The 72089-nt window shown below is 34.5% G+C and overlaps 1 protein-coding gene across 4 annotated transcripts; it reads left to right on the top strand.

Annotated features, from left to right (window-relative positions):
* Positions 1-24446: 24446 nt before the first annotated feature.
* LOC141706990 (isoamylase 3, chloroplastic) lies at positions 24447-56925 on the top strand. 4 transcript variants are annotated; one of them, XM_074509921.1, is made up of 24 exons: positions 24447-24873; positions 25597-25642; positions 25736-25801; positions 27020-27177; positions 30612-30708; positions 31289-31525; positions 31702-31806; positions 33295-33399; positions 34000-34134; positions 34246-34332; positions 35854-35908; positions 36501-36564; positions 45073-45172; positions 46318-46418; positions 48157-48208; positions 49315-49377; positions 49550-49639; positions 49729-49801; positions 51062-51141; positions 52453-52557; positions 52631-52726; positions 52828-52889; positions 53419-53527; positions 56337-56925. In XM_074509921.1, exons 1-24 carry the CDS (start codon positions 24767-24769, stop codon positions 56448-56450), a joined length of 2307 nt encoding a protein of 768 aa, XP_074366022.1. In that variant the 5' UTR covers positions 24447-24766; the 3' UTR covers positions 56451-56925. The 4 variants fall into 4 exon arrangements, with proteins under 4 accessions (XP_074366022.1, XP_074366023.1, XP_074366024.1 ...); XM_074509922.1 differs by having other exon boundaries at positions 24826-24873; positions 25741-25801; XM_074509924.1 differs by lacking the exons at positions 24447-24873; positions 25597-25642; positions 25736-25801 and adding an exon at positions 27336-27381 and having other exon boundaries at positions 27098-27177.
* The last annotated feature ends 15164 nt before the right edge of the window (positions 56926-72089 follow it).

Genomic DNA, 72089 nt, shown 5'->3' with positions numbered 1-72089 from the left:
GAGACAATCTGCTTTATCCGTCGGGAGATAACCAGCTTTATCCGTCGGTACTCAAAATTCACCATCCATCGGGTCATCAAAAGAAGCTGAAAGTCAGAATAGATCACTTATAGAAAGTTCCCCTTTCACAAATCAAAGATCCATAAACTCAGGGGGAGTTTCTAACAATCAAAACTCAATCACACATCAAGACAACAATGAGGCCTCTTCATCTAGAGCTAATCTACCTCAACAAAGGAAATGGACAAAGGATCACCCCTTTGAGCTCATCATTGGTGATGTATCTTCTAGAGTTCAAACAAGGAGAGTAACTCAAGAAGAATGTCTATACAGCAGCTTTCTTTCTAAGAAAGAATCAAAGAAGGTAGAATAAGCTTTGTTGGATCCTGATTGGATTTTAGCTATGTAGGAGGAGCTAAACCAATTTGAGAGCCTAAAGGGAAGAATCCAATAGACACCAAATGGGTATTCAGAAATAAGATGGATGAAAATGGCATAGTAGTCAGGAACAAAGCTAGATTGGTTGCTAAGGGCTATTGTCAACAAGAAGGAATAGATTTTGATGAAACATTTGCTCCTGTTGCAAGACTTGAAGCCATCAGAATCTTCTTAGCCTATGCAGCCCATGCCAATTTCAAAGTCTATCAAATGGATGTCAAAAGTGCCTTTCTGAATGGAGATTTGGAGGAGGAAGTCTATGTCAGTCAGCCTCCTGGTTTTGAAGATCCAAATTTTTCTGAATATGTTTACTATCTTTTGAAAGCACTTTATGGACTGAAGCAAGCACCTGGAGCCTGGTATGACACTTTGTCAAAGTTTCTTTTAGAGAATCACTTCACTAGAGGTACTGTATACAAAACTCTTTTCTTTAAAAATGTTAATGGCTCTAGTATACTTGTTCAAATTTATGTAGATGACATTATTTTTGGCTCTACAGATGAAAAACTTTGCAAAAAGTTTGCCAAATTGATGCAAAGTAAGTATGAAATGAGTATGATGGGAGAACTAACTTACTTTCTTGGTTTGCAAGTTAAGCAAGATGGAATATTCATTAGTCAAACTAAATACATTTATGATCTTTTAAAGAAGTTTGATCTAATGGATTGCACATGTGCAAAAACTCCCATGGCCACTGCAACTAAGCTTGAATTAAACACTACTGAAAAGTCTGTGGATATTTCAAGTTATAGGGACATGGTTGGCTTACTTCTATACTTAACAGCTAGTAGGCCAGATATAATGTTTGCTACATGTTTGTGTGCTAGATTTCAGGCTGATCCTAGAGAATCTCACTTAGTAGCTATTAAGAGAATTTTCAGATATCTCAAGGAAACACCAAAACTTGACATTTGATACCCTAGAGATTCTGGTTTTAATCTAACTGGTTATTCAAATGCAGATTATGCAGGTTATAGAATTGATAGAAAAAGTACAATAGGAACCTGTCAATTTTTAGGAAACAAGCTTGTGTCCTGGTTCAGTAAAAAGCAAAATTCAGTTTCTACTTCTACAGCTGAAGCTGAATATATTGCTGCTGGCAGTTGCTGTGCACAGATTTTGTGGATGAAAAACCAATTGCTAGACTATGGTTTGCAAGTTGAAAGGATTCTCATTTTCTGTGATAACACAAGTGCAATTGCCATCACTGAAAATCCAGTACAGCATTCAAGGACAAAGCACATAGACATCAAGTACCACTTCATAAGGGAACATATAATGAATGGTACTGTGAAACTACATTTTGTTCCAAGTGAAAAGCAGCTTGCAGATATATTTACCAAGCCACTGGATGAATCCACCTTTTCAAGGTTGGTAAGTGAGTTAGGTATGCTTAATTATTCTTAAATCTTTTTAGATAATTTGCAAGTTGTAATGCAGCCAGAAACTTAATTGATTTTTCAGTCTTGGATGAAATTTTGGCTAAATCAAAATTTATATCTCGACGGATGATCACTATCCATCGAGTTTGATCATCCATCGGTATACATTTTGTTAATAAAATCAATTATTTTCTGGAATATTTTATGACTCGATGGATAACTGATTTATCCTCATCCGTCGAATTGTCTGAATTCTAGCCGTTAATTCCCTGAACATTATCCATCGAGTATACTTACAGTTTGCAAGTATAACACGACGGATAATTCATGGAATTTTTACAGTTTATTTTTTTTAAACGGCTATTTTGGGCCATTCTTATTGGTTACTTTATTTACTTTATTATTTTTTTGACAGTTATTTTTGAGATAGTATAAAAGCTTAATTCATTTTCATTACTTTTCTCTTATCATTCTCAAATCATCTGCTCTAAATTCTCTTTTTCTCAAAAGAAATTATCATCTCTATCTCTGCAATTTCCACTCTCTAACAATGGCACCAGTCGTCAAGATCATGTAACAAACTGGATTTATCTATGAGAAAAATAATTTCACGGCTCTAGTAAATAAGGGGATTCAACAGTCTGGTGACTACCACAAAATGATGGATTTTGTGAAGAACTGCAAGCTCAACTATGCCATGCTAGAATCACCCACCATCTTCTGTGAGGTTGTTGAAGAAATGTGGTCAACTGTTGTGTACAACTCAACTGATAAGACCATCACACTCACTATTAAAGGTAAGGAATTATGTATTAATAGTGACATTGTTAAAGCATGTTTCAAGATTTCTGATAATACTGTAACTTCACCACACACAGACACTAACATTATTAACATGCTTAACTCCATGAACTATGCACTCTCTACTTCTAAATTAAGTGAAATTAGGAGGTTGGGTCTTAGAAAGGAATGGAGTTATCTGTGTGATGTAGTTACTAAGGTTTTTTCTGGTAAAATCAGTAATTTTGATTATGTCATTATCTATATGCTTAACATGCTTTACATGCTTGTAACTAATAAGTTCTTTAACTTCAGTGATCTTTTTTTGTTTGAGTTGGGGTTTAAGTTAGGGGAGTTAAATAAAAGGGGTAAAAATGTTTATTATGCTAGATTTTTAATGATGATTGCTAACCACCTCTCTGAGGATATTGTGCTTGAGAACCCAACCAACAAATTAGATTGTTGGGTTCAAGAAAGAAGAATTATTGCAGACTTGAACAGGGCAAATCATCACAAAGAGGTGCATCTCTTCTATTTCCCTGTAATGGAAGCACCTCAGGTAAGTGAGGTAACTTCATCTGTCTCTACTCTTCCAACCTCACAAATTTCTTTACATTCTAGTGTAGCTATAGAAACTGTGTCAATGACCCAACAGTTGCCTACCCAAGCTACCAAACCATCAAAAATTTCTAAATCCAAGTCAAAGAAATCCCCCTCTGGCATCTCTCAAAAGATGCCAGTTGCGAAATCCACCAAATCTAAAGAGGGGAGTGTGAAGGTGGGTAAGGTAGGTGAGGGATAGGGTGAACATAAAAGAAACCCTAAGGATAAGGTTGGAGAGGTGAGTGTTTCCCAGCCTAGCCACACTGCAGTTTCCCAACAGACTGCAGTGCTTAATAAAGATATTAGCTCATTACTGATTTCATCCTCCCAAAAGGATGTTACCATTGAAAAAGGCTCTCAGCCAAGAGCACAGGCCAAAAGGGTAAGGGACACAAGCTCACCCCAAACATATACTCAAAAGAAGAAACCAAAAACCCTTGGGGATGCACAGGGTTCACACACTGTGCAAACTGGTGTTAAAGACCCAGTCACTGAACCTTCTCAAAGTCAGGTTGATATGGCTTCAATAAATATGGAGTCACAGCCAAAATATTTAGTTATAGAAGCACCTCAAACACCAAATTCTCCCACAAACTCTCTGGATGTGGATATGATCAACACATCAACTCCTGATTCCCCTTCTTTAACTCTGTTGGGGAAGCCAAAATCTAGTGCAAGTGAGCATCATCTTTTAGATGATTTGTTGGCTCACTTGCCAATTCTTTCAGGAACTGTTGAGACATCTGTGCCAAAATTATCATCAATCTGCACAGAGTCCACAATAGTCTCCACTCCAAACTCATTTATTCCTACTCTCTCGATGGATATTGTTCATCCGTCGAGTAGTGATTGTATCCCGATGGATAAGCTTAACAGCAGTTATCCGTCCGATAGTCAAACTGCTAACCCAACGGATATCCCTTATCTGTCGAGTGTCTCTGTACAGCTTCAAATTTCATCAATTATCTCAAGTGCAGAAGACTTAGTGGTAGTACAATCACTCCTAGGATTGAGGGAAGAGAGTGTTATGAGTGAGAGTTTGGGTTGCTCCCAGAAAAAAGGAGAGGAAAAGAGTGAAAATATGCAATCCAATTCTTCGGGATTGGCAAAAGAGAGTATGAGGAGTCCCACCTTAGATGGTGAAGGTGAGGGTGTGAGGGTGAGGAGCCAAGGTGAGACCTTGATGCAACAAAAGAGAGAAAATGAGAGAAAAGCAAGTACAGGAGATATAAGGGTGGATGTCATTACAAGTGAGTTAATGAATGTCCAGGATGCAGACAGGGAGGGACTATCTCAGCAACCTCAAGTTGTTATAGATTCTACCTTCCTTGATGCTGAGACATTTACTCACCCTGTTCCAGCATATCAACTTCTAACTGAACAGGGCAATGACAATGCAAAAAGGATGCTCAACTTGATGCACACCACACAGTCAATGCTAAGAGCTAAGGATGCCATCACAGCTTTGTCTTCTACAGCTAGTGATGTTGATTATGAGACTGGTGGTTCAGAAGAATTCTTTGGAGGTGAAGGTGGAGATAGTGAAGAAGAGCCATTGGACATAGGGGGAGAAGTAGGCTCTAGTTCAAGGTCAAGCATGCCATCATGGGCCTTCTCCAAGAAATGTATTAAAAACCACTTCAAATCTACTCTCATCCAACTAATCAGTCAAACACAGTTTGCACTTCAATCATCCACAAATGCTAGCACCAAGAAGCCTCTGCAAGCACATCTTGCTTCTCTCCAACTACATCAAATTCAAGGCTATCAACAAACTCTAAATGTCTCCACTCTCAAACAGGAAATTGGTGAACTCAAGAAAGACTTTTCTGAGAGATTGAAAGCTAGACTTCCAGGGACAACAATTATAGACATCAAGAGACAGCTCAAGAAAAACTCAGATCTTGCCACCAAATTTGATGCCTTGGACAAAAGAATGTTTGCTATGGAAACATCTCTTACATCAATTCATCTACACCAGGCTCAACAAACATACTTGCTTCAGAAACTGGTGGTTGCACAAACCTCCTCCTCTACTCAGCTTGATGATAACAAAAAGGGGGGGAAAGAGAGTTCTAGGAGTGGGGGGGAGCAAAAAGTGTTCAATATTCAAATTAGCAAAGTAATTGTGCCTACAATTACTATCTCAAAGCCACCAGCTAAGGACAGTATTAATCTGATAAATGAAGCAGCAGCCAATATAAGATCAGCTAAAAAGGAGCAGTTGAATCCAATCAACTGGGAGAAAATTGATGAGGATATTCAAAAGAAGTTTGGGCTAGCAAAGAAGCCAGAAAAGTTAGCCATTCATCACTCTCAAGTCAGGCAAATCTCTGTGAATGGAATGAGCATGAACTATCTGGAAAGAGGACAGCCATCATGCATCAAATCTCCAAAGGACGAAGTACTTTTGAAGCCAAGGGTGAACTATCCAAAATCATCACTAAAGAACCCTTTGGATACAGTGTATGAGACACCAAAGCCTGATGAGAAGAAAATGTTATCAAGGTCCATTGCCTTCTACAAGGATCCAGCTGATTCAGCTTTGAAAAGGAGAATTGCTAAAGTTTTCAGGAATGGTAAAGAAATTTGTGTGGTGGCTGGTCATCCTCAATTTGCTGAAGCAAAGAGAGAAGAAAAGGCAAGACTGAAGCAAGAAAAGAAGCAAGCTGCTCTAGATGCTAAAAGGGTTAAATAAAAGAAAGAACAAGCTGCTATCTTGGCCAAGCTACAAGCTGTGAAACCAATACAACAAATTCCTGCTCAGCCATCTGAAATCACTGAATCTCAAGATCCAAAGAAGCAAATTGAACCACAACAGAAGAAATCTCACAGATACAAGGAATTGGCCAAAAGAACCAAAAGGAAATTGAACTTTGTTGGTAAGGAATCGGAGGATCAGTTTCCCAAGAAATCCATTCCAACTACAATTCAAGCATCAAAACCCTCAGTGGTATTTGAAGATATTAAGGTGGTGGGTCCTTATAGGAACATTCATGGTGAACCTATTGTGCCTAAGGATGAACCAATAGACTGGGAAAGTCTACCAATTCCTGACTTCAATTTTCCAATCCTTAACAAGCCAAAGAGAACAAAGTCAAGAGCAGTCAAGAAAGTGAAGTTGTCACCTCTCAAATCCAAATCTCTAATCAAAGCTCAATCCAAAGTCAACAAGGGAGATTACATGTACTTATGTGACATCAAGGAATTCTCTGATCCAAACCTCTATCTAGATGAACTGGAAGAAATTAGAGGGATTGATGCCTACAGGAATCTACCTGAAATGTTAGTTTTCAAGTACAAGGGAGGAAAAGAGATTCAATGGTCACTTCACATGATCCTTCAAGAAAGCCAATCTGTGCTGATAAAGGTTTATTCATCATTCAAGAAGAACTTTGGATTCAATGTAACTGCAAGAAGACTTGTTATAAAGAAGATTGAAGAACCGAGGAGTATTAGAGCTAAAGATGCACTCCCAAAGACTCTAACTATTCCTTACACAGAGAGTAGAGTGCATCTAAGGCCCTACTGGATGATGGAGTTCATGGACGACAAAGGAGTAAGAAGATTTTTCAGATTAGAAGACCAATTGAGCATATCTTGCAATGAGACTCGTTTGGAAATGCAAGAAAAGCTAAATCTCTTAGAATCTGATGAACTGGAATTCCACAGACAGCTCCAAAATCAGATAGAAGAAAACAACAGAAAGCTTGGAAAGAGATCCAGATCTTCAAGGAATTAGATTAATCTGCTCAGGCTAGAGGAGCACATTAAAAATGACTGTGAGCTAATCTTTGTGCATTTTGTTATTTGAAGCACTTTATAGTTTTATCTACTTACTTTTAAAGTTGTATTTTTAGGGTGTTTTTGTTATCATCAAGTTTCTCTTAATTTATGGCTACAATTCCAGTAGACATAAATTGGGGGAGATTGTTGTGAATATGTTATGAACTTGATGATTTCATTAACAAAACACCTTAGTAGATTTTACTTGGTGAAAAATGTAGCACTCGACGGATAAGGAATATAATTCCGACGGATGACTCAATATAGTCTCGACGGATGATGATTAATTATCCATCGAGTAGTAGCTTGTGTAATAATGAGTCTGTAGCACATTTCTACATACACCTTGTTTAAATTCTGTAGTAGCACTCAAGTCATGTTGACTTTAGTTAGATATGCAGAATAGGTTGATTAATTGTACATAGATGATGTCTTGTAATTCTGTATAAATGAAATGAAGTCAAGTGCCAGATAGCTACCCGACGGATAAACAACAATGCCACTCGACGGATGATCAACAAGGCAACCGGATGGATGATCATGTACCCGACGGATAATCAATTCAAACATCTGTTGACAATGACAACACAGTCACATGCGTCGAGTGTATGTAAAAGGAATGTGGAAGCCTATTCAACTGAGTTTTAGAGAACAAAGAAGCATTGTCATTTCCATGCTATTATGAAGATAATATAGTAATGAAGCAGCATAGTATTAGACTTGATAGGTTTTGTTTTATTATCTCTTCTTATTACTTTGTAATCTTTGTGATATATAAACCAAGAAGTAGCAAATAAAATAACAAGAACAAAAAGCAAGAAAATTCTCAGAGAGACATTTGTAAGTTGTATTTTTAGCATTTCTCTGAAAACTTAGTTGTTCATATTTGTAAGCAGCTGTGAGCTAATCATGCTACACAGAGTTCTTTTGATATAATATATATCTCTGGTGGATACATTCAAATCCACCAGAAAGTTTTTAAAGACCTGTGTTTTTAATTACTTGTGTTTTGATTTTACTAACTTCTTATCCCGCACTTTGCAAATCAAACACTTATATATTATTAAGTTAGAACATTTTTAAACCAAGAAAAAGTTTAGAGAATTCCATTCAACCCCCTTTTTGTATTTTTTGTTGCATTGTTAGGGACTAACAATTATTATTTGTTGAACTTTTTCTTAATTATTATAATTTTATAATTTATTTTGACAACTCATTATTTTAATAAAAAATTGAAATTGTGATTTTGATCGATTTTATGATAAATTTCATTAACAAGAGTGTGCGGTGAAATTTAGAATTATGTTTAATTATACTTTATTTTTTAAAATAATTGATATCTAATGATTAAAATACATTTTATAGATATTGACATCTGTAAGGTTGGATCATTCATAAATATTTTTTTTAAATCGAAACATCGTTATTAGACTAACATTGGTAAAAAGTACTGGTCAAACTACTAGTTAATTCTTCAAATAGCAAACTAAATGCTTTTAAAAAAAATATCATATCACTAAAATATGTAGATTTTGACATCTATAAGATTGAATCATCACAAACATTTTTTAAAAAATCAAAACATCAATCGGGAACTAAACACTAGTAAGAAGTACTCGTCAAATTACTGGTTGACTTTTAAAACAGAAAACCAAATATATTTATTTTTTTCTAAATTTTTTATTATATCACTAAAATATGTATATCTTGATATCTGTAAGGTTGGATCATTCATAAACATTTTTTAAAGAATCAAAACATCGATATTGAACTAACACTAGTAACAAGTACTAGTCAAAGTACTATTTGACTATTAAAATAGTAAAATAAATACATTAATTTTTTTTCTATTTTTTTATTATATCACTAAAATATATAAATATTAACATCTATAAGGTTGGATCATTCATGAACATTTTTTAAAAAATCGAAACATCGATATTGGACTAACACTAATAAGAAGCACTCGTCAAACTACTAGTTGACTGTTAAAATATCAAACAAAATATATTTTTTTTTCTAAATTTTTTATCATATCACTAAAGTATTTTGATCTTGATGTGTAAGGTTGGATTATTCATAATAATTTTTTAAATCATCGAAACATCGATATTGAACTAACACTAGTAAGAAATACTGGTCAAAGTACTATTTGACTGTTAAAATAGTAAAGTAAATACATCTATTTTTCCTAAAATTTCTATCATATCAGTAAAATATATAGATATTAACATCTATAAGGTTGGATCATTCATAAACATTTTTTAAAAAATCGAAACATCGATATTAGACTAACACTAGTAAGAAATACTAGTCAAACTACTAGTTGACTTTTAAAATATCAAACCAAATATATTATTTTTTTTCTAAATTTTTTATTATATCACTAAAATATATAAATATTAACATTTGTAGGGTTGAATCACTCATAAACATTTTTTTAAAAATCAAAACATCGATATTGGACTAACACCAATAAGAAGTACCGGTAAAAATTTACTAGTTGACTATTAAAATATCAAACCAACTATATTTATTTTTTTTCTAAATTTTTTATCATATCACTAAAATATTTAGATCTTGATATCTGTAAGGTTGGATCATTCATAATTATTTTTCAAATAATCGAAACATCGATATTGAACTAACACTAGTAAGAAGTACTGGTCAAAGTACTATTTGACTGTTAAAATAGTAAAGTAAATACATTTATTTTTTCCTAAAATTTCTATCATATCAGTAAAATATATAGATATTAACATGTGTAAGGTAGGATCATTCATAAACATTTTTAAAAAAATTGAAACATCGATACTGGACTAACACTAATAAGAATTATTGGTCAAACTACAAACTGACTGTTAAAATATCAAACCAAATATATTTATTTTTTTCTAAATTTTTTATCATATTATTAAAATATTTAGATCTTCATATATGTAATGTTAGATCATTAATAAACATTTTTTAAAAATCAAAACATCCATATTGAACTAACACTAGTAAGAAGTACCGGTCAAAGTACTATTTGACTCTTAAAATAACAAACCAAATATATTTATTTTTTCTAAAATTTTTATCATATCACTAAATATTTATATCTTGATATCTGTAAGGTTGGATCATTCATAAATATTTTTAAAAAAAATCAAAATATCGATATTGGACTAACACTAATAAGAAGCATTGGTCAAAGTACTATTTGACTGTTCAAATATTAAACCAAATACATTTATCTTTTATAAAAAAATTTATTATATCACTAAAATATATAAATATTAACATCTTTAAGGTTGGATCATTCATAATTATTTTTAAAAAAATCGAAACATCGATATTGGACTAACACTAATAAGAAGTACTAGTCAAACTACTATTTGACTATTAAAATATCAAACTAAATATATATTTTTTTCTAAATTTTTTATTATATCACTAAAATATTTAGATCTTGATATCCGTATGGTTGGATCATTCATAAACAATTTTTAAAAAATCGAAACATCGATATTGAACTAACACTAGTAAGAAGTACTGGTCAAACTACTAGTTGACTGTTAAAATAAAAAACCAAATACATTAATTTTTTCTAATTTTTTTATTATATCACTAAAATATATAAATATTAACATCTGTAAGGTTAAATTATTCATACAATTTTTTTTAAAAATAGAAATATCGATATTGGACTAACACTAATGAGTACTACTGGTCAAACTACTAGTTGACTGTTAAGATATCAAACCAAATACATTTATTTTTTTCTTATTTTTTTATTATTTTCACTAAAATATATAAATATTGACATTTGTAAGGTTGGATCATTCATAAACAATTTTTAAAAAATTGAAATATCGATATTGGACTAACACTAGTAAGAAGTACTGGTCAAAGTACTATTTGACAATTAAAATATTAACCCAAATACATTTTTTTATCCAACGATTGGAGTACAAAGTTACCAGGTTATTCAATTATTTTTTTAAAAAAAAATTCTAAAAATAATAAAAATAACTGAATGCAGTTATAATAGACAGATACAACTGTTTTTTTTACAAAAATTATAATTTTCAGAAAGGCGGGAAACTTCTCCTCACTTTTGTAGCTAATTTTTTAAAAAGCCAGAATATATCCCGCCATTTGAAAATATTAAATTCGACCGAAATCGGTTGAATTTAGAAATGGCAAAAAAATTGATTGGCAGTAAAGTTCCCTCCATTTTTTTGATAAGGCTAAATTCGACCGGATGCGGTTGCATTAAGGAGTACGACTAAAGGCATGAAATATTTACAATTGGCCTTCCTATTTGCATATCTTCTAGTAGTCAACATGACTTATATTTTCTCTCAACTTCTAAGAATTATATCTCAAATACAGAGACTGAAATGTGCTACAACACTAGACTTATTTCTAAGTAAAGCTGCACCATCAACGGATAGCCAAAGTGGTCTTATCCGTTGAGGCTACAAATACTAAACTTCTACTTAAGTGTTTTGTTAAACATATCATCAAATTAATGCACATATATTCCTAACAATCTCCCCCTATTTATGTCTATAAGAATTGTAGACATAAATTCAGGGTTAACTTGATGATAACAAAACACTTAAATCATCTTTTTCTTCTTTGTTCCCTTGTTTTCTTTCCTAGCCCTTTGTCATTTTCCTCAATTTGGAGTTGGAGTTGTCTGTAGAATTCAGCTTCATCTTCATCACCGATATCCAACTTAGATTGCATTTCCTTGAGAGTTTCATTGCTGGCAATCTTGAGTTGGTCTTCAAGTCTGAAAAATCTTCTGACTCCTTTATCATCTCTAAATTCCATCAACCAATGAGGTGATTTGTGGATTGTAATTCCCCTTTCTTGAATAAGTAAAGTTCTGGGCAAAGCATTGGGCTCCCTCCAAGTTTTCCTTATATTGGCAATCTTGTTGAGAATTTCAGTCTTGGCAGTCCTGGTAAAGCCAGAATCCTTTTGTATGGCTGAAAAGACTCTGATCAAGGTAGAGTAGCCTTCATTCAGAATCCTGTAGAGAGGCCATGTTCTTTCCCCAGCTCCTTTGTATCTGAACACCAATCTCTCTGGTAGCTGTCTGTAGGCAGCTATTCCCCTTACATCCTCCAGCTCATCCAGATAGAGTTCAATGTCTGAAATTTCTTTTATGTCACAGATGTGAACATAATCATCTTTAGAAATGGGTGGCATAGGCTTAGGTTTTTGTTTTTGAGTGAATTTCTTAGAGGTTAGGGGAGGTGTAGATTTGGATTTTCTTTTCTGTTTCTTTGGTAGTGGAAGAGTGGTTAAAAGGTAGGCAATTTGATGGTGTCCCAATCAATAGGTTCCTCTTTTGGGATGATTAGTTCACCATGGATGTTTATAGTGGGATCAGCAATACAAGGTTCCGGTATGGAAGGTAGTGGTTTAGATATTGATTTAGTTTCTTCAGTGTTATCTTCACTCCTTCTATGTGCCTTGGCCTTTCTTCTGTTTCCCTTCTGCCATTCCTCTCTTTCCTCCATACTCTCACCAAATATACTCCCAAAAACCTCATCTAGGTTTGCAATCTTGTCTTCACCCCTGACTTCAATTCCTTTCTCTCCTTCAACTTGACTTGACTTTAGCTATTGTTCAAGCTTAGCTTGTGCTCTTTTGTCAGCCTTGAGTTTTTCAGCTTCTTTCTTCAACCTTTTGGTTTCTTCCCTCTTGGCCTTTGAGAATTTGGGATGTCCTTACATCACACAGATACTCTTTCCCTCTCTAAAGATAATGGCCATTTTCATTCTTTCAACTATGTCCTTGGTCTCCTTGTGCTTTTTGATGTTAGCACCCAAAACTTTGTCTTCATCAGGCTTTGGAAGAGGAAAGTCCACTTCTTTCATCTGAGCAAAGTCTAGGGGGTTCTTTGTGGAGTCCTTGCTGGATCTAGTGTTGGGCTTGAGAACTATAGGTTTTAGATTCTTGAAAGAAGTCTCTCCAACCTTATTCCTCCTTTATGGCTTGTGCTCCATAATGATTGGTTCAACCTTTGTGCTATGTTTCACATATATTGATTTATCTTGTGTTGAGCCAAACATTTGTTGCACCCTTTCATCAATTCTCCTCCTTTGCTCTTTCACTTGAATTTCAGCTGCTGCTAGCTGGATTAGGTCAATTCCATCAGGCTTTCCTTTGATTTGCATAATTGGAGAAGTAGTGATGGCAGGAACTAGCACTTTAGATATCTGGATTTTTGTAGATGGCTCTCCTTCCCCTTCCCTTTTTCTCTCCCCATTTTTGTTATCATCAAGGAGAGGGGTCAAGCCTTGTGCCTTTGCCAGCTGCATAAGTAGACTTGTTTGAGATTGTTGGTTGTGAAGAATGCTGGCCACAGAATTTTCAATAACTTGGACTCTGTCTTCTAACTTAGCCAGCCTCTTTTCAGTATTTGAATCCTTTTTCAATCTCAACAATAAGTCCTTCATTGTACCATAGGGCATGACTGAATCCAATTTTTCAGAATTGTAGGATTTCAAGTCAGCAATATCCTTCTTGAGTTCATCCACACTCAGATTCTGTCTTACTTGCTGCAACTTCATGAGATGCAGTGAGTCCAGGTGAGCTGTAAGGATTGCCTTGGTACCAGCATGTGAAGTTTTCTGAATGGCCTGTTGGATAGTACTGATTTGTTTGACTAAGGAGACATTGAATTGCCCTGATGTAGACTCCTTTGTCAAGGCCCATTCAGGTAAATTTGGAATAGAACTAGGGCCTTCATCTCCCCCTAAGTTCATGCTTCCATCAAAAGAAACAGAGTCATCATCATCAGAATTTACTTCAAATTCCTCAGATGACTCACCAGCTGTAGAAGGCATCTTGTTTATAGCAGCTTTATCCCTTTGAAGAGATTCTGTTGTATGTACTAGATGTAGTGTCTTTTCTGCCTCCTCATTGCCCTGAGCAGCCAACAACTGATAGGCTGACACAGGATGAGTAAAAGTGTCAGCATCCAAGGAAATGTTATCAATTACAGCTTTGTAATGTTGCTGAAATTGTCTTTCCTTTTCAGCATCATCCACAATTATTGACTCACTAGCAATGGCTGGATCCACCCTTATATCTGCTGTACCTTCCTTTCTCTCTTTTTCTCTATATTCTTGCATCAGGGGCCCCCCTGGCTCACACTCCTCACTTCCTCACCTTCACCTACTAAGGTGGTACTCCTCTCACTTACTTTTGCCATGCTGGAAGAAATAGCATGCATATTTGAGCTCTCAATCTCTCCTTTTGCCTGGGTGCAACCCAGCCTCTCACTCAAATTGTCACTCCCTTCCCTCAGTCCTAAAAGTGATTGTACATTAATCATGTCTTCTACACTTGGAATTGTTTCAGTTGTGTGTGTAGAGACTATCAACAGATATTGAATAGCCGTTGAAGGTGACACTGATGGTATCAACGGATAACTGCTGTTAAGCTTATCCGTTGAAGAACAACCACTTGTCAACGGATGAGTGATATCCGTTGAAGAAGGAAAAGAAGTAGAAATTGAAAGTGATATAACTGTTGAATCTGTGTGGATTGATTTGAGTTTTGGTGACACAGATCCTTCAATTACATCTGAAAGAATTTGCGGGTGATCCAACAAATCATCTAAAAGATGATGATCACCTGTATTTGAGTGGGGCTCCTCCCTGAGTTGTAAAGAGGGAGAATCAGGAATTGATGGGAATAACATATCCACATCCAGAGATGGTGATGAAGTGTGTGGTGATTGATGTGTGTTAATTGTGAGAGAATGGGGCTGTGACTCCACATTTGTTGGAGCCACATCAAACTGAGTTTGAGAAGGCATAGATACAGATGGATGTATTTGTGCAGTGTGTGCACCCTGTGTAGAAGATTGGGTTCTAGCCCTCTTTCTTCTAATAAAAGCTTTTGTTGGTGAGTGTTTGGCTTCTGTGTCCCTCCCTCGTTTGATCTGTGTTCCTGGTTGGGAACTATTTTCAATAGTTACATCCTTTTGGGAGAATGCAGCTAGGGATGTGCTAGTAACCTTTTCAACCACCACAGCTTTTTGAGAAACTGTGGCTTGGCTAGCTTGGGAAACACTTATTTCTCCTTCCTTATCCTGGGGGTTTCTTTGATGTTCACCCCTCCCCTCACCACTCACACCATGTTCAATCCCCTCAGGGTTAAGGGTAGGTGTTACAACTATTGTCTTTTGAGAAACAACAGAGGTGGTTTTCTTTGTCTTTAATTTTAAAAGTTTAGTTTTGGTGACCTTGGTAGGAATCTGTTGGGGCAATGTCACAGATTCCATGGGCACACTAGAAGATAAAGAAATAGAGGGGTTGAAAGAAGTAGGAGTTGTAGAAACAATTACCTCACTTACCTGAGGTGCATTCATGATTGGTAAATATACCAATGGTACACTGCTGTAGAGATCCATTCTCAATAAATCTGCAAGAACTCTTTTCTCTTGTGCGCAGCACTTGAGTTTGTTATTCTCATTGGTTATGACCAAACCTTCAGCAACATGGTTAGCCAATAACATAAAGAATCTAGCATAATAGATGTTATTAGGTCTATTAGCTTTGTTACCTAATCTAGTACCCAATTCTAGCATAACATAATTGCTAAAGTTGAAATACCTATCAGAAACAAGCATATAGAGCATATTAACAAGAGATGAAGTTATGGCATCAAAATTACTAATTTTCCCAGAGAAAACCTTGATAAAGGCATCCCCAAGAAAACTCCATTCTTTCCTAAGGCCTTTTCTTTTAATACTCCCTAAACTAGCAGAGTTAAGAGAATAACCTATGGAATCTAACATGCTGGATACATCATTATCAGTGTGTGGTGTCATGGCATTGTTCTCAGGCAATTTAAAACATGCTAGTAAATCATCACAGTTAACACAGTGATTTTTACCTTTGAGAGTGAAAGAGATGGTCATATCTATGGAGTTGAACTCAGCAGTTGTCCAAATCTCCTCAACTACTTCATAGTAAATCATTGGGGCTTCCAGCATTGCATAGCTAAGTTTACAGTTTTTGATGAAGTCCATCATTTTGTGATAATCTGAGTGGGCTTCATTCTTTGCTACCAAAGCTATGAAATTGTTCTTCTCATAGATGAACCCAGATTGAGACATAATTTTTACTACTGGTGCCATTGTTGTAAGTAGAAATTGCAGAGAATAACTTGAAGGTTTTGCAGAGAGTAAATGGTAAAAGCTTTGAAGTTTCAAGAAAGCGTAAAGTAAAAATGAAAAATCAGAAGGGCTTTTATACTTTCTCAAATTAAAAAGCATAAATAAAAGATTAAACAATAAATATATGTAAGTGAGTTTCAGCCGTTTAAGAATAAACTGTAAGTATTCTAAAAACTACCTTTAAAACAAATACATATAGTTGTATGTATGAGTATCAACGGTTAAGAAAATAGAATCAACGGCTGTAAGACACCTGAATCGACTGATGTGACATTTCAACGGATAAAGTAAATTGTCATCCGTTGAAAAGTACTACAGTTTTATCCGTTGACGGATAAAAATTCCAGAAATGTATATGTCTTTCAACGGATAATGAACATCCGTTGATGGAACAATTTTGACTTTCAACGGATAGGAAATATCCGTTGATGGAATAATCTGTGTTAAGAAGTCAAATTTGTTCTATCAACTAATACATTTCAGGCTTCAATTCAAATTGCAATAAGGACATAAATTTTATGAGTAATTAAGCATACCTAGCTCACTTACCAATCTTGTGAATGTTGATTCATCAAGTGGCTTGGTAAATATGTCTGCAATTTGTTGTTCACTTGGAACAAAATGTAGTTCCACTGTACCATTCATGACATGCTCCCTGATGAAGTGGTACTTGATATCGATGTGCTTGGTCCTTGAGTGCTGCACAGGATTCTCTGTTATGGCTATGGCACTTGTGTTGTCACAAAAGATAGGAATTTTGTCAACATAAAGTCCATAATCAAGGAGTTGATTCCTCATCCATAACACTTGAGAGCAGCAACTTCCAGCAGCAATGTATTCAGCCTCAGCTGTAGAAGTAGAGACTGAATTTTGCTTTTTGCTAAACCATGATACAAGCTTGTTTCCCAGGAATTGGCAGGACCCTGTTTTACTTTTCCTGTCTATTTTGCAACCTGCATAGTCTGCATCTGAATAACCAATTAGATCAAAGCCAGATTCTCTAGGATACCAAATACCTAAATTTGGTGTACCCTTGAGATATCTGAAAATCCTCTTGATAGCAATTAAGTGAGACTCCCTAGGATCAGCTTGAAATCTAGCACACAGACATGTAGCAAACATTATATCTGGTCTGCTAGCAGTTAAATATAAAAGAGAACCAACCATGCCTCTATAACTTGTAATGTCCACAGACCTTTCAGTCTTATTTAATTCAAGTTTGGTGACAGTGGCCATGGGAGTTTTTACAGATGAACATTCCATTAAGTCAAACTTCTTTAAAAGATCATGAATATATTTAGTTTGACTAATGAAAATTCCATCACTAACTTGTTTAACTTGTAAACCAAGAAAATAGGTTAGTTCTCCCATCAGGCTCATTTCATACTTACTTTGCATTAGCTTAGCAAACTTTTTGCAAAGTTTATTATCTTTAGAACCAAATATTATGTCATCTACATAAATTTGAACAAGTATACTAGAGCCATTAATATTCCTAAAGAAGAGAGTTTTATCAACAGTACCTCTAGTGAAGTGATTCTCCAAAAGGAATTTTGATAAGGTTTCATACCAGGCTCTAGGTGCTTGCTTCAGTCCATAGAGTGCTTTTAACAGATAATACACATAGTCTGGAAAATTTGGATCTTCAAATCCTGGAGGTTGACTTACATAGACTTCTTCCTCTAATTTCTCATTTAGAAATGCACTCTTGACATCCATTTGATAGACTTTGAAATTGGCATGGGCTGCATAGGCTAGAAAAATTCTGATGGCTTCAAGTCTTGCAACAGGAGCATATGTCTCATCAAAATCTATTCCCTCTTGCTGAGAATAGCCTTTAGCAACCAATCTGGCTTTATTCCTTATGACAATGCCATTTTCATCCATCTTGTTTCTGAATACCCATTTTGTGTCAATAGGACTCTTGTTCTTTGGTTTGGGTACCAGCTTCCAAACTTTGTTTCTCTCAAATTGGTTCAGCTCTTCCTGCATAGCTAATATCCAATCTGGATCCAATAAAGCTTCCTCTACTTTCTTAGGTTCCTCCTGAGATAGAAAACTACTATACAGACATTCATCTTGAGTAGCTTTTCTTGTTTGCACTTTAGATGATGCATCACCAATGATCAGTTCAAAGGGATGATTCTTGGTCCATTTCCTTTGAGGTGGAAGATTTGCTCTAGATGAGGTGGCCTCAGTATTGTCATGATGTGAGACAGAGTGTTGATTAGTTGAAACTCCCCCTGAGTTGTTTGTTCTTTACAGGGAATTTGGAGTTCTATCAACTGATGATGTAAATCGATTATCCGTTGATGAACTATGATCAACGGATGCTTCATTTTGTACTTCAACGGATGATGCACTATGTCTTTCAACGGATACTGCATTGCCTCTATCAACGGATGCAGAATTTTGTGCATTATCCAAGGGCATATATTGAATCCCTTTTGAAGTGTCATCTTCATCAATCTCCTCTTCACTATCATCACAATATATCTCAATGTTGTCAAATTTGAGTCTCTCATGGTGTCCCTCATTTGTTAGTCCATCAATCTTTTTATCATCAAACACAACATGCACAGATTCCATAACTATGTTGGTTCTTAGATTGTAGACCCTATAAGATTTTCCAGCTGAGTAACCAACAAATATCCCTTCATCAGCCTTTGCATCAAACTTTCCTTTATGGTCAGATTGATTCCTCAGTATAAAGCATTTACATCCAAAGACATGAAGAAAGTTTAGAGTTGGTTTTCTTCTCTTGAACAACTGATAAGGAGTCATGCCTTTAGCTTGATTGATCAAAGAAATATTCTGAGTGTAGCAGGCACAATTAACAACTTCAGCCCAGAAATATGTGGGTAACTTTGATTCTTCAAGCATTGTTCTGGCAGCCTCAATCAAATATCTGTTCTTTCTTTCAAATACCCCATTTTGCTGAGGTGTTCTTGGAGCTGAGAACTCATGCATGATTCCATTTTCTTCACAGAACAGCCTTATTGACAAATTCTTGAACTCAGTTCCATTGTCACTCCTGATATTCCTAACCTTCAAGTCAGGATGATTATTGACTAGCCTGATGTGATTGATAATGATTTCACTTGCTTCATCCTTTGATCCAAGAAAATAGACCCATGAAAACTTTGAGAAATCATCTACAATCACTAAGCAATATCTTTTTCTTGCAATTGACAATACATTGACTGGTCCAAACAAATCCATATGCAGCAGCTGTAATGGTTCATCAATTGTTGTTTCAAGCTTCTTTTTGAATGATGCTTTCCTTTGTTTGCCTTTCTGACAAGCATCACACAAACCATCCATTGAGAATTCAACTAGAGGAATTCCTCTAACTAAGTCCTTTTTGACTAGATCATTCATTGTCTTGAAATTCAAATGGGATAGCTTCTTGTGCCATAGCCAACTCTCAACTGAACTTGCTTGCTGAAGAGACAAGTAATAGATTCTGCATCTGTAGAGTTGAAGTCAGCTATGTACACATTCCCTTTTCTAACTCCAGTTAGAACCACTTTGTTGTCTTTCTTGCTGGTGACAACACAGGCTTCTGAATTGAAGGAAATTGTATTCCCTCTATCACATAGTTGACTGATACTCAGTAAGTTGTGCTTGAGACCATCAACTAATGCAACTTCATCAATGATGACATTCCTTGTTGAAATCAAGCCATATCCCATAGTAAACCCTTTGCTGTCATCTCCAAAGGTTATGCTAGGGCCAGCTCTCTCCTTAAACTCAGTGAGCAGGGAGAAATCTCCTGTCATGTGTCTTGAACAGCCACTGTCCAAGTACCATAGATTTCTTCTTTTTCCCTGCACACCATAAAATCAATCAAGTTGATTTTGGTACCCAAGTTTCCTTGGGTCCATTCTTGTTAGCCTTTCTCCTAGACTTCATTCCTCCTGCATCTTTAGACTTAGGTAACTTTGAGTCAACCTTGATCTTAGATGTAGTTGGTTGAGGTGTAGGGTTAGTCACAGAATCATTTAGCACATTTGGAATTTGATAAGGCATGGATTGTGCAAGCATGTTATTCCATATTGGCATATTGTATGGCATTTGAGGCATACTAAATGCAGCAAGATAAGGATTGTTAAAATATGGCATGTTTGCAAAATGTGCATAAGGATTCTGTTGAGACATAACAGGCATAGCATGCAGAGGTGATGCAGACATATTAGGCATGGAAGAGGGTACAGGTATGGGAGTTTTCTTAATAGATTTGCAATTAGCAGATAGATGATTAACACTACTACAATGCACACAGCTTTTTCTAGGAGCATACTTATCAGGTGTGTAATTGTTATGTTTGTTAACCCCTACCTTCCCATTTCTATTAGATTTCCTTTTAGTTTCCTTTTTATCCTCAACCACTTTGAGCCTATTCTTTAACTGTTCTAAGGTCATGTGTCCTATATTCACCTTACTGAAATCTTTGGATGTGCTTGCTTCTCCTTTGACAAAGTTCTTGGAAGTTGAACCAAACTTTTTGTTGAGTTTCTTTAGATTTTCACTATTAGAAACATCTGTCTGTTTTAATTGAGGAACCTTCAACGGATGCTCATTTTCTTCCTTCAACGGATAACTTTCATCATCCGTTGATTCCACATCCGTTGACAGCCCATCAATTAATTCCAGTTTCTTTTTGTTTTTATCCCAGGCAGTCTCACAGAATGATTCAATTCCTTGGACCTTGGAAATTTGAGCACTAACATCCCTAGATGTCTTCCAGGTTTTAATCACCTCTTGCTCTCTCTCTAATTGATTGGAAAGTATTTCTACTTTCTTGACAGATTCAGCTAGTTCATTTTCAACAGATATACAATATAGCTTAGTTTTCTCTAGGTCAATCAACTTATCTTCTAACACAGCATTTCTATTACTTAAAAACAGATTGTTCTCTTTAATCCTACTATTTTCTTTAGCAAGAGATTTAAGAGACACACGCAAATGATACAATTCAGTAGACATGTCATTAAAAGCATCATTGCACTCTTCTTTAGTAAGCTGTGTTAAATCAGTAGTGATTACCTGGTTGCTTGATGAACTAACTTCATTTTCCTCAGAATCAGCCATGAGAGCCAAGTTGACATATTCCACATCTCCATCCTCTTCTTCTCCATCAGCTGCCCAGTCTTTTTCTTGAGTAATGAAAGCCCTCTCCTTTTGCTTGAGCAGATCAAAATATTTCTTTTTGTAATCTACTTGGTCAAATTTCTTCTTTTCAGAAGTTGGCTTTCTGCACTCACTTGCAAAGTGTCCACTTATACCACAATTGAAACACTTGAACTTGGATTTGTCCACCATGTTCTTATGAGGTTTAGTGGCTCTAGTGTTTTTCCTAAATTTCATCTTTGCAAATCTCCTGGACAGAAATGCAAGATGCTCATCAATACCATCAGAGTCATCTTGGCTGGAGTTGTCTTCATTCTCAGCAACTTGCTCCTTACCCTTGCTTGATTCTGATTTGCTTGTGCCATCTTTGGAGTTTGATGTAGATCTCACAGTTTCTTGTCTGCATTCTTTCTCATTTTCAGCTACCAAGGCAACTGAACCTCCTTTCTTTCTTCCCTTCTCCAATACCTCATCCTGTTCCAGCTCTAGTTCATAAGTCTTCAAGATTCCATATAATCTTTCAAGAGTGAAGTCCTTATAATCTTGAGAGTTTCTCAAGGAGACAGTCATGGGTTTCCATTCCTTTGGCAAGGATCTTAAAAATTTAAGATTTGAATCCTTCACCTGGTACACTCTACCATACAGCTTCAGTCCATTCAACAGCTTTTGGAATCTATTGAATGTGTCATTTAAAGATTCATTTTCTTCAAAATGAAAATACTCATACTGTTGAATGAGAAGCTGCATTTTGTTTTCTTTTACTTGTTCTGTACCTTCACACAGTAGCTGAACTGTGTCCCAAACCTCTTTGGCAGTTGTGCAATTTATCACATTATCAAACATATCCTTGTCAAGACCATTAAACAAAATGTTCATAGCCTTCTTATCCTTGTGGACTTCTTTTGTGTCTTCCATTGTCCATTCTGCTCTAGGTTTTGGAATGGATTGACCAACAGCAATTGTGGCCGTAGCAACTGTGGCTACTTTGTGGGGAATGTGAGGACCATTCTTAATGCAGTTTACATAACCTTCATCTTGGGAGAGTAGATGAAGGTGTATTTTCACCTTCCAATGGTGATAACTGTCTTTGTCAAGAACTGGGATTTTTACTCCAATATCCTTCTTACTCATCTTTGTTAGTTTCCAAGATCTTTAAACTCTTTGTGTGTCAAGAGTTTGCTCTGATACCAATTGTTATTCCTAGTGGACTAACAATGAGATTTACAGAAGGGGGGTTGAATGTAAATCTCAAAACTTTTTCAAGTTTTGAGCAGTTTTGAAGGCTTTGTGTTCAAGATAAACAAGTGTGTGAATTGCTTTAAGCTAATACAGACAGATATATATTCAAGCACTAATGTAAAGAACACAACAGACCTTAAAAATTTTTCTGGTGGATTGTTGTTCCACCATAGATGGTATTTCAGAAAATCTGTGATTCAAGATGTTGATCACAGCTGCATCCTAGTACAAACTAGATAATTTTCTCTCAAGATTTTTCTAAACAGCACTGGAAAAATTCTCTTCTAATTACTAGCTGCTACTTGGTTTATATATCACCAAGTGTACAAGTGAAGACAAAGATAAAAATACAATAATAAAATAAGTTCTCCACTTGTTTCTTCTCCATATCACTCAAGTACTTTGTTGACTATTGTCTCTTTGTACTAGAGTAGAACGACTGCTTTTTCTGATGTTCCTGAAATTAGGCTTCCACATTTCAGTTATCTCTGACAACCCATGTGCCTCTGTCTGCTGTTACAACTACCACTTATCAACTGCTATTAAACAGAACATCCGTTGAAGCCTTCATCCGTTGATGACTTTATCCGTTGATGTGTTAGCAGTTGAAACTCTATCCGTTGAAGCTTTAGAGACATCCGTCGAAGCTTTGTTTCTCATCCGTTGAAGGTCTTTAAGATATCCGTTGATACCACTTCATTTATACAAAATTCAAGGCATGAAATATTTACAATTGACCTTCCTATTTGCATATCTTCTAGTAGTCAACATGACTTATATTTTCTCTCAACTTCTAAGAATTATATCTCAAATACAGAGACCGAAATGTGCTACAACACTAGACTTATTTCTAAGTAAAGCTGCACCATCAACGGATAGCCAAAGTGGTCTTATCCGTTGAGGCTACAAACACTAAACTTCTACTTAAGTGTTTTGTTAAACATATCATCAAACTAATGCACATATATTCCTAACAGTATTCATTGGATTTTTTTTTTAAAAATAGAATACGCATCTGTAACATACGTATTCAATGGATATTTTGGGCAGTTTTCTCGCCGATGGGTATTTTGGGCACTTGAAACTGAAAAGTGGTGTATTTTGAGCATTCTTTCCAGGGTGAAAAACCAAAATACCTACCATTTGGGGAGATTTGCCCAAAATACCCACCGGCGGGAAAACCGCCCAAAATACCCACTGAATACGCATTACCATCATGCGTATTCTATTTTTTAAAAAAAAATACAAAGAATACGCATGTGAGACATGCATATTCACTCATAGAATACGCATGTCTCACATGCGTATTCTTTGGATTTTTTTTTTAAAAAATAGAATACGCATCTGTAGCATGTGTATTCAGTAGGTATTTTGGGCAGTTTTCCTGCCGGTGGGTATTTTGGGCACTTGAAACTGGAAAGTGGTGTATTTTGGGTATTCGGGTGAAAAACAAAAAATACCCACCATTTGAGGAGATTTGCCCAAAATACCCACCGGCGGGAAAACCGCCCAAAATATCTACTGAATACGCATTACCATCATGCGTATTCTATTTTTTTTTTTAAAAATCCAAAGAATACGCATGAGAATACGCACGTCTCACATGCATATTTTTTGTATTTTTTTAAAAAAATAGAATACGCATATGTAACATGCTTATTTAATGGGTATTTTGGACAATTTTCCCGCCGGTGGGTATTTTGGGCACTTTAAACTGGAAAGTGGTGTATTTGGTCATTCTTTTATTTTAATATCATTAACGATACTTCACGTGCAGTTGCTAGAACCAATACACGCGTCCAAGAGGAAGATCATAAATGGGCACTACCATTCACGTGGCAAAGCCGAGGGAAAGGAGGCATCACGCTTTTCTCACCCCAAATTTCAGAACCCCAAAAGCGTAACCACATCCCAAAGTTATCAAAACCAGCTTCACCTTTCGATTAACAACTTTTCCTGCTCTGTGCCCACGAAAAGTAAGCGTAAATTTTATACTCAATTTAATCGATAAAATTGATACGAATACATATGATTCACCACTTTTATAAAAAAAATAAATCAAAATATACTAAATTATAAATTTGACTTCATTTAATCATTCTCTACTCTACTCTCCGCTCCACTCCACTCTTCAACTATACATACACTTTCTCTGTATGTATACTTTCACTCATAATTTGATCACAAAAGTTGAATAACTTTGGAGAAAGACATGATTCATTCTCCTTTCTGCGATTCTATTTCAAATAAGTTCGTTTCTTCCGCTGCTGTTCGTAGTTATGCGGATACTCGCTCTTCGATTTTCACATCATTTTCGAGGTAATCAACTATTCGTTTCGTTATGGTTATAGTTCAGTTTAGTTGATACGCTCGTTTAAAATGCGTTTGTTGCTAGTATAATCATTAATATCAGCTAATTCAGCTTGTTGTGTTTGTGTTTATATGTAAGTAGTTATGATTTGGTTATATTCTCTCAGCTGTGCTTGTAATCTGTTTGATAATTGACTAGTATAGGATTTCGTTCCAACTAAGTTCAATTCTTCTCGTGCTCTTTCGAGTGTTGCGATAATCGCTCTTCGGTTTTATCATCATTCATTATTCACGAGGTTATCTTATATTTGTGATTTGTAATGTAATCTGTAGAATGCCGGTTGCTGTTCATAGTTTTTTGGATCATTAGGTCTGTGCTTGTATGTTAGTATATATAATTCGATTTTCTATTATGTGCTCACGGGCACATGATACGCTCGGAAACTTAAAATTTTAAGCCAATTTAATTGGTTCATTTTTTATAATATTGATGAACCCTGCATTCACACCAACTCCACCAATAGCATTCACACCAACTCCACCAATATTTTCATAGTGCTGCATGTAATGTGCTTATTATTATATTTCGTATAATTGTTCAAGTTATTTGTTGTAGGTAGTTACATGACTAGTGTTTTTACCTTTGATATGATTATTGAATTGTTTACTTAAGTTTTGGTGATATTGTTCAACAAATAATTTTATGGAGTTTAAAATCAAAAAAATTCACAGGTTGAGGTTGAGTAAGAGCAAATCTGGGAAAAATAATTCCACTAAGGTAATGAACTCTCGATTCTATTATAATATTCGTTTTGGTAAACAGATCATTATGATAATTAACGTCCTCCATATGAACTGGATCCTGGCTTAGGTTAGACAAAAAGGGCAGAGGATTATCAGTGTACAGGCTCGCCAAGCCGGAGAACGCGTACTTGAGGTACATTGCTTGTTTTGTGTGTTGTTTGTAATGCTCGTCTTAAATGCTCTTATAATGAAATTTGTAGGACAGTGTGATACTTGTACTCATAAGGTATTAAGGCGTTTCTCCTTGATAACATATTGTTTTTTTTTACTTTTTGTATTGAAGCCTGAAAGTTATATGTTAGATTAAAAATACCAGAGGGCCCAAACTGGGTAACCAAATTCTTAGTTGGCAATATTTAATTGGTTGTGTATCTGATAAATGGAAACGGGCCAATGTATGCATATGAGTAGCACTTACATGTGTACCGCTGATTCAAACTTGACATCTGACATTTATGAGCTATTTTGGGACCCCTAGCCCTAGAATTTCTCCTTATTAAACGAAACTGATTGGTAATGGAGTGGAGAATTATTATATCTGTCATTAGTTAGTTTATATGTATTTAGTATAGAGGAAACCAAAGGAATTTATTTGAATGTTTATATGCGGATGTATTTAGTAAAGAGGAAACTAAAGGAATTTATTTGAATGATTATGTGTGGGTATAGTAGTTTATAGTTACACGGGTCATTAATAATAAGCGTACTTTTGTACCGACCTTACATTCCATTAGGTATTTTTTTGATTTATATAATTATCTAATCCCCACATTATGTAATCTCCACATACATATCATAGAAGACTTGATTATTGGAATGTTAGCGAATTTCGAATTGAGTTTCCTTTTTGTTCATGGATTAACCATCCATAGTTATTCTCTTTTATATGCTTGGGAAATCCTGGGTTAGTGCGCTTTCTGCTGGTAATCCACCGAAGTTGTTTGTCTTATGGTTTCTATTCAATAAATCATATTTTTCATAATCTTTCGTACATTAATTGGTACCAAAGCTTCGGTGTTTTTGTCAATTCCCTAGTCATTAAAATATATTGTATGTTGAACCTATTATTTCACTTCAAAATATTTCACCATAGGATTAAAATACGAGTTGGTCCAAGTGATTGATTCATATACATCTCTTGTAGTATCAATGAAATGAAGATAACTTCAAATATAATTACATATTTTGATTCAAAACTAAATTAAAATCTACTTGCATTATTATTTAATTCCAAATCAATGTAAGACCTGGCCCCTGCAAAGAGTATCATGTCTTGACATCTACAACCAGCAATCTATTCATTAGATTTTATTTTATTTCATTTCATTTTTATCCTGATGCCTTGGTCTAGGGAAAAGCTGTAGAAATGCTAGAACCCAGCTTGCAGTTGAAGGTTTCCCCAGGCCAGGCATATCCACTTGGAGCGTCAGAAATAGAAAATGGAATCAACTTCGCAATTTTTTCACAGCATGCAACTTCGGTCACGCTCGTGTTGTCTCTTCCTGAGAGGTTAGATGTATGTTTTTATCTCACTACTTGCTTAGTATTTAGTAAAGTTATTTTAGCAGTACAGTTTGCTTCTTTGATTTTGTTTTATACGAGGTAAACAAGTAGCCTATTGTATAAAATCTTAAATTTTTAATGACTGCATGATTTTTTGAAGCTAGATCTGAACTGCAAGAGATGATTGTACACGATCACAATTAAGAAAAGGTTTGGAAACTATTCGTACATTTATTGTCAGATAAAAGTTGTAGTTAGTGTATTAAAAGATGGCACAAGCAGAAGTACTTCCTTGTAGAATAACAAGTAGAAAAATAGCTAGTAGTATATGTGAGAAATTTAAACAGCAACCTTTTAAAAGGTTCCACGACCAAAAATGGGACAAATTTCAGAGTCTCTGTTAGCTTTGGATGACTGTTCCGGACTTTGTTGTGCTCCTATACCCTCACCCACCTCTCTGAACCTGGATAAATAACAGGGTATTAAAGGCCTAGATCGAATCCGAGTTGAGTAAATAAGTTCTTGTAGAGCAAACTAAATAAAGAGAATTTCCACAAAGAAGTTATATCAATTAAGAGGGATTATGCATTAGTTTTCCAGTTGGTGACAAGCAATATATATGAAGTAGCCATTAGCCAGTCTGGATCATGTGTGACATTAACTACTTATAGGTCAAGAATGACCAGAGCACTTCAAAATGTCGTTCTTGTAATTTGATAGGGGGATGTACTGCATGTCAGCACTTTTTGGTTCCCAACAGAATTCTTTAGGCAGACATGAGTTGTCTCACCTTTAGACGCCAGTATGTCATACATTTGTACCTGGTTCTTTAGCAGTCTTATAGGGGAAAGGATTCCATCCTGAGAAGATGAATAGAGAGATAGGCCACCGGAAGCTCTACTTTCCTTCAAATGTATACCAATAAAATAATGTTACGTATACGGTGCTTTAGTATTCTGGTCAGTTTTACTTAGCCTACTCCTAGTACTAACTTTTTGAAAGAGACTCAAGTACTATAAAACTTTTATCCGTTTTACTAGTGTTTCTAGCATATTATTATTATATTTTTAAATATGGGATTAAACTAGACATAGTTTTGGCAAGGAATAAACCTAGAAGAACATTTAAACAAAACAGAAAATGATTGCTTGTTGCAACTTTGACGTGAAGACGTATACACTAGTTTTCAAGAATACGAACTTTTGCAGCAAAAGATTCCCGACATTCGTGATTGATCATTTGATCTACCTGATGCACCTTATAGATTATGTTACTCAATGATACATTATTAGAGCATCTCCAATGGGGTTGGTTATAATGGTTGGCTAAAATAATATAAAATAATAATTGACTAAAATTTGCTGAACCTGTAGGTGTTATTCTCCAATGGGGTTAGCTAAAACGGTTGGCTAAAAAAATATTTTATTCTTTTTAATGAAAGATTTACATTAAAATTAAATTTTAATATATTAATATTGACACTAATAAATCTAAAAATGTGGTCATATAAAAAATTGCAAATCCGAGTTTTGAAAATTATTATAATTAAAAAATTATTTTATGAATTATAAATAAATAGATCATAACCAACATTTATACAACTAAATTTATTTAAGAATAAATAAAAGAAAGATGGGCATATTAGCTTCGTGTGAGAGGCAAAACAAGCACATAATATTTGCAAAAGAAACCAGAGCTGAGCACGGATAAAAAAATGAAAGAGAGCAAAACATTGTTAAGCTGACGTGTAATGGGCTACAGATCTGCAGTGATTGGCCATATTTAGCCAACCATTCATGGATGGCTATTTTTTTACATAAGGGGATCGGCCGGTTGGAGAATGAACCTGGTGGGAGATTGGCTATCTTTTGTACTGTACATGTGCCACCTGCATATTTTAGCTAAGGGCTTCACAGCCTTGGAGATGCTCTTAAAGCATTGAAGCTTCACGGAAGCTGACATCCCAATAATGCAACTATAAACTGATTAAAAGTCTGAAAGGTTGAAATCATTGATACAAGGAACGCGGTACGGTCCCGAGAATCGCGAATCAAATCGTTCGTCCCGGAACACGGTTCGTTTCCGTCTCAGATCGCCGGAATTCGTGTTTGGTTCGTCATTTCCGGCGACCTATCCGACGACCCATGTAGTTACCCCGACTTGTCACAAGAAAAGAAGAAGATTACGGTGGGAAAAGAAGGCATGACAGGGATGAACAATTGAATACGAAAGAAGAAGAAGAAGAAGAAGAGTTAGAAAAGAAGATGAAGAAAAGTAACGACTGTATATGTATATTGGGCCTGTATATATAAAGTGAATGGTTTATGATGTATGGATGTAGACAGGTGTATGGTTTGAGTTCATTTTTAGATGAAAAGACTGCCAGCTGCTTCCACAACAATTATGTACATTTTATATTAATGTCCATATTTTAAATGTATATGATAAAAAATGAAAGAAAAAAGAAACATGAGCCGTAACTTGCGATGCTTTAATTTAGGATTTAATTTTTTAAAAATTTTAATTTCTGTTTTGAATTTTATTTACTTTTTTTTATATTTAAATTTTGACTTTTCTTTACATATTATTTTTTTACCATCTTTATATTTTATATAAGTTTTACTTGTCCATATCCCCGTGTCCAAATCCCCGTGTCCGATCCTTTTAAAACGTATTCCCGAGTCATTGATTTTGAAGTTTAAAGAGTCAGACACCCCGATCCGTGTCCGTGTCGGATTATTGAGTCGCATTCTAGTTGTTAACTACAATTTTTTTAAATAAATCGTTCACTCATTATTTTTCATATCTTAATAAAAATAGTATTTCTAAATAAGGATTGTATTTCTTTTATAATACCTATTTTTTGAGTCGTTATCTTGTCAAAAATATTTATCATGCTATTTTAAATCTTTGTATATGAATTTATTTTTTTTAAAGTAAAATTATGAAATTTAAATGTTTGATTTCTTTGACATTTGTTGTAGCAATATTAAAATAAATCGTCCCCGTACGTTCCCTCGTCCCCGTGCGTTCCCTCGTCCCGGGTTCATCCAAAACAACCTTCCGCGTATCCGAATTCGTACCGCGTCTCGAATCGAATCGCGTACCACGTAACATTGGTTGAAATACAATATAGAAGGATAAATTTATGGAAATTGTCAACTCAAGAAAGCAACCTGTACACTGAATCAGAATTCTAAATTCTTAGAAAACCATTATTCAAAGAGTGAAAATAGCTTAATATTAGGTATGAGGTACCCAAAATATGATAAGATGCACATAGCTTAAGCTAGAGCATTTCATTTATACTAGGAGCCAAGTAAGATAATGCAAATCAGAAATATGTACTCCCAACTGTTCTTTAATCACGTACATGTAATGCTATGATTTTTCTAGTATTTCATTTATTTTTATTTGTTAAATAAACGGTTTTCTTTTAGGCGTGAACATGATTTTCCCGATGATGACGAAATGGTAGAGTTGACTTTGGATCCTCGTGCAAATAGAACTGGAGACATATGGCACATCCATGTTGAGGTTAGCTTGAGTTACAAATCTTCATCTTGCAACTAATTTAATAATGATAGTGCAAATTTCAAATTTTTATAAATGCCAGGCACAGTCATTATCATCTATTCATACATCCGCACTTTATTAAAAACTTTCAATGCTTAACTAATAGTTATTTAATTTAAAAATAGCTGTGTTTCTTATGACTGTCTGACTTGCACGATCTTATCGAAATGATCGAGTAATTCATCATTCTTTTTATAAAACATTCATTTTACTAGATTGTTATTGCTGTTGTTTTTTCTGTTTTAAATTTTATGTACATTGTACAAGTCTACAACTGCAAGACTGTCTCTAACTATATGAGCTTACAGACGAATTCGTAGCTTAAAATGGTTACATTTATCTATTGGTAAACACTTTGAATTAATTCTATCGTCGTTTTTAATTTATTTTGAAATTGCCTCTGCCAACAAAGTGCCTTAGTAATTAAGGATACATCTGCAACGGTGCTACCATTCTCTCTGTGTATGTCTCGTACACCATGGAGATACTTTTGCAAGCCTATTAAATCTTCGTAACATGGTAGCAATAAATTTTAATCTAGGATCTACCCCGGAGCAATGTCTTATACGGTTATCGCATGGATGGTCCTTCAGCTTGGCATCAAGGTCATCGTTTTGACAGCAGCGTGTTACTGATCGATCCTTATGCAAAATTGCTTGAAGGTCGCCGAAATTTTGGAGATGTTGGCAACAAGATGTCCAAGTTCTTTGGAACTTATGACTTCAGTGGCTTGCCATTTGATTGGGGAAACAAATACAAAATTCCAAACATACCTGAGGTAAACTGCATGATTTTCGTGAGCTTCATCTATATTGTAGTTTAGAATATTAAAGAATTAACTATTAAGTCTCAATTTAAGATTGCAAGTCATCTTCAAATAATATGATCTTGTATATATATTTGTATCACCTAATAGTTAGCCAAGTTTTAATTATAATTCCATTTCCTTTGCAGAAAGATCTTGTCATATATGAAATGAATGTACGTGCATTTACAGCTGATAAATCAAGTGGGTTAGATCCAAACATCCGTGGCAGCTACCTTGGTTTAATTGATAAGGTAAGCCTTTTAATCTATATCTAAATAATAGTCTATTAGTCTCGGCGCACTCATTCAGAGTCAATATATGAGATACCATTATTCTTTTTCTCCCTTCTCTTTTACCTTGGGGCATTTTATGTTTTGGCTAGGTAGTTTCTTTGTCTTTTATTTCATATTGTATCAAAAGTAATTTCTACTTAAATAAACAATTGACGTAGTAGAATTTATTTTAAAGGAGTAAAGACCGAGTACCCTTTTCTAGTTAGATTTATAAAATATATTAATTTATTGTAGTTAATATTTGTATGTGTCATGTGTGTGTATACTAATGTACTTTTTCTCTTCTGTCACTAAAAAATCTATGCATGCAATTTGTTATATCACCATCATCATCATTATCAAAAAAGTCTCTTTAAATTTTTATGTGTTATATTTTACTAAAATTTATTTTTGTTTAATTATATTTTCTATTTTTCAAAACTTTCTAGTAGCCTCCCGATTTTTCTTCAAAAGTTCTACCGTTTCCTATCACCGTCTTGAATTAATTGTTGTAATGTCATTTTTGTACCTCATTTTTGTACTGTCACGTGAACACGACATAAAAATAACACTAATATTTGGTGTTTGGGTGCGAAAATTTAGTGCACGAACATGAAAAAACACAAATATATTTAATGTGAGTTTGGTTTTCGACGTAGGTATACAACATGGAACGAAAGTACACGAAATAAATAAACAAACAATTTTTTTAAAATATATAATATCAATGTTACATCTTTCAATTTATACTAAATACACATAAATTTATTGTACTTGCAAGATGTTATCGTGAACATTTCCACTCATTTATGTATTATGTATTAAGAACTTGTTTGTTGGCGGTTGGAGGTTATTTTATTAGCCCGTGCATTTTTTAACCTTTGAGATATAAAGTTTTTTAATATATAATTCGTGTACTTCTGTGTACCTAACGGGTAGAGACGAATATATTAGTTCCGGGTTAGTGTCTCCCAAATGGTACACGGATACAAATTGGGCCGCGTTCAGTTTTAAAATTTTTACTCAAAAATACGTAAGTACAAGGAACGACTGTACACGACACGAGCACTTGCCAGGTCTAGAAATGTAACATCGATGATTTCATACCAACAGTTCTTACTATATCCATAGATTACATGTGAATTGTACTTGTATAAAGAAGTGTCAGAAACTGAGGTAGCTTTTTCCGTATCCTTGCAGTTTATGATACAAAAAATATGGGCAACAGTTGTTTATACCATATGTTTGAAAGCAAACACTTATATTTGGAAATAAGCTACTTGAAAAATAGAATTTGATTATCTAACTTTGTTTTACATGTTTATTCAAAATTAGTGCTTAGATTTTGAAATTCTTCTATACACATGTCAACTAGGATACGTCTTATTTCTTTCACTGTGCGGTACTTAAAACCTTTTAATCATTTGTGCGTTGATATATGCTTCTAATGCTCATTACATTTTACAGATCCCCCATCTTTTGGAGCTTGGCATCAATGCGATTGAGTTGCTTCCTGTTTTTGAATTTGATGAGATGGAGCTCCAGAGACGTCCAAATTCTCGAGATCACATGGTAAATTTTAGATAATATGATTTGGCTATGAGTATTAGATCTATTTAACTAGGCTAGCAAATAATCTAACCTGAGCCCCCCTCACTCTCTCTCTGATAACACCTAACTGGCCAACATTTACCCAGATACTTCAATCTCTCTCTTAGCCAACGTTTGCACGTTTAACCAGATACTTCAATCTCTCTCTCTCTCTCTCTCTCTCTCTCTCTCTCTCTCCTTCCCTCCCTCACCACCTGCTTAGACAATGTTTACCCAGATACTTTAATCTTGCTGTCATATTCATGTCATAGGCCATGAAGTTGGCGTGGTTAGGGGTTTGAGTTTTATCTTCTGAAACATACTCGTAAGCAAAATGTGCCGGTATCCAACTTCTGCACCGGAGTCCAGTGTCGTAGGTTGAGCCCATTGGATGTAATTTGGTCTAGAGTTTCATATCTCTCCCTTCCTCTCTCCGTCTCTCTCCATATAAATATAACTCTCTTAAAAGCTCCTTATCTGTAGAATTTTCCATTGACCTTATACTCTAAAAAATTGAGGGACACTGTCTTTATTGGAAAATTATCATGTCACGTGCTGAATTGGATCCATTAATGTACAAAGGTCAACACATGGGGTTATTCAACAATAAATTTCTTTGCTCCTATGAGTCGCTATGCTAGTTCTGGTGGAGGACCTCTAAAAGCTTCTCGGGAGTTTAAAGAGATGGTTAAAGCTCTTCATGATTCTGGAATTGAGGTACCGCGCATGCCCCTTCATGCTTTTTTTAGGCTTGTTTATGCAATGTTTCTCTATATTTCATTCTGTATTAGTTTTGTGATTCAGACTTCCTTGTTTCCACCTATACAGGTCATTTTGGATGTTGTTTATAACCATACCAATGAGGCTGATGATGCAAACCCTTATACTACTACATTCCGTGGAATAGACAACAAGGTGAACCTAGACAAGTGGACAATATTTTCTTTCCAGCTAACAATTTAATAATTCATATGCCTTGGGATCTATTAACATGCCTTTAAAGCATATTACATAGTTTCTTTTTAGATGTATATTTGTAATTATTTGTAGAATATAGGTAGTGTTAGGTTCTGCTTATAACTAACTTATTCTTAGAGGACCTAACGAACTAATTTATGTTCTTCTGGCAGAACTTAGCATTCTGTTTTATTATTACTTTTTTTTTTCTTAAAACTCAAATTATTTTTCTAAATGTTTTGAGAATTATGAGAAAATTTTTTATTATGCCATAGAAAACTTTATATTCTTCCATAAATATTATGGCATCTTTGGAAAGTTGGATTTCATTTGAAATTCCGGACTTGGTCAATGAAATGTTTGGATAATAAAAAAAAGTTTAGATTTGGATTTCATAGAAATTCAAGTACTGGTATAAATTTAAGAATTTAAAATGACAACTCAATTCATGTCTTTTGAAATGAATTACATGTTCCCGCACTCAATCTTATGCAATTTATTTTGAAACATTATGTTATTTTGAATAAAAAAACAAACATTTTGTGCTGCAACAAAACAAAATAGATCGTGTTATGTGTACAAGCTGATAATTTAAACAAACACCCAAGGATCATATTGGTTTAAGTTTTAACTCTGATCCTAACACTACAGATAAGGTTTGGATTAAATTAGTATTAGGTAAAAAAGAATAGTTGATCTCAGCTTTCAATCAACAGCTTATTTTTTCCTCCAATCAATTTAAAAACAAGAATATATGAGATTGTTCTTGTGCACAAGTACATTGTTTTAATGAAAATTACATAATCTTTGTTCTATAGAACATTGTTCTTCTGCATAAATTTTTGGTAAAGCACATAAAAAAATGCATGTTTTTTTTTTTGTTTAATTACCTGAATTTTGCATAAACATTTTAGGCATTTCTTTATTTACAAAGTACACTTCTGCTTCGCACAATGTTTATTTTCTGTGATATACATAATAGTTTTTTGAAGAGTACACCTTGTCTTGTGTTGAACATAAGGTTTTATTTATTTATTCAGTTCTTATGGAAAGATTTTTAATTAAAAATTGCAATTTATTTTCAACATATTGTGTTGTACAAAATATCTCGTGTTATTTAGAAGAACATATTCGATAATGTTAGTTCTAGGGTTGTAAAATGTAAGCAGTTCTATGTAGAGAGTTGTACTCTAGATGTATATATGGTCTTCTAATAGTTGCCATCAACATGAATGTATGCCCTAGGAAGTTAGTTTAGCTTAGTAGTTAGTTTAGTTTGGTAGATTGTTGAAGGAAATGTATTTACTGTTTATCTTCGTAATAATGTATCGAGAGGTATGGTCTAATTGTATTCTCTGATTGTCCTATTCATTTTATTAATTTTTCCGATGATGCCTTTTTACTTCTTTTTGCTCCCCCTCCCCAAGAAAAAAATTATATGAAATTAATCACTGCTCTTCCTTTAATGTTTCTCTTTAGGTGTATTACATGATGGATCCAAACAACCAGCAGTTGCTGAACTTTTCGGGCTGCGGTATTCCGCCCACACTACTATTTTCTTTTGGCCAAGTACCTGCACTTCTTATGAATCACTAGCCAAACTCACTAATTTGTTTAGCAAAGTATTATTATTATCTGATCAACGGTAATGTCGAAATTACTCGCTATTGTATGTAGAATTCTAAGACTACCATTACCTTGACTTGAAAGTACTTCACTGTAATAACCTCACGGTAGCAATAGATAACCTCATATAGATGTCCCTGGTAATATGTCCTTAACAAACAAAAATGTGTGATGATGTAGGTACTTAAATCTAAGAATGAAAGTATTTTTGAACAGCAAACAAGGGGAAGTTGTTTAGATTGAAAGAAAGATGAGAAGTTGTTAAGCAGCTATTTCAACTTCTTGTTTTTTGTAAAAGGATTTTTATGTATTCCTTATACAACTGAATGAAAAAGATGATTTTTAAATAGACTTAGGTTTAGACCATATGCTCTGACAATTACGAACTTCATCATATTACTATAGTGCCAGGGTTAACTAATTTTGTCCTTAAATCATTGTTTCTTGAGTTTTTTTTTCCACTATTACATGTTAAAAAACGTACTTTGTTTAATATTCAGGAAACACATTAAATTGTAACCATCCCGTGGTCATGGAGCTTATACTTGACAGCTTAAGGCACTGGTATGAACCTCTTTTAAATCACTTTTTATTATCTTGAATTTGACTGTAATTATTACTTTTATCTGTTGGTATGTGTTGAATGTGTAATCTCAAACATGTGTTTAAAGGTTTTCAACGTATAGTTTGATTTGGTCATCAGGTAGTGGGCGTCTTTTTAGGAGCATGGAATAAGTTAGTAGTGACAGAGTGTTGTTAGGAAGTAGTTGCTTTCATGTCATATTTTGTAGGATCTTATTTTGTGGAGTCTTTCTATATATGTATTTTGTTTTCTCAGAAATAAAGTTAAGAAGCCTGTTGCAGGTTCTGAATATTTTGTTTTGCCCGTTTACATACAAAAAGTTAATAATATATATTACATATATATACATAACACTTGGTACAGAGCGGGAAAGTTCTTGGTGAAAGCAGAAGGCAGACAAGGATGGAGGCTAATAAGTCGAAGAGTGGGTCGATAGGCCTGAGTTACCCGATGCTTTGATAGGAGCAACTATACAACAAGGGCTCTCATTAAAGCACAAGGGGCGTGGAACGCCATAGAATTGAAAGACTTAAAGACTACAGTCGACGACAAGACTGACAAGGTGGCGTTAGCGATGATTTATCAAGGAATCCTTGAAGAGATTCTGTTGACAATCGCAGACAAAGATACGGTAAAGGAAGCATGGGAAGCAATTAAGACCCTTTTCCAAGGAGCAGATCGAGTGAAGGCAGCGAAAATTCAGACTCTAAAATCTGAGTTTGAAGCCATGACCATGAAAGATGACGAGACAATCGATGATTTTCATATGAAAATGAAGCCATGACCATGAAAGATGACGAGACAATCGATGATTTTCATATGAAAATGAATGGAATTGTTACTAACATTAGGGCGCTTGGAGAAAAGATGGATGAATCCTACACAGTGAAGAAGTGAAGAAGTTTCTGAGAGCTGTCCCTTCCAAGTTCTTGCAAATTACATCCACCATAGAACAGTTTGGGGATCTCAGTACTATGACAATGGAAGAAGCTGTGGGATCGTTACGTGCTCATGAGGAACGTGTAATGGGGAAAAACGAAAACAAAGGAGAGTCGTTATTGCTGACAGAAAAAGAGTGGGCAAAACGAGAGAAAACTGAAGGGAAGCTACTGTTGACACGCGAGGAATGGATAAAACGTACTAACAAAGAAGGGTCTTCAAGTTTCAAAACCAAGCCTGGTCGTGTTGACAAGAGTACTATAAAGTGTTACAATTGTAGCATTTATGGACATTACGCTGCAGAGTGTAGAAAACCCAAGAAAAATAGAGAAACCAGGCAAGAAGCACACATGGTTCAAGTAGATGACGATGAACCAGCTCTGCTATTGGCAAAATGTATGAAGGAAGAGGGAGTGGTGATGCTCACAGATGAAAACAAGGCGTTACACGAGATTTTGTCGAAGAAAGACAATGAAGCAGGAGATACGAACATGTGGTATCTCGACAACGGTGCGAGCAACCACATGACAGGATCCCGCGAAAAGTTTACTGAGCTCGATGAGACAATCACAGGCTTGGTGCACTTTGGTGATGGCTCGACCGTTAAAATTGAAGAAAAAGGGATTGTCACGATGTTGTGCAAAAATGGAGAAGAGAGATGCCTGTTCAACGTATACTATATCCCTAGCTTATGTAACAATATCATAAGCCTGGGACAAATGTCCGAAGATGGCAACAAAGTAGTTCTGAAGGGGGATTTTCTGTGGATTTATGACGAGAAAGAAAGACTGTTAATGAAGGTCAAACGAGCACCAAATCGCCTGTACAAATTGCTAATTGAAACTGGAAAGAAGTCGTGTATGCTAGCTAAGGCTGACGAGATGTCCAGGCTGTGGCATGTACGCCTTGGACATGTGAATTATCAAGCAATGCACATGATGTCGAAAAAGCGAATGGTTACTGGCATGCCTAGAATAGACCAACTGGAGAATGCTTGTGATGGATGCCTGATGTCTAAACAGGCAAGGAAGAAATTTCCGAATAAATCGAAGTACGAAGCTGGGGATTTCCTTGAATTGATCCATGGTGACTTGTGCGGTCATATTACTCCGGGAACGTCTGGCTACAAGTATTTTTTTTATCTTGGTTGATGATTTCACTCGTTTCATGTGGGTTTACTTTCTTAAAACAAAGGATGAAGCATTGAAGGCTTTCAAGAATTTTCGTGTTTTAGTTGAGAAGGGAACAGAAAAACAAATTAAGGTGTTCAGGTCAGATAGGGGGGGTGAGTTCACATCAATATTGTGAAGGTGCTGGAATAGAACGACACTACACAACTCCGTACACAACTCCGTATACGCCCCAACAAAACGGCGTAGTGGAGCGTAGAAACCGAACGGTAGTGGAGATGGCTAGGAGCTGTCTAAAGGAGATGAACTTGCCTGTTAAAATGTGGGGAGAAGCTATCCGGCATTCTGTCTACATTCTTAAGAGAGTCCCTACGAGAGCACTTACAAAATTGACACCATATGAAGCAAGGTATGGACGAAAACCAAATCTGAGTTATGTTCGTGTCTTTGGTTGCCTAGCATACATGAAAGTGCCAGGTAACTATGTACAAAAAATGGAGGACCGCAGTAAAAGAGTTGTCAATTTAGGAAAAGAACTCGGTACAAAAGGATATCGGCTTTATGATCCTGCTGCTGATCGAATTTGTGTAAGCCGTGACGTGACTTTCAGAGAATCAGAAAATTGGCCATGGAGTGAAGCAGATGTGGAAAGGAACAAGACAGAACAATTTACTGTGCAGTTTTAGGAGGTTAGCGAAGGTGAAAACCAGTCTGGGTTCATAGAGGGAAATGGAGATAACGTCTCACAAGAAAATAATCCAGCTACTCCTACTCATCAAACGAATGTCAGTCAGTTAAATCGTGACGATTACGATGATAGTGTTGAACCAAGGAAGATCAGATCAATCAGAGATGTATATGAAGAAACAGAAGAAGTGGAGACACGAGATGAATTGTATCTAATGGGAGTTGATGAACCACGAAACTACAAACAAGCTGTCAAAGACGATGAGTGGAAACAGGCAATGGAACAGGAGATGAAATCTATTGAGGAGAATGAGACATGGGAATTAACGAAGTTACCACCGGGACAGAAAGTTATCGGGTTGAAATGAGTCTTCAAGCTTAAGAAAGATGCTGATGGAAGGGTTATTAAACACAAGGCAAGGCTCGTCGCCAAGGGATATGTTCAGGAGCAAGGTGTCGACTATGACGAAGTATATGCTCCAGTCACAAGACTTGAAACGGTGAGGTTGCTGCTAGCCTTGTCAGCCAAGAAAAGCTGGGAGGTCCATCACCTCGATGTGAAGACCGCTTTCCTCAACAGAGATATCAAGGAAGATGTCTACGTAGCTCAACCTGAAGGCTTTGAAAAAACAGGCAAAGAATAGTTTTTGTATAAGTTAAAGAAAGCTCTCTACGGTCTTCCACAGGCACCGCGAGCCTGGTACACAAAGTTGAACCATTGTCTTGAAAAACTCGGTTTCATGTTGTGTCTCTACGAGCCAGCAGTATACACGAGAAAAGAAAATGACGAAACGTTGATAGTAGCAGTATATGTTGATGACTTGTTAGTCACCGGTTCGAACCCAGATTTGATTGAAACATTCAAAACTGAGATGAATCAAAATTTTCAGATGAGCAATTTGGGAAAGCTTAGCTATTACTTGGGAATAGAAGTAGAGCAAAATGCAGGTCATATTGTTCTGAAACAATCGGGATATGCTCGAAAGGTTCTTGAGAAAGCAGGAATGTTGGAATGCAACCCCACAACATATCTCATGGATCCAAAGATGTAGATTACGAGCGATGAATGAGGCGAAGCAGTGGACACAACCATGTTCAAAAGTATGGTGGGGGTCTTTGTTATTTAGTGCATACAAGGCCGGACATTGCTTTTAGTGTGGGAATCATTAGTCGTTATATGGAGAGGCCTACAAAGCTTCATTTGGAGGCTGTGAAAAGAATCATGAGATACGTGAAGGGGACAATGATTTCGGTCTGGTTTACTCTGAGAATAGCAAGAACAATGTGCTAAATGGGTTTTCTGATAGTGATCTAGCAGGTCATCTGGACGATAGGAGGAGCACAAGCGGGATGGTTTTCTACTTAATGACAGCGTTATAACTTGGGTATCGCAGAAACAACGCTGCGTATCATTGTTATCTTGTGAAGCAGAATTTATGGTTGCTACCGCAGCTGCTTGTCAAGCCATATGGCTTCGAAATGTACTCAGCCAGATCACATCAGAAGCTTTTGGTCCAGTAATTCTATGTCTTAGACAATCGTTCAACAATAGACTTGGCGAAAAACCAGATGTTCCATGGTCGAAGCAAGCACATAGATGTGCGGTACCATCATTGTTATTGAGGCGACGACTAGTCGGCGAGTAGTCGACGAGTAGTCGGTGAGTAGTCGACGAGTAGTCGACGAGTAGTCGACGAGTAGTCGACGAGTAGTCGCCCAGTCGCTGCAGTGAATAAGTCGACACGCGACTTGATGATTCTGGCCTCCATGGGCCTTTACCCGACCCGACCCAGTAACCACCCGACCCGGTAAAAAAATGGTTTTTAGATAAGGATATACATACACAGCTGTATAGAAAAAGGAAAAGAAAAAGACAACGGTCTCAACAACGGCGGCTCTTATCAGATCTTCTCTTTCTTCTCAAATCTCCAGGTAAGCTTCTTCTCAAATCTTCTTCTTGAATCTTCTTCTCGTTCTTCTCTTTCTTCGTCTCTCTCTCCCTCTTCTCTCTTCTTTTTTCATCTCTTCATCTCTCTCTTTTTCTCACATACGTTCCTTTTTTTATTTGTGTGTATATATATATATATATACACAGGTATATATTAATATTTTTTAAAAACGTTTTTTATTAATAAAAAATGAATTTTAATTACTTATTTATTCAAATTTCAAATTTATTTTACTTATTTATTCAAAACTTGAATTTATATATTTGAGCAAAAAACGATTTTAATGTTTTATTTACACATACACTGATTGACTGTAGTCGATACAATTTACAAAAAAAAACACAAATTGTGTTCCATTTTTCTTGCCCAGTCAAAATTTTTTACAAACAATTTTTTACTTGATGTGCTGTGTTAATGTTAATCCTCTGTTACTTGCTTGTTTCGTTTACACATTGCTTTATTTCCTGCAGTCTCTTCTCCAACTCTTCTCCAACTGCAATGGAGACCACAGATAACCATTTGCTACAGCTTGCCAAATGATCCGGGATGGAAATTTGCAGTTTGGCCTGACCTTACACGTAAGGATGTCGTTAAATGCATTTTGTGTGGGAATGAAAATCATGGCGGCATTAATAGTCAAATGATGATGATGAATGGGGAGAAGATGAAGGTAATACACCTAATGATGACGAGGATGTGGAAGATGATTATGGTGTTCCTCCCGATCCATCAAACAAGAATACTCAAGAAGATGGACATGACTTTGAGATGGATGACTATTTTTGATTAGTCTATTCAGTATTCACTGATATATTATGTTTTTATTTACTTAGGGATGCTAAAATTTTGGTATTTGAACTTCTTGTCTATGTTATTCTATGGAATTTGGGTGTTTTTACCTATTATATATATATATATATATAAATTAAAAAATATACCATATATCACGACTTGTCGACTTAATTCGACTAGTCGGGCGACTTGTCGACTAGTCGATTCCAAGGTCCCCGGGCGCCGAGGCTCGACTTGGCGCCGTAATAACCTTGGGTACCATTTTATAAGGGAATGTGTGGAGCGGGGTGAAGTCATTTTGAGGAAAATGAGGCACGTGAATAGCAGTGAACAACGAGCAGATATAATGACAAAGGCTTTGATCAAAATCAAGTTTGAAGAAATGAGAAAGCTTCTGGGAGTTAAAAGTCTGAACGGACATGTTTGAGCTTAAGGGGGGATTGTTGAATGTGTAATCTCAAACATGTGTTTAAATGTTTTCAACGTATAGTTTGATTTGGTCATCAGGTAGTGGGTGTCTTTTTAGGAGCATGGAATAAGTTAGTAGTGACAGAGTGTTGTTAGGAAGTAGTTGCTTTCATGTCCTATTTTGTGGGATCTTATTTTGTGGAGTCTTTCTATATATGTATTTTGTTTTCTCAGAAATAAAGTTGAGAAGCCTGTTGCAGGTTCTGTATATTTTGTTTTGCCCGTTTACATACAAACAGTTAATAATATATATTACATATATATACATAACAGTATGAACCTCTTTTAAATAACTTTTGATTATCTTGAATTTGACTGTAATCATCACTTTTATCTGCTGTAACCTCTATAGTGAGCATCGAGGATCTAGCTATGACAGATGCGACCTTTTTGGAAGTACGCTTTTGAAGAAATAATCAAGGCAATGGTCCAAATATTATTTTATCTAAATTTAGAAAGGAGTGAATTTTATAATGAGTTACTACTTACTAGTAACATATTATATTATTTTCTGTAAATTGATCAACAGATTCGTTCTTTTAAAAAAAATAAAAACTTGATCACATACAATTGTGTGGTATTGGATAATTATTTGGAGTTTTTCACAGTAATGCGTATCACTAGCAGTTATAGATAAGAAAATGTGATATGATAATATTTTTGGATTAGCATAACGATATGGTAAACCGTCTGACTTTTTTTTTATACCAAATTCACCTGATGGCCCTGCAATTTCAACTTTATGGTCACCCACCAAACATGGGCATTCTTTCCCAACACTTTCTTTTCAGTTGGTGGAAATCTGGATTTTCAGTAGAAGTCGTACTATTTTTTTTATCTAAAAAATTCAGAATTTTGCTCTGGTTTCTAGGTACCTCTACTGATGGTACTGTTGACATCAGATTGCCCAACATCTATTGGGTTTTTTTTCTGTTGTTTTTATATGTTCATTAGTGCTGGACCTCATCTTATCTCTTAAATTATATAGTATGTAGTTTCTTTATTAGTGCATAGTTACATTATATACGCTTCATACATAATATAGTACCATGATGATGCAAGACAAAATATTAAACATATAGTAAGCAATGACTTATACGGTATCCCGAGAATAATTAGTCCATGTTAGTCCCAAAAAAAGTGTATAAACAAAGCTGAGTAGTGTGTGGGATTGCATCATTTTATAGCATCATTTTATATAGAGGATATAATACTTCATTAAATAACATAATGGACCTATAGCATTTGGACTTTATGGTCACCCACCAAACATGGGCATTCTTTCCCAACACTTTCTTTTCAGTTGGTGGAAATCTGGATTTTCAGTAGGTCGTACTATTTTTTTATCTAAAAAATTCAGAATTTTGCTCTGGTTTCTAGGTACCTCTACTGATGGTACTGTTGACATCAGATTGCCCAACATCTATTGGGTTTTTTTTCTGTTGTTTTTATATGTTCATTAGTGCTGGGCCTCATCTTATCTCTTAAATTATATAGTATGTAGTTTCTTTATTAGTGCATAGTTACATTATATACGCTTCATACATAATATAGTACCATGATGATGCAAGACAAAATTTTAAACATATAGTAAGCAATGACTTACACGGTATCCCGAGAATAATTAGTCCATGTTAGTCTAAAAAAAGTGTATAAACAAAGCTGAGTAGTGTGTGGGATTGCATCATTTTATATAGAGGATATAATACTTCATTAAATAACATAAAGGACCTATAGCATTTGGACTTATTATATAATTATATAATTTACTAATTAGGAAATATTAACACTCTAAAAATTAAGGTATTTAGAAGAAGGCCATTTTCAGGATCTTATATTAATATTGTAACACTCCCCTTCACCCCCCTCTCACTCGAAAGCCATTTATGGGTCGAAGAGTGGATCGTGGATCACGGGCGCCCATCTTTTGGGCAATAATCTGCCTTATGTGCCACGATAAATTGTGAGAAATATTGGGGGTCGTAGGGAGTCGAGCACGAGTACTCTCGCCAGCCTGAGCCCTGATACCATGTTAAGTAACGATCTAAAACCTTAAGGTGTTTAGAGAAAATCCATTTACAGGATCTTATATTAATATTCTAACAAGAAGATTTGGGCTTATTATATTATATAATTAGGCTTATTATATATATATATATATATAAATTGTTTAGAAAATAATAAAATCCTTTCATTTTCATTACCATTTCTTATCAGATGACCTTAGTCAATAGAAAATTTATCTCTATTGGGATCGCCCACGAGAATAGGTTGTAATTTTGGGCTATTAGATTTAGGTTGAAACTTTATTTGCTATGTTTCAAACCTTTTCTTAGACGTTCTCAGAGAGGGAATGGTAGAAATTAGAAACTAATTACTTTTCTAGGATTTATTAAGCCAGTGGCAACGTTTAATTTTCTCTGTTCTTTCACATGTTTTTGCCTATGGAGCAATAACAAAGTGGTTATAAGGTACCATATTAATTTAAGGGGTGGTTAACTGTTTTTCTTTTAATTTACTGAAGGGTTGTGGAATATCATGTGGATGGATTCCGCTTTGATCTTGCCAGCGTTCTTTGTCGGGGTACAGATGGTTCTCCACTAAGTGCTCCTCCACTTGTTAGGGTAAGTCACTAACATTTAGCATGTAAAAAAAAGTAAAACAGACGGCAAGATTTGAAAGCCGAGACTTATAAAGAAGTGAATGCTACACGGCCTGAGGGAGAGTATAGTGGGTACATTATTCTGTGCTATCTTCCCTTGTAATTGTGGACCAATAATCTGAACCTGGCACTGGAATTTAAACTCATTTCTAGTACTAAATAAAGATTGAGAATCAATTTTTTTACAGAAATTCGTTTTTTTATGATATAGCAGAAAATAAATATGTAAGGCTATGTTTCTTTTGCAAATATGATAATCCTTACTTTATTTACAATTTGTACACATTTTGTCATCCTTGAACACTTTGATGGACTATATTTTCACTTTCTTGTTCATTTTGAGGGATATTTAATATCACTGCCTACCTCTTATGGAAATAAACTAAAAAGTGATTGAAGTGTAGCCCATGTGATAACTTAAAGATGGAATATATTATTTTCTCTAAATTAGCGTTTTTAGCTTCACTTAGCCGGATCCTTGTATCTGCAGTGTAATACATGGGATGGAAGGTTGAGTTATTATTGTCAATGCTTTTCTTGTGAAATTTACTATCCGATCTTTGGAAAAGTCCTTGAATCACTTATTCCATATATGTTGTACATTATTTGGTATCATAAGCGAAAACAATCATGTTAGAATTGACAGCCCAATCCAAGGCAGGGTGGTAGCTGTGCCACGCACTGTTGGTGTAATTTACACTGAAAAGACTTCAAAATTTTTAAGGAAATGTCAGAAATAATTGTTGTAGTGCATAGCAGTTGTTACACGCAACACTGCTCATCGATATAGTAAAAAGATTTCCAAAACACCCAACACCATAGTTTTGTAACCAACTTTTTTAAATACAAAAGTTAGTGCTTTAAATTTCTGAATTTCACAAAGCAGCTTCATTTGATGTTTTTTTAATTGCCTCGAGTACAACCTTCTGGAGACTCCACCTGGGTGATTGAAGTCCAAGAGTCTGCATGCCCCCTTGTGGGGACATTATGGCATCCATGCCGAAGATAACAATAATATGTTCATTTTCAATATACAGTATTATAGCCCTCTACAAAGGAAATTTTGTGAGGGATATAGATGTGACTAACATGATTATATTGGTGTAGGCAATTGCCAAAGATGATATACTTTCAAGGTGTAAAATTATTGCTGAACCTTGGGACTGTGGAGGCCTTTACCTTGTTGGTAGATTTCCAAATTGGGACAGGTTGGCTCTTATTATATTCCTTTTTTAGTTTGTTTCGTTAGTAACTAATTTTCTTCTTATTGTGTGTTTCTAATATCCCCAATACGCATTAAGACTCATAAATTAATTTAGAGGAATACATTTGCGAACACACCTTAAGTCACTTATTGTTAGTTACTTTCCATTTCTTTTTAATTATTAATAAGAGGCTAAATTTAGACTCAACTAAATCTAACTCTGCAGTAGGAGGCGTGTCTGGTGGAGAATGGATGTCATGTAAATCTGATTGTGGAAACATAATAGGGAAAAATATTTCATGAAACAATTTTTAATATGTTATATATGCCAGTTGTATCTTTAATCTTTAAATTGTTTTATGTATTGATGTAAGCCGACAACATTTCATAGTCTTTTTCGACTAGAACAATTTTTTTTTCAATAATCCGTTATACTACCTCCGTCTCCCTCATTTCTTTACAGTTTTTTTCACATGCTTGACACACATTTTAAGGCAACTATAAAGTATATTTCCGTAATTTATTTTTATATTTTTCTTTTTTTGTATAAAAGTTTGAACATGTTATTTTTATTTAGAAGAAAAGAAATTTTAAAAAAATTTATGCAACTACATTTAATAAGAGCATTAAAGTGCGTGCCGAGCCCCCGTCCCCCAATGTAAAGAATTGAGGGGGATGGAGGGAGTAGGTAACTAGAGTGTTTTATATGTACGAAATCTTTAAATAATTATACCATTATAGTTTGAACGAGTCTCGTTTGCAGAACTGAAGTTTTAAGGAATAGTCTACTTATTGATAACAAAAGTGCATAATTTTTCAAGTTTGATATCTTCCAGTTATAATTTTTGTGTTTTATAATCACTCTTCGACATAAAGCCTGCATATTATAAAATAAATTTTAATTTAAATGATATTGGTCATTCATCAATTGCTTCAGTTTACATAGTTTAGACAGGTATAGTTATTGTAAGAAATGCAGTCACCTTTGTCACTCATCACATTTTCCTCTTTATGATATCTCCTCTGGATGTTTTCTAATGTATTTTTTCTTTGATCAATCATACTCTGCAATAATAAAAAAAATCTACTATATTTGTTATTAATTTTTTTTCTACTTTTGTTTTCTTTGATCTAATATTTCTTTTCTTTAATGTACTCAATTTGTTCGCCAGTTGTGCGGTGTTGGGAGTTCTCCCACATCATTTTTGTGTGCGGTAAATTGCTAGTTAATAAGTAAGAAGTCTAGCACGAGATCTTCTAGAATGTGCTCAAAAACAAGTCCAAGTGTGTTCGGTCCAAAGTGGACAATATAATACTATTGTGGAGTTTAGGATCACTTAGCAAGCCCAACAAATGGTATCAGAACCAGGTTGTAACGTAACAGTTTATAACAATCTCAGTCGTTGAGCCCGATGAGCCCGATGTGCGGAGGGGGAGATTGTTAGGAGTTGATTTGTGGGAGGGGCAATTGCTAGTTCATTAGCTGTCAGTTAACTTCATTACTATGAGGTCTTTGGGATGTGCCCAAAAACAAATCCATGTGGGCTTGACCTAAAGCGAACAATATCATAATATTGCGGAGTTAAGGATCGACATGTGGTAGCTTTATATTTTGATTTATGTATAGAACAAAATTTGATTCACCCATCTCTTTTTTTTAATGAATAAAGTCAAATTTGCTTCTGATCTTGTATTTATTAAACATAATATTGGTGGTGAGCATCTTTTAATTCTAATTGCAGGTGGGCTGAATGGAATGGAAAGTATCGTGATGACCTCAGGAGATACATAAAGGTGTAATCTGGATGAAAGTTCTAGATATTCTTTCATTTTCATCTCAATCTTAGATTTGGGTTGTGTTTGTCCTTAAATTTGGATATGCATGACGTTGAAGGATTCATATTATTGACCTAAAATAGTAACATCGTGCTATGACTTTATACACTATCAGACAAACTATATCGCATGCGACCTTCAAAACTCAGTATTTTTCTTACCCTCAACTATAAGAGAATCCTTTTGCTCTAGAGCTGCGAAATTCCCTAATGCCGTTTGTCATCTGTGTATTCACTATTATTACTCTTAAAGTTCCTTGAAAACAAATTGTAAAAGTAATTATCATAAATATTTCTCAAATTAGGTACAATCATAGGAAGTAGATATATAAAGGAAAAAAAGGCACCTTGGGGGAAAGTATAGATTTTACAAGTATACAGTACTTGGTAAAGATTATTAATTAGATACATTAGAGGCAACTTAATGAAATAAATTTAGATAGATTTCCCGGTGAGAATGACACTTCTTTCCTAATAAAGCATTAATGGGTATTTAATATACAGCATTGAATTTATGGTAATTCATGTCAATCATTACTAGCATTAGAGAGAGATGAATGTATTCTTCTTTTAACGTGAGGTCAGGTGAACAGGATTCTCATCGCGAGGTATTCACTGGTATAATTTTGTATGCCATTAAAAGAGACCATTTACTATGGTTTTCCTGTTTGGTTATTGTCATCTGCCTAGCTGTGATAAATTTTATTGGCATGCTTGGTTATAGTAAATCTTTCTATGTTACCATAGAGCTGTTAGATTAGCTAGAGAGAGGTTGTACTTGAAAGAGGTCTCTTACAAAAATATACATTCTGTCCTTCGCCTATTATGATCAACATAAAAGGAACAAAGAAACTTTGAATTGATTAGAGTTCTATTCTTTCCAGAATATTGGTCTTTGATTTTTGTTATTTGACAGGCTCTTTGTTGAATTGTCTTTAATGTATAAATTCTAATTCTTATCTATTACTTTTCCTTTTAACACCGTGGTCTTTTTTCTTCCAGGTTAAGGAAGTAGCATTTATTGTCAATTTAGTTTCTTGTTCTAATATAATGATCACAACGCAGGGTGATGCTGGTATGAAAGGGAGTTTTGCAAGTCGAGTTTCTGGTTCTGCTGACATGTACAAAGTACGCTATCAATAATGTCTCAATAAACATGTCTTTACTTCCCACTATTACATCCACTTGCCTTTCTTATAGTAACAATGTTGACGAAATCACTGCACTTGAATTACCATTGTTGGAAAACTTTGATTCAATTTTAATACGTGTCTATGGCGGGGTGACTTATTTGATACAGGTAAACAAGCGAAAGCCATCCCACAGTGTCAATTTTGTTATAGCACATGATGGATTTACTCTGTATGATCTTGTGTCTTATAATCAGAAGGTAGTGCCTGGATTTTATGTTGTTTTTGTGCCCATTGTTATTCATAGCAGCCAACTTGCAATGTCTTATTATGTGTATGTATGTTGTAGAAAAATGATGCTAATGGAGAAGGTGGAAATGACGGAAGCAATGACAACTTGAGTTGGAACTGTGGCCACGAAGGTAAAGCCAAAAGCTGGTATTTCAAACTTCTCTTGTTTTCATTTGGTACAGCAGTAAGGGGTTAGATTACATCACGGTTAAGTTGAACTACTTTGTGGATAACCAAAAAGGATGCGTATAAATGAATAATAAATTATAATTTGGAGCAGTTGAGGGGATAATTTGTTGTAGGGTTGTCTTGATTGATCCTACTGGATGAATACAGTCACTAAGACTCAAATGTTCTGCCTTTTAAATTGTGTGTATCTAAAGCCTTGCATTCGACCCATGACTCGTTGTCTGGCTGCTTACAGATAATATATCTCCCAAGCAGGGACTCACTTAAACTACTGATGCTATTGATCTTATAGAAATTAGCAACACTACATAAGGAAATTTCTTTTACTTTGTTATTAATCGTCTTACTTACAATATTCAAAATTTCTGTCCCAAACACAGCCCATTTCTATACACAAGCACTCTTATCAGAGCTTCTCCCGGGTTTGTTTGGCTATTTGTTCAGGTCTGGAAAGGATGTAAGGAGTTTAAGTGGGGAAGTTTGTAACACCTCAAATCCCACTTTGAAATCTGGGAGATATTGTGTTGAGAATATAAGCTCACGTCCAACTAAAAAGTGCACCAAAATTCATGATTATTGAGGGCCTGTGACAGGCCTGTGATTCACCCAACTTGATTGCATTTGGGCCTATAGACAGGCTGTTTTCCTGATCCCTGATTATTCCCTTGAACCTTTTGTTTCACAAAAAACAGTTTTACCTTTGTTCTTAATCTTTATAGTAGATCATCTAAATCTATTTTCAAATCTTGATGTCTTACTGTCTGAACTTCCGTTTAACAATGAGAGGCTTGAAGACTTGAAGTGAAGGAAGAATGAAAATCACAAAGCCGACCACATATATTTGCACATACAAATAAAACACATACAGAGAAAGTATCTTGGCTTATAATTTTTTAAATAGTCTGTTATAATTAATAGTTGATAAATTGGCTACTTTGGTTTTATTGGTATCTAGTTTTATTTATTTTTTTCCGTTTTTTGTGGGTTCAGTGATTTGAGGTGTTAAAGAGCTACATTGGTGTATTGGGTGTCGTAATTTTATTTACTGAAGCCTATAAGAACTTTAGCAGCGATGAAATAAATAACATCAGATCTGCCCCAAATTTATGTAGTGTCAACTCACATATTTCGGTCATAGGGTTTGTCAGGTGAGGATGGACATGTTAAATTGTTAATAATATGTTTTTGCATCACTTGGACAGGAGAAACTACTGATCCACAAATTAAGGCTTTACGCTCTCGGCAAATGAAAAACTTCCACTTAGCATTAATGATTTCACAGGTACTCCAGTATATGGAACAAAATTCTGCACTGTTGTATACATTTGCATGAGATTGATGGTACATGCTGATTTTTGTTGGACATCTTCATGCAAGGATTAAGCCTTAATATTATAGGAGCTAATGCCATCTTTATTTGCCATAGGTGGAATTACGTGTAATTTATTTAATAAGTAAACAAAAGAAGAATTTTTAAGATGGCTGCAGTTTCTTTATTGTAGACCTTTTCTCGACTCCTCCCTTTTTTATGCTCTGTATTTCTCTGTTTTCCCTGAGTTCTCTCTATTCTGGTTTCTATATGTTCTTTTTGTTTGAATGGGAGTTGGGCACAAGGTCCCACCGGCCTTGTTTTGTGCATGGATAATGATCTGGCACATTTTCCTCGCATAACATCAGTCACTAGTCATCATGAATAGATACATCCGTAAAATGGCATAGTTAAAATGCATGATCCCTAAATCTTTGGGAAATTAACAACATACCACTTTATTGAAATCTATTTGCAGCTCTACTGCTGCCCTGAAAATATTTGCAGAAGTCGTATTTTGCAAAGAACCTTTTAAAATTGTATTTTTCTGCAATTGAAATTAAAAAATAAGTTTTTTGCAAGTTCTTTTTTATAGTATTTTTGCAAAGACGTTTCAAAAGTTATTTAATAGAAAAAACTATAAATCTTTTATGGTAAATGCGTTTTTGGCTGCCTATAAGCATGTGCTTCTTCATGCGGTATAGTTTCTCCTTTTGACTGCCTGTTTTTCTTTGGTTGTTTCTGTTTTTTCTGGGAAAATTTTATTACGGTTATGTCATGGGTATTATCGTACCGGATCACAAGATGCTTAAATTTCTATACCTTTTGAATTTACTGTTTATTCCTTTGATGTTTTATATTACCCTTCAAAGACTCAGAAGTCAGACCCCTAATAGTTGGCTACTACCTTCTGAAGCTACTACATTGATCCTCTTTTCTTTCCAACTTCAGTAACGACTGTACTTCCTCAATCTCTGGTATGTTCTTTGTTTAAAATATCTGTTCTATCAGTAAATCTCCTTCCAACCGATGTCTGTACAACTGTACCACATGCACTTTCAGATTTAACAGATACTGGATATTCATAGCATGTAAGTTGGGTAGAGCAGTTACTTTTGGTATACATGTTCTATATCAATAACCATGAGACCGATTTTTTTTTTTCATTTATTGGCGTTCTGCTTTCCCAAGCATAACCAGTATCATATTTCTATCCTTTCTTTAAATCTGCAAACCCCATTTGACTACCGAGTCTAAAGGGTTTATTTGGTTAAAAAAATTTAGGGAACTCCAATGATGTTCATGGGAGATGAATATGGACATACTCGTTATGGAAACAATAACAGTTATGGACATGATACTGCTATCAACAACTTCCAGTGGAAACAAGTATGTATCATATTCCACATATATCTTCTGTGCTTTTTACAATATATCATAACTAACCAGCACATCACTACAGTTGGAAGCTGAGAACAATCACTTTAGGTTTTTCTCTGAGGTGATAAAGTTTCGCCTAACACATCATGTATTTCGACAAGAAAATTTTATTGGCGAGGTATATGTTTCAAACTCTTTGCCTCTCCTTTTGCCATCCTGTATAGCACTCAGTGATTTCATGCAATAATCTTGTTTCCTCAACATTTTTATTTTTTTTAGAATGAGGTGACATGGCATGAGAAAAATTGGAATAATTATGAGAGCAAGTTCCTTGCCTTCACGTAAGTCTAATAGTCTATTGATTTTTTTTTCTTTTTGTCTAAATCCAATCTTATATACTTTAGCTTCTAGAAGTTACGGTAGAAATATATGAATGGTCGAGGCCTGTGGTCTTGTTTGACAATTGTTCTTATGGACAATATAGAGTATGAACAGGCTACATGATGTACTGAAAGTTTTAATATGACAATATTAGTTGCAAAGCAAATTCATGCCTGTCCAGATTTAGGGACTTGAATGCTGGTGTTTTTGGTTAGTTTGCCCACATGCTCAGGAAAAATGGTGTTTGTGAAAACATTAAATACCCTTTTCCTTTTTGTTCCTGCTAAGTAACAGTAGATACCTACATTAACCTTTCTTCATTTACTGTTAAACAAAATTGATGTTAGCATATGAAGGATTAATATCTTTTCGGTGCATTGGCAAGAGGAATGATTCATGAGGACATCTTGATTTTCAGAAAACTTTTTATTAAATTTTATCTTAGAATTTTGTGGTAGGTTGTATCACTTTGGCCTTTTCTTTTTACAGGCTTCATGATAGTAATGGAGGAGACATCTACTTAGCATTCAATGCACATGACTACTTTGTTAAAGTCGCAATTCCTTCTCCACCACCAAAAAGACAGTGGTTCCGAGTGGTTAGTACTCTTTACTAAATCTGTGCATATAGCATAAATCTGCTTCTTGGCCAACTTTCGCTGCTGCAAAAGCTGCAAACAAGATACTGTTTAAAAAAAAATCTACTATAACCCTTCATGCCATATATAAAGTTGCAGTATATATATAATTTTCAGTACCGAAAAGATTTCCAGTTAAGAATGCCCCTGGTGATGAAGACCCACTTTAAATTTTTATGAAGGTGGAGTACAGACATGATTTGGGAAATATCATATACCTTCGGATAGATTAATGTACATATCAGTACTGAAGAGAGTTCCAGTAAAGAATGACCCGGATAATTAGGACCCGGTGTAAGTTATTTATATTATTTTATCTTATCCCGAGGCATATTATACCAACCAAATCCAACTAATTATATTTAGTTTGTTTTAAAGAAATTATCTTATTGTAGTATAAATATAGATATCTATAATATCTATATAATAAATATTATAATTTCTATTGTATAGTTTAATTAAATAATTTTTTTGATAAGGAATTTTAATTAAATATTAATTAAATTGGTTGTGATAGTAAAGACCATTTTTGGATTTAATTAAATAAAAATTAATTTAATAGAATAAGTTGACTTCAGTATCAACCAGTATCAACTACAGTAAATATGAATTAGAATTTAAATTGGTAGAAGGACTTGATTTCAATATTAATATGAAGTAGAATTTAAATTGATAGAGGAAGTTGACTTAATTATTAATTAGAATTGACTGACCGACCAACCCGTGTGATGCACAAATATTTTTTTTTATGAAAAATTTAATTTGAATTGAAATATTAAATTTGCTCTTTTAATTTTTTTTAGTAATATAATTTCATGATAAATATATTAATACCCGTATATGTTCATGATTTGATTTTTTTAATAAGAGATATTTGAAAAAGACAATGATACTTATTGAACGATGTAGTTTTACTAATATTTCTACGTGTCTTTACAAAAAATGATTATTTTTTAATTAAAAGGTAAGTTTTAGTTTGGATCAATAATATATGAATTATGCTTAGTCTAATATTAACTTCAATTTATCCTAAATTAATAGTTTACATTATTGTGTTTTAAACCGGGACTAATTTAATTACACCGAAAAAATTAAACCAACTATTTTTAGTTTGATTTTAATTTTTTAAGCCCGATGCAATATGATATATTTTGTTTTAACCCAGAAAAATAGTATATATGATTTTGTTTTAGGTACTCGAATTATATTTTAATAAATTAACTTTGATAGTATAGATATAGATATCTATAATATATCTATATAATAATTAAATTGTTTGTTATAGTAAAGATTGTTATAGAAATTAATCAAATAAAAATTAAATTTGTAGAATAAGTTGACATTGGTATCAATTAGAAAATTTGTAGAAGACTTGACTTTAATATCACATATAATGATACAGAGTTCAATATGAATTAGAATTTAAATTGGAAGAGGAAGTTGTCTTCAATATCAATTAGAATTAGAATTTCCGACCGACCAAAATATTAATATTTCGTCTATTATAATATAGTATTGATGATACTGATAGATAGATTAGATATAATGTATTAAGATAATTCTAGAGTATAGTAGTAGAATATAATAAAGGATTTGTTTACTTTAATTAGTTATGGTAGTTTATATATATAAGTACATAGGTTTCATGAAATTTCTTGGCTTCCAAGTAATCGTTATCTTTATAATCTTATGTAATCTTTAATTATAGAATAGAGTTGATTATTATTGAAATTGAGAATTGTTTGGTTGCAATCCTAACAAACCTCTCATCGGAGAATTCCAACAGTAGTGATTTTTCTTCGGTTAACCTGTGGATTTTCTACGGTTAATCCACATTCACCCTTTTCGTGCATCAGATAGGTCCAGAGCATTGGTTTGTTGGTGCATTGAGAGTGGCTTAAATATTAATACATAGAGAAAGGGCCCCCAAGTTTGTACTCAAGGGAAGGGAGTTACATGAGTACATAATATATTTTAATAATAAATTTAGTAATTTTTTAATTAAGGTGTGTAATTACTGATGTATCCTTTGTGTATTCACATTAAAAAGTCTTTGTACTTAGCGAAGTTACGTGAGTACGTACTTAGGAGTATCAAGCCGTGTAAAGAAAAATTAATAAAAGCAAACACATTCATGGTATACATATGTACCTATATATATTCTTCCTTGTTTGTATGCAGGATAATGAATAAATAAGTATTAATGTGTGATTTGATTCGAGAGGATTCTACATTATAAAAAATCCGCAAGCACCAACACTCTCGTTTTTGTTTAATCACCAAAGTAAAAATAGAGCAGTTTTTATTTTTGTATGGATTTCTCATTGGTACCATTGGATCATTAGCAAAAGTGCGAAGATATTATTTTGAAGGTACTATTGTAAAAGTTATCTATCTTCCGGGAATAAATTCTTTTGCCATGTTATTAACTTATGCTCCTGCTTAGCAAATTCAATTCATTGACCAAGTGTTAAAGAGAAAAATATATTTTCGGGTGAGTTTTGTGTTATGTTTAGCCTTTGGTTAGGGCTGTACGACACCATAGTCAAGCTTAGAGGCTAGTTTGCCTCATCTCATAGGTCCGTATTATTATCTGGTGGAATTACGGCTTCTGCACTAGTCTATTTTGCTTTGGTGCAATTATATTATGTATTACTCTTCTAAAGTAGACGTTTAAGATGTTCTAGATGGATCACATACTTGTCGTCTTTATTTGTATAACCTTTTCTTCTTTAATTTCTGGTCAGAAGTCGATCTTTTTTTTTTGCAGGTAGACACCAATCTCTTGTCACCAGATGATTTTGTGCATGAGGGTGTACCTGGAATTGGAGATTTATACAATGTTGCTCCATATTCTTCAATTCTTCTCCAAGCAAAGATATAAAGCATCTCTGAAGATGCCTAATTTATCCACCTTCACTAAGGACTGCCCGATATTATACTCAATAAGATCTGGATATTATCTTCGTGACATAATTTGTTCGAACCTACCTACTTTATTATAAGCTTTCAAGAATCTCAAACGATAACTGCACGGAACACTAATGCTCCAGAGAACTTTTCTAATGTTTACAGGGTGGGAATAACTTTGCTTTGTAGAACTTTAAGTATGTTCAGATTTTGTCTATGTTAGTTGAAGATATGCCCTTGGGAATACTTGGAACTTTATTCCTGGTTAGCATTTTATAGAGTAGGAACCTTCTGTCCAGCTGCCCAGGAAGTGAAAAAGCTCCTTCATTAGGCACTTCCATCTTTTCTTTTTGTCAGTCTTTCCCCTCTTTATATCTGTTTGTAATTTTAATCTCTAAATTTTGTATCTTTTGTCATTTATATAAGATCAATTATGTATTGTCATCAAATATAGTGTAATTATTTTATAGGATATTAATGAAATATATATGTTAAAAGTGGAGGCAAATCAATCAAAAGTATGAAATTATCTATACATTGATTAATTATCTACACACACTATTCTTAGAAATTGCAAACACAATCTTCTTAGAAATGGAAAAGTATGGAAAAAATATATGAAAAGGTGAGTGAAAATTAACATTTATTTAAATCAATAATTTGAATATGGTCATAAATGTTAGTATTGTAAATTTTGGTTGTCGTGTTTTTAGAAAAGTGTTTTAAAAAGATGCTTAATAATGTTTAATTTATTAGTATTATAATGTTTATTATATTGTTGTTATGTACTTTGTTTTTAATCAAATTATTGTTTCATTTCCTTTATATTCAAATTTAAAAATACCGTCTTGATTATTTTAATATGTTATTTGATTAGAATTACACTATGAATTTATGTAAAGTAGTAAACAATTCAAATAATAAAAAGCTCAGATCTTGAGTTAAACAAAATTAAATCCCAGGGACTCATTTATCCTGAATTCAATAGTACTTTTTAAAAGAAAAAAAATAAAAACAACTTTTATAAAAAAAAGTAAAAAACTTGCATAAGGTAATATTATCTATTAAATATTTTTACATAAATTTAAGACTATCATATAATATTAGTATATGCTAAATTATATAACATTCTAAATTTATTTGTTTGTAATTTATAACGTTATACCATGTCAAAAAGATTTAAAAGAAATGTATAATATAATTTGCTACCCCCTCCATTCCTTTTTAATTGTCAAATTTGAATTTTCGGTTGTCAAATTGACCAACTTTTGAACAAATATTAAAATTTATTCATTTATTTTAATTTTAATTTTAATAATATAATTTTTAAAAAATAATTTTAATTATTTCCTCCGTCCCACACAATTGTTATCGTTTCTGAGAGAGTGTTGGACACACACTTTAAGATGAACAAATATTATAGTTCAATAACTTTTTAAAATTTTTTTTATTAAAGTTTAAACATTCTATTTTTGTTCAGAATTTTTTTAAAAAAAAATTATAGAACTATAATTTTTATTCACCGTCATTTCATTGAAAGGGAGTGAGAGAGTGTATAAATTAAATTGACCTATTTAAAACCTCATAACTACAAAGAAGGAAGGAATATCGAGGCTCGGTTGGATTTCTACTCAAGTTGAACAGAAAATTTGTAAAACTAGCCCAGTTAAACATAATCTTGCAAAAATAGGCCACTACGCCACTTCAAATGACATTGGACCAAATTATGCCACTTGAAGTGGCGTAGTCTATATTTTTTTTGTTTTTCTCTTTTTGTGCTTTCCCGTTGGTCGAATGGTCTATTAATAACATTCTAACAAGGTTTTTGAGAGTATTAGAAAGCATGACATAGTTTTATAATTTTAATTTTTTTTTGCTTAATGTTGTAGTAAAAGTACACTATTTCTATTTGAAAAAAAAAATTAGGGAAAAAAATTAAAAAATCTATATTTATATGTACCTAAACATGCTTCCTTAGAAGGATATGTGGACTATTATAAGGAAGGGTGATTTTTATATTTTTTGTAAATACAATTATTTACTCCCAAATTTAAAAATTGTAACTTTATATAGTAATATTTCTACAGTATTTTGACAAAAAAAATTTATATGCGTGGTTTGTAGCCACCCGAAAACGGTAAGAAAGTAAGAAAAATTTTAGATAAGTTCAGAACAGAAATAAGGGAATGTAAAATAGTTAAGTTGAGATTACTATATAGGAATTATAGTATTATCTCAAATACAAGTTCTAACTTGAAAACAGAAGCTTGAAAGTACAATTTGAAAGCAACACTACTTGAAAAATGCAACTTCTACATTGAAAACAAATGGCGAATAACTGAGCTTCGAATTTATTAAATTCGAGCATCGTTGATGGTGGTTTCCACTTCCCGGACCTTCTCAATCACCTGAGCATGAATCGCAACCAACTTATCCTGATAATATACCCACAATTCCATTTTCATGTCATAGTGTTTCCTGTTCATCTCCTTGTAAAGATGGTGAACAGCTTCCAAAGCATGGCCTGTAAGAGGCTCATCGAGCCAAACAAAGTAAGCACACTTCCGGCTAGCACACCGCTCCTAACGCCTACCGGCAACTTTACCGGTCTTCATATTAGATATCTCAGGTTCCATCCCACAGAAACACATTTTTTGCCTCTCAAGCACAACAATTGCTAAAATAAATATGTATGAGATTATAAACTTATGCTAGAAAAGAAAAATGGAAACTGCTATTTATAGGGAAAAATGTAAAGCAGCCTTATCCCTTTGGATTCATATCTTATCCCAGCAGATTTTGTGGTCATCACTTTTGATTGACATCTTATCCCTTTTGATTCAATTTTCAACATGTGATCTGAAATAAAGCAGAATCACATGCATTCTGATTGTATTAATTTGAGATGATTACTTACTGCGTATATAGAAGTTTTCAAAAAATTATTGTAATTGTATAGTCACTGTAGCTCGTGAATGAAATTTGAACAACCAATATGAAATTGCACCTGTTGTTGACAAGATATCAGTGGAAATATGTAGCAGTGATTTCGTAGTGGTTACTTTTAGCAGTTGAAGTAAACGATAAGTCACATGCAAGTCGGAATGTTTTGCCATACTTTATCAAAGATTTTTTTGGTACATTATTTTGGATTAACTATTTCAAAAATGCAAAAGCAAATTGCTTTATGTTTCCATGAATAGTCAGCAAAGGTCACATGCTTCCTTCTTCAATTAAATTGAAATGACTACTCAGTGTGTGTATTGTAACTTCACAGTTGTGACAGAATTTGCAAGTTATTGTGTAGTCACTGTAGCTCGTAAATGAAAATTGAACAAGCAATTTGAAATTGCCCCAAATTCACTACAATTATTACCAAAATTAATATTTTTTGGGTTTTATGCGATGGCATTTTTGTTTGAAATTAAGTTTGCATTAATAAAAAAAGAAGTACAGAAATATAGTAAGGTACGAAATAGAAGAACATATAGGGAATCATCAGACATATAATCGTCGGAAAGGTAGTTCTGATTTTGTAATAGGTTGTGTTGTTGAGCTTCTGTAAGCTCTCTTCCAATAGCGCGTAGTGAATCTTGTGCAAGTTGAAACATATAGTGACGACTCCTACGCAACAACCTTCGATTATTTTCCTTCCTTATACGTGCCACATCTTTAATCACTTTTCTCCTAAATTGTGACCAAGTAGGACTTTCCCCGGCTTCAGAATACATTGTAAGGGATTGACGAACCGGAACCTTTACACCCATAGCAATTAGGTCATCTCTCATCCGGTCGGATTCTTCGCGTCGATAAGCCCATTCACGACGTACACCGGCAAAGTACTCCCTTGGATCACTAACCCTAAGACCAACATAATCATCATCTCTTTCTATTAGCAAGCAGTTGCGATTTATGTGATATGACATTGTAGTAATGTTATGAGTCATTGTAGCATATGGATTAATATATTATATTGGAAACGTTGTGGGGTGAATAGTTGTAAGAGTAATAGTAATGAGAACCATGTGAAAATCCCCTCTCTGGTGTCCGAAAGGAAGAACCCCTACCATATATCCCACCCCAGAAACCCTCACCTGTCTGAGAATGCTGAAAAGTGGAGGGATGAGTACCATGAAATCCCTGAGAAGTCTGTCCAAACCCCTGATAGGTATGCTCCCTATGAGAACCAGTAGATCCATGGCCTTGAGAAGTATGCTCCATAGGAGATCCAGTAAACCCATGCCCCTGAGAAGTCTATCCAAACCCCTGATAAGTATTGTGCGAATTAGATCCAGTAGATGCATGCTCATACCCCTGCATAGTGTGCTCCCAAGGAGATCCAGTAAAACCATGTCCTGCAAATCTATCGCTAGCCATGGCCTGACCCCACAATACATATCCATCCAAGGAAGCTGGCCTAGGGTGAGGAAAAGCTGCACTAGTACTCCCACCTCTAGTACGAGGTCTTCTACGTCCAGTAGGCACCATTGGAGGTTGATGGGGGCATTTCTCCTGTATGACATGAAAACCTGTGTCATCCAGTGTGACCTCTATGCCCTGTAGTGCACTATCAACAATAGGATCATCAACTGCCACCTCAGAACTCTGTATCTCATGGTAAGCATTGGACAAACCCTCAGCCTGTTTCACAATGAATAAAATACTTTAAGAAAGGCATGATATGCTCATCAGCTGCAGCTCGTCGGCTGGGATGTCATGGGCATGCGGTGCAGAGTCAACGTAGGGCATCCATATGAAGGAAGACTCAAGCATGTGATCAAGCTCGTAACGAACTCCACGAGCTGAATGTCTCTGCACATGTACAGCCTCCACTGGGACCATCCACCTACAATAATATTGCATTTTACTAAGATATGTTAAGTTGAAGTAAATAATGGAGGAAATTTTTGTAGTTTAGTTATTTACCTAAGTGCACGGGGATGTCGCATGATATAATTTCCTCGATGCCTAGGAGCTAGCCTTGAGCAATGCTCGTATATCCAAACCTAATAGACCATGCAAATAGGCAAAAAATAATAAAAGTGTTTACCATGTGCAACAACAGAAAAATTTGTAACTGGAAAACAGTGAAATGAAATGTACCTGCAATAGAGTCATTGGGCCACATAACTAGACGACATTCCCTATGCTAGAAATGCAAAGCCGACTATATAGATAGGCAAGACATGCACTTCCCCAGCTAAAAGTACCAATCTGATCAAGGTCTCTCACATATGGAAGCAGGTGCAAGCTAATGTGGTTCCCCGAAAAGTTTGGGAACAGTGACCCTATAATCAACAGAAGGTGTGCACGGATGTGGAACAAGAGCTGATCATCGTAATCAGGATCAATAGCCTCTTCAAGACGTGTACAGTCACCAAACTCCCGAACTAACCAGCTGATCTTTATATTATTTGATACAATGACGTCGGTCTCGGGGGCAACACCTAGAACCCCGTGTACTGAAATAACATCAAATATATGGTTCTGCAATCTGTCTGTTGAGTGGAGCATCAATTGAAAAAAGCTGGAATTGGCACAAAAGACTCTCTCATTTAAATTTTAACAACATAAATGAGCTAGTAAAGAAAGATCTTGTGAGAGGACTGCCAAAATCAGTATTTGCTCCTGATGGCCTTTGTGATTCATGTCAAAAGACAAAACAAAGAAAATATCCATTCAAGAGCAAAACTGAATCTTCAATTCTTGAGCCTTATCACCTACTGCATGTTGATCTATTTGGTCCAGTCAATGTCATGTCTATTGCAAAGAAGAAATATGTTATGGTTATAGTGGATGAGTTCACAAGGTACACTTGGGTGTATTTGTTGCACAAGAAGAATGAGACTGCATCTACTTTAACTGATCATGTCAAAGAGCTGGATAAATTGGTCAAAGATTCTGTCAAAATTATAAGAAGTGATAATGGCACTGAGTTCAAGAATTCAATAATGGAAGAGTTCTGCAAAGAGCATGGAATAAAGCAGGAATTTTCTGTACCTGGAACTCCACATCAAAATGGAGTTGTAAAAAGAAAGAACATGACTCTCATTGAAGCTGCACGAACTATACTTGATGAAGCAAAGCTACCAACCTACTTTTGGGCTGAAGCTGTGCAGACTACTTGTTTTACACAGAATGCTACACTCATAAACAAGCATGGAAAAATACCATATGAGATGGTGAGGAAAAAGAAGCCAAATCTGAAATATTTTCATGTATTTAATTGTAAGTGTTTTGTTCTTAAGACTCATCCTGAACAGCTGTCAAAATTTGATCTAAAAGCTGATAAATGAATTTTTGTTGGATATCCACTTTCCACAAAAGCCTTCAGAGTCTAAAATTTAAGAACAAGGGTTGTCATGGAATCTATCAATGTATCTTTTGATGATAAGAAGATTACTGGACTTGAAGATTTCAATGATCATGATCAACTGAGATTTGAAAATGAAGATTTAAATTCTGATTCTGCAAATTCTGATGGCTTAAATCCTGATCCTGTAAGTCTGACGGGTTAAGTTCTGATGTCATTGAAACTGTGGTAACTACTCCAAGAGAAAATGCACCTGTCCAGAGGGAGCAAGCTGAAGATCCTACCACAACTCAAGACTCTCAAAAAGCATCAGAACCTGTCACTGGCTCTTCAAGTTCTGATTCATCAAGTTCTAATGAGCCAAATTCTGATAATTCTAGAAACTCTGATACTTCAAATCCTGAAGGATCCAACTCAAATTCTGAAGTTTCAGAGAGCATAACTACAGGGGGAGCATCAGAAAATGCTGATGGAGACAGCATGGATCATGGGGGAGGATCCCGTTCTAGTGAACAACTTTCATCTGCAAGGAAGTGGACCAAATCACATACACATGACTTAATAATTGGAGATCCTGAAGCAGGTGTAAGAACTAGAATTGTAACATCAAATGAATGTCTCTATCATTCCTTTCTATCTCAGACTGAACCAAAGAAAGTGGAAGAAACTCTTCAAGATGCTGATTGGGTGCAAACAATGCAGGAAGAGTTAATTGAATTTGAAAGAAATAAAGTCTGGACCCTAGTGCCAAGACCAAATAACAAATCAATTGTTGGCACAAAATGGGTGTTCAGAAATAAAACTAACAGTGATGGCATAATTACAAGGAACAAAGTAAGGCTGGTTGCCAAAGGTTACTCTCAACAGGAGGGTATTGATTATGATGAAATATTTGCACCAGTTGCTAGATTGGAAGCCATAAGAATCTTTTTGGCTTATGCTGCTCACAAAAAGTTTAAAGTCTTTCAAATGGATGTGAAAAGTGCTTTTCTCAATCGAGAATTGGAAGAAGAGGTATATGTTGAACAATCTCCAAGCTTTGTAGATTCAAAATTTCCAAATCATGTCCACAGGTTTGATAAAGCACTTTATGGTCTTAAGCAAGCTTCAAGAGCATGGTATGAGACTTTAGCTCAATTCCTTCTGGAAAGTGGATTTAACAGAGGCACAATTGATAAAATATTGTTCTATCTCAACCTTAAAAAGGAATTACTTTTGGTACAGATATATGTTGATGATATCTTATTTGGTTCTACAAATACCAAACTCTGTGAAAGGTTTGCAAAGCTAATACAGTCAAGATATCAAATGAGTATGATGGGAGAACTTAGTTATTTTCTGGGACTTCAAGTCAAGCAAAATGAAGAAGGTACGTTCATAAATCAATCCAAGTACACCGGAAATTTACTCAAGAAATTTGGAATGCAAGACAGTTCAACTGCATCTACTCCCATGGCCACTGCAACTAAGTTAGATAAAGATACTGGTTCATCAGTAGATATTACTAACTACAGAGGTATGATTGGCTATTTACTCTATTTAACTGCAAGTAGACCTGATATCATGTATGCTACCTATCTTTGTGCAAGATTTCAGGCTGATCCAAGAGAACCTCATCTAATAGCTGTGAAAAGAATTTTCAAGTACCTCAAGGGTACAGCTGATCTAGGATTGTGGTATCCTAGAGAATCAGATTTTAAGCTAATAGGTTACTAAGATGCAGATTTTGCAGGATGCAAAATAACTAGAAAAACACTAGTGGAAGCTGCCAATTTCTTGGAAGCAGATTGGTTTCTTGGTTTAGCAACAAACATAAATCAATTTCCACATCAACTGCAGAAGCAGAATATATTGTTGCAGGAAACTGTTGTGCACAGATTCTTTGGATGAAGAATCAGTACCTGGACTATGGGTTAGAATTTTCTAAAATACCTATTTACTGTGATAATAAAAGTGTTATTGCTATGACAGGTAATCCAGTTCAACACTCAATGACAAAGCACATCAGCATTAGGTACCATTTCATAAGGGAACATGTAATGGAAGGTACAGTGGAATTGTATTTTATTCCAACAGATCAACAACTAGCAGATATCTTAACAAAACCACTATGTAAACCTACTTTTACAAGACTGGTAAATGAACTTGGAATGGTTTCAGGTTCTTTCTCTAAATCTGCATAATTTTTGTTCACATGCATCAGATTTTATGATCAGTGTTTACAGATTGTCTTATCTTCATGTAATCTGTGCTTAAATTGTAATATATTAAATACTAATTGTTATCTGATGTGGATCTATATACTCTGATAGTGTTTTGAATGTTATGTGATTATTCAATCTAATGAGGATAACTGTGCTAGATGCTGACCTAGTAGTCTTTAACATACTAGAGATCCCATTATTGAATTAGTTGTTTATGTGGAAATTCATTAACACAAGCAAATTCTGATGATGAGCTTAGTCAAATTTACTTTGTGTATCTTATTACTAATTCACAAACTAGATTCTTGCTTCTTATCTGTCAAATTCTGATGTCAGTAAATCTTAAGGATGAACCACATGCTTGATAAGCCTCATTTATCTGAAGTCCGGAATTATGCAAATTATTTTTAGACACCCTCACAAAACATAATATCAAAACAACTTACTAACATCTATAAACATTCAGTATCCACCATGGATCCTGGACTTATCAACCTTTATAAAACTAAACTCGACTTGCCAACTTTTAAAAAGTAAAGTCATCTTGTCAAATGATTTCACGAAGTTGCAGTAGAACATGCCATGTGTGAATCTTCTCACAAATATAGTAAGTTAAAATAAGTACTGTGTGTACTTAAAGGAACTGCACATTTCATAAATTCACAGGAGTAGTCACATGCAAATGTTTCAAATAATTTGACAACTCAGGTTCTGTTCTCAAATCAATGACACAAATGAATACTTTCATCTTCAAAATTATTGCCCCAATGACATCAAATATTTTTACATTCTTAACTGTACAACTTCATATAACATTTGAACAATGTAAAATTTTGCCTATAAATATCTAAAAAACTATTATAAGTCATCAACTACATTTCCCCCCTTTCTAGTAATACATTTTCTAAATTTTTAGAGTTCTACACTCGGGTCATGGACAAGGGTAAGGGACACGCAACTTCTGATATTGGTAATAACGGGGAAGTTAATGGTATAAATGGACTGAATCTCAGGCAGCTACTGAAGCAAAACGAGCAGAACTCTGTCTTATAAAATAATTTGTTAGAAGAATGCAAGGTATACGGGCCGCACAAGGGTATGTCGTCCGTGACAATGAACAGTTTGTTGGCTATGGGAAAATGCACTCGAAGTTTATGAGATCCTCCATCGAGTATGAAGAAAACATAAACAAGAGTTTCAACGCAGGACACAATTCAAAGGAGGAACATGACTATGAGTTAAAGCAAATGTGCAAACACTACCACTTCATGGAGGACGAGCTTGAGATGAGAAAAAGGGAGTACGAGGATGCAATCGCAAGATGTAGGGCTGAAAGGATACGTGAAGAGGACCAACAGTGGGATATAAAATATGCGAAATATATTGTCAAACTTGGGGATTTTTCTCAAGGCCACGATGATGCTGATATGGCTACAACCATCTGTCATAGCACAAGCGGCCCCGACCTCTGGCCATCGCGTCATACACGAGCGAGTACGTACGCCTCAACCCACGGACATGGGGAGGGAGGTCATATGCATACATCCCCTCAGATACAGGAAGATGAGGATATATATGATGAGTTTGCTAACAAAAATGAGGACACAGAGTTTGATCAATACGTAGTTAATCTTGCGGATGACTAAAATATTTGAGAGTTTCTTTCATTTTCCCATTTTCAATTGCAATATATTTTTCTCATTCTATGTTTACTTATTTGATGTTCCCTAGAATTGTACTTTATTCCACATTTCAATGAAAAATGCACTCATCTTCACATTTATTTGTCTACAATATTACAGAAACTTTTGTACTAATTGTGATAATGTTATTAAGCTACCCTTCAGGAAATCTGATACAGTATTTAGATTTGCAAGTCTTCTTAAACTACTGTGTATTAATTGTGATAATACTTATACATCCATGAAAATGCCTTTCGGAAACACAATCGTTTGAATTACATATGTATGTCTCATCAACCAATTTGTAGTAAATTCATATATTTATATTTTTTCAATTATATTATAAATTACCCACTTCATCCAAATATTTTCCTTATGCTTTCGTACCATTTTCGGGTGGTTAAAAACCTTTTATTCAATTTTTTTTCTTAGTTTCAATTTTTTTGTCAAAATAGGGTACAAATATTATTATATAAAGTTATAATTTTTAAATTTGGGAGTAAATAATTGTATTTACAAAAAATATAAAATCACTCTTCCTTATAATAGTTCACATTTCCTTCTAAGTAAGCATGTTCGGGTACATATAAATACAGCTTCTTTAATTTTTTTCCCTATTTTTTTATCAAATAAAAGTAGTGTACTTTTACTACAATATTAAGCAAAAAAAAATTATAAGAATATGTCATGCTTTCTAATGCTCCCAAAAACCTTATTAGAATGTTATTAATCGACCAATCGACCAACAAAAAAAATATAGACTACGTCACTTCAAGTGGCATTGTTTGGTCCAATGCCACTTGAAGTGGCGTAGTGGCCTATTTTTGCAAAATTATGTTTAGATGGGCTAGTTTTATAAATTCTCTTTTTAACTTGCCTAGAAATCCAACGGAGCCGAATATCTACTAGTGCCTGATCCAAGTATCCAACACGTGATGACAAGATTAAAAAAAACAACTCAAGTGGTCTCGTGTTAAATATACCAGAAGGTAGACAAAACAAAAGTCAAACCAAGTTACGCGGAAAGACCGGAGAAAATGCCCAAAATAACCAAAATTCAGAGCTGGCTGCCCAAAATATCCGCGCTCAAAACAGGTGCCCAAAATAATCATTTGAACACGCATACAGCATATGCGTGTGTCTTACACGCATACATCAAATGCGTATAGTTTCAAAATTTTCTTGTGAGCTGACCTGGCACAAGGAGCATCCGCATATTCCGTTTGCGTATAGCTTGCATACACATATAGTGTATGCGCATAGTTATAAAATTTTTACAATATACGCATATGTTGTATGGGTGTATTGTACACGCATTTCTTGTATGCGTATCTGTCTGGTTATTTTGGGCACCTGTTTTGAGCGTGGGTATTTTGGACATACCCCAATAAAATTTGGTTATTTTGGGCTTTCACCCGAAATACTGTGAGTAACTGATAAGATAATTTACAATGAACGCATCCTAATCATATAACATCATCTCTTGTGCTTGGGCTAACAACATTCGTTAATTGAGGATTATCAATTATCTTATTAATTGGTTGGACTGTGGAGTAGTATACTAGAAGGTAGACAAAACAAAATTCAAACAAAGTTACGCGCAAAGACTGTGAGTACGTTTATGTAAAATGCTATAAAAACACAGTGTCATTTCATTGTATTGAGACTCATAGCCAACGTCCTCCACTATCTCTCTAAAATCTTTGGTCTTTTGTGTAACTCATCAGCAACATGAGTTTGTTTTGGAGACATATCTTATCTAGACGAACAAGGGTGGAATTGGAACGGGCAAAGAGGGAGGAAATGATAGTAACACCACTTGTCATACTTGTAAGCATTATCACTTATGTTGTTATTGATCGTCCCAAGATGCCAAAGCAACAGATCCTGCCTCCTCCTCATACTAATCATAAACGCAACTAGAATTTCTCGGCTATAACAATGTTGTGATTGTTCATGACTTTCCTCTATTGTTTTAATATTTTAGATGTACTGGTTAACTCGGTTTAGGGAGGGACTCGGGAAGTTCCCGTATATGTTGTTTGGCGTACGATTAGTATTCCCCGTAAGTTGCTGGTTTCTAACACAATTCTATTTTAGTTTGTTTTAGTACTGGAACACATCCTATACTATGAGTACTGATGTTTGTATAAGTCTAGGTTATTAGAATTCATAAAGAATAGTCTGGACTTCGTTCAAAATGTTCAAGAGTAGTCTAGTTCGCAATTGCTTGGACTTGTACTCGGTATTCAATTTTCGTCAGTTAAAATGCATACAAAGTTGTTAATTTGAATCCATTTGGATACAATTTTGTTAAAATTCAAATATGTAACACGTACAAAATGTTCATACACAGCAAATTAAAGTACTGTTGGGATGGACCTTGTTTTGACCCAAAAAATACAGAGCACAAAGTCGTCTTCAAGTCATCATTTAATACTTCCATAGTAACAATAATCGTCAAAGTTGATCAAATATATATTTTAAAAACTTAGTTGAGTAGTCGGTAGACCATATAAAATAACCATAAAGAGTTGTTACCGGCATAAAAAATTTATTTTACTAGTCTTATATTATTGGCCATTTTGTAGTTTATTATACTGTTGATGTATACTTTTTTTTGTCGGGATATATACTTCATAATATTGTTTCTATTTATTTTAAAAATACTGTCTTCATTATTAGAAAATTTTAATTGACTTAGAACTGTATTGTGAATTTTTAGTAAAGTAATAAACTTTTTAAATGATAAAAATGGATCCTAAGTTAGTCAAGTTGAATTCTAGGGACTCATTTATCCTGTATCCTGTAGTACTTTTTACTGAATTTTTTTTATAGATACTCAGCATCTGTATTTTAAAAATTGCCAATTAATGTGGGTATTAAGTCAAAATTGGGTAAAAAATCGTTTTAACAAATCTCGATCCACTACAAGAAAATAATTAAAAAAATTAGGAAAAATGTTAGTCTCATATACATATACATGATTACTATTTTAAATGATTAAATAATAAAATTTTAATTTTTAATATCAAATTGAACTCAACAAAACTAACATCAAATTTGTTGGGATTAAAACCGCATTAGTTTCCTATGGACGGCCCTCTATCGCTTAAATCCAGTTTTTGCTTTTCCCGACAATGCTAGCATGAGGAAATACGGTTAATTAAAATATATTTTTCTTTTACAAAAATCTATAAATTTGAAAAAGTTATATGATATTAGTATGTCCTAAATAATATCATATCAGATTGTATTAAATTTATTTATTTAATTCTTATGTAATGTTTGATAGATTTGGAAAAGATGTACATATAATTTGATATCATGTCTACTGTAGCTACCTGGTTAAATCAGCTAAGATTAGTAAAACAACTACTAATTACTATGAACAACTAAGATTAGTAAAACAACTAAGATGGCCACATGTTAATTACTAGAAGGTAGTCAAGGTACACAAAACAAAGTCAAAATAAGTTGTTAGGCGCTGAGACTGTGAGTACGTTATGTGTAAAATGCTAGAAAAACAGTGTCATTTCATTGTATTGAAACATCTCATTGCCAACGCCTCTCCTTCTCTACAACTCTAAAATCTTTGGTCTTTTTTGTGTAATTCTTGAGCAACATGAGTTGGTTTTGGAGACATTTTTTATCTAGACCAACAAGGGTGAAATTTGAACGGGCAAATAGGGAGTACAAAAAATACGCACCGTTTGTCGTAGTTGCAAGCACTATCACTCATGCTTTAATGCCAGATCGTCCCAAGAAGCCAAAGGAACAGGTCCTGCCTCTTCCTCATACTAATAATCCTAACAACAACTAAAATTCGTCCATCGACAATGGCAATGTTGTGATCAGGACTCCTCATAAGTTGCTGGTTTCAACACGATTATTGTAATAATTCTTCTATTTTAGTTTGTTTTATAGTATTGAAATGAATCCTACAAAATGGTTACTGATGTTTGTACCATCAGAAAAGAGTTAGAGCCTCCTGATCCTTTTGCTTCCTCCTTGAGTTAATTGTAGCTGCATGTAGAAAATTCTCCAAATTGAGAGACCTGCAAGAAAGACCAGAGTTCATGGGCCTGATTTATTCTCGATAAATATGTGCTTCTGGGATTCGAAAAAATGGCTTCTATTGGCCGGATCAAACCAGTCAGCCGACTTCTCAAGACTCTCAACATCTTTTAATTCTAAGAACTTTGTAAAGCCTCGCTAGGTTAACTAGGAAAATGGGTTATTACCTAGTATCAAAATAAGTAGATACATTCTCTCTCTCTCTCTGAATAGATGTCTATGGGCGATAAAGGTTTGGTGGTTTTTTGGTGGAATCGAAAAAACGTTTGCAAGTTTGTTCAGGTACCCCTAATCCACTGCGTGGTTTTATGGTCATCTGAATATATGATTTTATCAATCCCATCTTTTTGTCGAGACTTCGATTATCAATGGGGTACAAGTACAAGATTCGCATATATTCAATATATATATATGTACAAATGAAGTTACTCAAAGATGAATTAACGGGGAAAGGCTCCTATTTTTGCTAATGGCTTTCAAACAAGAATTAATGATAAGTCTGTGTGAATGAAGTCTGCAGCTCAGGTATAAATTCTTGAGACTATATTCTTTATCTACAATTTAATTATTAAGAATGAATATCTTTGTTGTAGTGGCAATTAAAATTGTATGTTGTTACTTGGATTGTTTTATTCTAATTCTGATGCTTGGTAGTTTTATGTTGTATTGAGATTGATAAAAATCAATCTTTGATCTTGACGTGGGTATAACAATAATATTTTAAATCTTTGATTGTTATTACTTATTTGATTTAAGTGGTTACACTGCTGTTTTATGAATGTGTCATGTATGTATAGAGACTAGTTCTAGTAATTAAGGGCAATGTATTCAAGTATCAGGTAACTCCACGGAAAAAGTATTAGGTAACTCATTGGGGTGTTGTCCGATTGTTCCTAGTATTTTAGTTCTATAACCCTAATCATTAATTTTGAGTCTCTTCCTAATACAATATTTTTATCGTTATTGATTTTATGAATGTTATTTTTTCTTGGTAAGTTTTGATTTTAATTTTGATTGCTTTAATTATGTTCATTGCTATTACGGTTACCAAATTGGAACTAGTTTGTTTATTTTAAATATAAAACTTATTGTCCTTTTATTAGTTTTTAGTAGGGGCATTTAATTTTCAGTACTTATTTTAAATATGATAACAGCTTTTTAAAGAAAGGTTTTGTTTTCAAATTTTGAATATGAGTATTAATATTTATTTCTTTTATTGTGTATTGATTGTGTTATCTCCTAATTAGAATTTTAAGTGATTGACATGTTGCTATAATTTTGCTCTAATTAGTAGTAATTGCTCAATTTAATTGTTGATGTCATAATTGTTGGAGTAA

Source organism: Apium graveolens, chromosome 2 (genome assembly GCF_009905375.1).
Source record: "Apium graveolens cultivar Ventura chromosome 2, ASM990537v1, whole genome shotgun sequence".
Taxonomy (NCBI): domain Eukaryota; kingdom Viridiplantae; phylum Streptophyta; class Magnoliopsida; order Apiales; family Apiaceae; genus Apium; species Apium graveolens.
This window is presented reverse-complemented; position numbering and strand designations above follow the sequence as displayed.

Excerpts from the sequence above, each read along its gene's own strand:
- LOC141706990 (XM_074509921.1), top strand. The coding sequence starts at position 24,767 with ATGATTCATTCTCCTTTCTGCGATTCTATTTCAAATAAGTTCGTTTCT. Across the intron at positions 25,802-27,019 it reads CCGGAGAACGCGTACTTGAG|GGAAAAGCTGTAGAAATGCT; the intron begins GTACATTGCTTG and ends GCCTTGGTCTAG. Across the intron at positions 33,400-33,999 it reads CAAATTCTCGAGATCACATG|GTCAACACATGGGGTTATTC; the intron begins GTAAATTTTAGA and ends TAATGTACAAAG.